The sequence below is a fragment of the Anolis carolinensis genome, chromosome 6 (genome assembly GCF_035594765.1).
Source record: "Anolis carolinensis isolate JA03-04 chromosome 6, rAnoCar3.1.pri, whole genome shotgun sequence".
In the NCBI taxonomy this organism is placed as follows: Eukaryota; Metazoa; Chordata; class Lepidosauria; order Squamata; family Dactyloidae; genus Anolis; species Anolis carolinensis.
The window spans coordinates 13,846,243-13,907,190 of record NC_085846.1 but is presented as its reverse complement, the minus strand read 5'-3'; the positions used below and the strand labels follow the sequence as shown (position 1 = coordinate 13,907,190).

The 60,948-nt window shown below is 41.3% G+C and overlaps 4 protein-coding genes and 1 long non-coding RNA gene across 7 annotated transcripts in view; 3 read left to right on the top strand and 2 right to left on the bottom strand.

Moving 5' to 3' along the window:
- Positions 1-493: 493 nt before the first annotated feature.
- LOC134292579 (uncharacterized) lies at positions 494-27,500 on the bottom strand. 3 transcript variants are annotated; one of them, XR_009999828.1, is made up of 3 exons: positions 27,416-27,500; positions 23,084-23,267; positions 494-21,033 (listed from the first exon to the last, which is right to left on the bottom strand). It is a non-coding gene; the product is annotated as an uncharacterized LOC134292579 (long non-coding RNA). The 3 variants fall into 3 exon arrangements; XR_009999827.1 differs by having other exon boundaries at positions 26,933-27,485; XR_009999826.1 differs by lacking the exon at positions 27,416-27,500 and having other exon boundaries at positions 23,084-26,212.
- On the top strand, positions 9,601-21,152 carry gdpd3 (glycerophosphodiester phosphodiesterase domain containing 3). The gene is made up of 11 exons (XM_003225040.4): positions 9,601-9,926; positions 10,322-11,038; positions 11,356-11,398; positions 11,498-11,633; positions 12,264-12,309; positions 12,430-12,548; positions 14,072-14,161; positions 15,367-15,500; positions 17,436-17,495; positions 17,874-17,925; positions 20,848-21,152. The coding sequence occupies exons 2-11, from the start codon at positions 10,897-10,899 to the stop codon at positions 20,980-20,982; spliced, it is 957 nt and encodes a 318-aa protein (XP_003225088.2). The 5' UTR covers positions 9,601-9,926; positions 10,322-10,896; the 3' UTR covers positions 20,983-21,152.
- A 105-nt stretch (positions 27,501-27,605) lies between the features above and the next one.
- Positions 27,606-35,684, top strand: ypel3 (yippee like 3). Its single transcript, XM_003225039.4, has 5 exons — positions 27,606-27,794; positions 31,498-31,682; positions 33,203-33,246; positions 34,656-34,764; positions 35,160-35,684. Exons 2-5 carry the CDS (start codon positions 31,566-31,568, stop codon positions 35,247-35,249), a joined length of 360 nt encoding a protein of 119 aa, XP_003225087.1. The 5' UTR covers positions 27,606-27,794; positions 31,498-31,565; the 3' UTR covers positions 35,250-35,684.
- A 7,582-nt stretch (positions 35,685-43,266) lies between these two features.
- tbx6 (T-box transcription factor 6) lies at positions 43,267-52,581 on the top strand. Its single transcript, XM_003225000.4, has 8 exons — positions 43,267-44,477; positions 46,100-46,328; positions 47,734-48,001; positions 48,885-49,028; positions 50,605-50,675; positions 50,907-50,974; positions 51,340-51,532; positions 52,173-52,581. The coding sequence occupies exons 1-8, from the start codon at positions 44,354-44,356 to the stop codon at positions 52,420-52,422; spliced, it is 1,347 nt and encodes a 448-aa protein (XP_003225048.2). The 5' UTR covers positions 43,267-44,353; the 3' UTR covers positions 52,423-52,581.
- Positions 52,582-52,848: 267 nt separating this feature from the next.
- Positions 52,849-60,948, bottom strand: part of ppp4c (protein phosphatase 4 catalytic subunit) — a 9,194-nt gene continuing 1,094 nt past the window's right edge. The window contains exons 2-9 of the mRNA XM_003225037.4: positions 59,455-59,560; positions 59,270-59,321; positions 59,117-59,167; positions 58,928-59,029; positions 58,555-58,728; positions 58,216-58,342; positions 57,144-57,333; positions 52,849-55,363 (exon numbers count right to left, since the gene is read on the bottom strand). Of these exons, the coding sequence (XP_003225085.1) occupies positions 55,234-55,363; positions 57,144-57,333; positions 58,216-58,342; positions 58,555-58,728; positions 58,928-59,029; positions 59,117-59,167; positions 59,270-59,321; positions 59,455-59,552 (924 nt within the window). The 5' untranslated portion in view covers positions 59,553-59,560 and the 3' untranslated portion in view covers positions 52,849-55,233. The remainder of the gene's footprint in view (positions 55,364-57,143; positions 57,334-58,215; positions 58,343-58,554; positions 58,729-58,927; positions 59,030-59,116; positions 59,168-59,269; positions 59,322-59,454; positions 59,561-60,948) is intronic.

Below are 60,948 nucleotides of genomic sequence, written 5' to 3'. Positions count from 1 at the left end.
TGGACCACTCTATCCCTTAACTACTGTGCCCACGTATCTTTATTCACTTCTTTGTTGCCTATGGCTATCAAATGAATGCTTCAATGGAGAGATTATTTTGAAAGCTATTTGTTCATCCCCTGAAGAAAACGAAAGACTGCAGTGGCTTATTACACATGCTAATAGTTGGGATGCCACCTGTACTAATCTGGCCTCTGTCGTGAACTAATTAGGTAGACCTAGATAAGGCAGTTAAGAAAACAAAACAAAACAAAAATAATTGCTACATTATGACTCATATAAATCTAAAGCAGACAATTACGGCATTTAAATAATTTAAAGATTTTCTGTACTTTGCCTCAGTCATGCATTAGAATGGAGAAGTCAAGACATCAGTAGGAAGAAACGATTAAATTCAGGATCGCCAGTGTCATTGTATTTTTAGTTTCTATGTATGACTTTGAAAGTTAGACAGAGAAGAACACTTACAGGAAGAGAATCAACACATTTGCAGTGTGGTGGCAGAAGAGTGTTTTATGGATACAACAGACTACACAAAAAAAGACAAATAAATGGATCTAGAAGCAAATGAGGAGCCCCCAATGGTGCAGCGCCACTGAGCTGCTGAACTTGCTGACTGAAAGGTTCTGTAGTTCAAATCCAGGCAGTGGGGCGAGTTCCTGCTGTTAGCCCCAGCTTCTGCCAACCTAGCAGTTTGAAAACATGCAAATATGAGTAGAGCAATAGGTACCGCCATGGCGGGAAGGTAATTGTGCTCCATACAGTCATGCCGGCCACATGACCTTGGAGGTGTCTATGGACAACGCCAGTTCTTCGGCTTAGAAATTGAGATGAGCACCAACCCCGAGTTGGACACGACTACTCTTAATGTCAGGAGAAAATCTTTACCTTTAACTAGGAGCAAATGAAGCCGGAATGCCTCCTACAAGCGAATATTGACTAAATTGATTTTGTCATGTTTTGGATATATCATGAGAAGACATGACACAGAAAAAAGACAATAATGTTTCCTAAGGTAAAAAGGAGTAATTAACAACAAAATAGTCTCTTATCTCAGTCCCTGTATGCACTATGTATAGGCTCAGTGGTAGATCACATAGGCCATATGCTAGATGTCTCAGATGTAGCTAAAGGGCTGCTAAAGATAAATGTCTGAAACTCTGGAAAATCACTCCCAGTAATATGAAGATAAATTGATCAGGTGCTATGACTTCTTACATTGTTCCTGCAAGGGGCAAATTACAGGGAGAGATCCACTCCCTTGTTTAAGGAGCTCCACTGGCTGCCGTTCATCTTCCGGTCCCAATTCAAGGTGCAGACCATCATCTATAAAGCCCTGAACGGTTTGGGACCCACCTACCTCCGTGACCGTATCTCCTTCCATAAACCTGCCCGTTCTTTGCGATCATCCGGGGAGGCCCTGTTATCACCATTGTTATCCCAGGCTCGCCTTGTAAGTACAAGGGAGAGGGCCTTCTCTGCTGTGGCCCCCCGACTGTGGAACTCACTACCTACTGAAATAAGGCAAGCTCCCACTCTGTTAGCTTTTAGGAAAGAATTGAAAACATGGCTCTTCCGCTGTGCCTTCGGTGAGTAATTTCTGTTATATATCTCCGTATTACTCCCCTCCGAACATCTATCCTCTAGATTACCCCTTCCAAATGTCCCTGCCCATAGTGGAGTACTCCTCGGTCCCTCTCACTCCAGGTTTTATCTCTGTGTTCACGCAGCCTGCCCTTGCTTTATTGTTTTTTGATTTCTTGATGTTCTGTTTATTATTATTTATTGTATTTTAAATGGTGCTATGATATGTTGTTTTTATATTTTATTATGCTGTATTGCTCTGGGCATGGCCCCATGTTAGCCGCCCCGAGTCCCCATTGGGGAGATGGTGGCGGGGTATAAATAAAGTTTTTTTATTTTTATTATTATTATTATTATTATTATTATTATTATTATTATTATTATTATTATAAGGATAATAGGGTATTTAATATGCTCTGAGCACTCTAATGTGATTTATAGTTACAGTGATGACCTGGGTGACATTAACTCACTGATTATTTGAAATAGGTGGAGGGGGAAACTGTTAAAATAAACTTTAAATGCAACATGTTCAAAGCCATAAAGTCTTATATACATTTGATTGAGATTTTATATAACTTTATGCAAAGGTCTTGATCAGATTAACATTCTTCACGCAAGGAAACTGGAATTGTTTCAAGACAGATATTCTACTTTCAAGAAAAAAATATATAATTTTATCTCTCTGTTTACCAAGAACCTTGACTGATCATATATTTCCTATGAAAAATGAGTGTTTGAAAGCCTAGTGCTAATGGCTGGGTCATATGCAGCCCTCCTCTTGTTGGAACATGAATCCTCTTGCCCTTCTCCGTTGGTTTTGCTGGCTGGGGCTGATGAATGTTGATGCCAAACAGTATTCGGAGGGTCATGCATGACTGACTAGGCCTGTTTTACACTATGCCTGAAACTAACGCAACAGTAATTCTATCCACCTCATGATAAAATGTTTCAAGATAAATGGTAGAGAAAGAGCAGTTCACTAGCTTTATCATGAAAATACCATCCTCAAAAATACGGTAAATCAAAAAGAGTGAAGAACTTTTGGTAAGAACTTTTCTTCAGTGAAATATGCTGCCTAGGAGTGTGGTGGCGTCTCCTTATTGGAGGTTTCTAAACAGAGGCTGAATGGCCATCTGTCAGGAGTGCTTTGATTGTATTTTCCTGCAGAGCAGGAGGTTGGACTGGATGGCTTGCGGGGTCTCTTCCAACTCTATGATTCTATGATAACGAGACAGAAAAGTCACCTTTTCACTGTGATATTAATGTTGTGCTGGAAAATTAAAATGCATCATGAGTGACTAATGAATAGTAAGCAATCAATGCTTTAGAAAAGACAACAGCAAATTAACAAATACAAGATAAGGTGTTTAGATTTGTAGCCCCCAGGAGTAGAATTGCCAAGCAAGAACCAACTAAAGCTTCACACAGCACGACAATTTTAGTCCAAACAGTGGTCAGTCAGGCATCTGAAAAAATGCAAGGAAGTGATTCCCTGCTTGTGCTTGTTACCTGATAATGCGTAGTTTAGTAATGTTAAATCCCCCTAATCCTGCCCAGATTTTCAAGAGGGCCACAACTCACTACATCCATTTCTTTTTCCTCCATGATCGGATAAGGGGATTCATTGCCACACTGGAAAGCTGTTGTGGTGAAGTGGCTTAAAGAGTGATATTTGCCTAAATGTACAAAGTGGCCTCAAGGAAATTATTATTATCTCTCAACTTTCTCCAATACAGCTGCAGTGGCACAATGGGTTAAACCGTTGTGCTGGCTGGATTGCTGACCTGAAGGTTGCTGGTTTGAATCCGCAAGATAGGGTGAGCACCCATCTGTCAGCTCTAGCTTGCGGGGACATGAGAGAAGCCTCGCAGCAGGTTGGTAACGCATTATTATTATTATTATTATTATTATTATTATTATTATTATTATTAAACTTTATTTGTACCCCGCTACCATCTCCCGAAGGACACATCCAGGGGTTCCCTAGGCAACATCTCTGTAGACTGCCAATTCTCTCACACCAGAAGGGACTTGCAGTATGTTCTCAAGTTGCTTCTAACGAGAAGAAAATAAGCTTTCTCCAGGCTCACCTTATGAAACTTAGAAATAATAATAATGACTTGCTCTACAGATGTTTACAAAAAATACAATTACAGCACATAGGAAGAGCATTTTAAACTTTAGAATACGCTTCTCATATATTGTATTGTAATTTTATAAGCATCCTGCAAGGCAGGTCACTATTGAGAATCTAAAGTGTAACAATGAAGTTAATTATTTTGTCATGCTTTAATAAAATAACAAAAGAAGATGACCAAAAAGAAAATTTAATTACCGGTACTATCACAAACTGCACACTCGAAAGGCTTGTAAAAAAGGAACGCAGAAACTATTGGAGGTGAATGGTTTTAATAACTGAAGTTTAACCTTTATTTTCAGAGGCAGTTTACCTCTAAATATTGAATGCTGAGACAGACCACAAGAAGTGGTTGTTTCCATCATGCCCTATTTCTATATTTCTCAGACTAGGGGATTTTAAGAGACAAGATCAGAATGGATCTTTGTAGTAAATTTGGAAATTTCCAAATTGACAACTCTATTTTCACGCGTGCTGTTTGGACTGGGTTAAAGAATTGGTGACCCTAGAAGACAATGAGCTATTAGATTTAGATGGCATAAATCTCCCATTTGGGTGGCATGCATTTTTGGATATACGAAAGTCCAAACTAATAGGCATATTTAATGACCATTACATACGGAGACCAATTCTAAATACCTGGAACATAGGTATATACAAAAATGCCGGAGTGGAAGTCCCCAGATGAGGCATACTACAAAAGGGAGAACATCTTACAAGGGAAATGGTTAACTTACAGGGAGCTGATCCAGACCAAGTTAGAAAACTCAGAAATGAAATCCCTAGAGAACTGAACCAAATGGGCCTTAAATGAAATTGACTTCTATATAGACAACTGTGTGAGAAATTTAAAGAACAACGTCGAACCTTGGGCTTCCAGATTGCAAAAAACATGGTTTATATCATATATATACAAAGGACTTATATCATATATATACAAAAATCTATTGACTTGGCACATGGAAGAGGAAAGGACTCGATGGTTTAGATGGGCTCAAAACATCGGCCAAGAGATAAAAATGGTTCAATGGGAAAAAACATGGAAGAGAAGAATTAAGTACACGGCATGTCAAAGCCTAAAAGAAAACGTCTACAAAATGCACCTGCGATGATATCTCTCTTCAGAGAGATTAGCGAAGATGTACAACTGCACCGACAAATTTTGGAAATGTGGGAAAGAAAAAGGCACATTTTACCACCTGTGGTGGTCATGCAACAAAGTAAACAACTACTGGAAACAAATTCATGTATATCTAGAAAAAATATTAAACACAAATTTCAAAATGACACCACAAATGTACCTTTTGAACATGCCCGGTGAAGAACTAGAAAGGAAATTTGGAAACATTTTGTTTTATATGACAGTGGCAGCTCGAATAGTATACGCCAGTCATTGGAAAACCTCAGAGATACCTCCCTTAGAAAACTGGGAAAAATACATTACAGATTTGATGATAATGGATAAAATAACTGTGCTCTTAAGAGGAGAACCTATAGAGAACTTTGTTAATGAATGGCAACCAATGATCTAATATCTCAATGTAAAATTAATATAAAAATGTACATAGGGGAAGCTATCAGACTGTAGACAAGGAGGAAACGGATATTAATTTGGAGCCGATAATACTTTATATATACTATTCAAATAGAAGACCCCTTATTGAAAATATATTATCTGAGAAACGATTATGAAAGACTAATAACTGGAAAGTATTGCACTGTATGCAACAAACACTCGCAAATGTGGAAAAAAGAATGGATCTTTGTTATGAAGGATGAAGCAAAACAATTGCTATGGTCTTCTAAAATACTATTTTTTGTTCCTCCAAATCTAAAATGGCTGACCAAATTCACATAACAAGAATACTTTTTTCACCAACGTACTGTGAGGTTATGAAAGCTCAGCCTATTCTGAAACCGTAGCCAAGCAACAAATGTCACAGCAACAAGATATCTAACAAGTATATTCCTCACACTTCACTTTTTGTGCCTATGACAGGTTGCATTACAAAGCAAGCAAGCAAATGTTCACAGAGTACCAATGCAAAGGAAGGAGGCCAGCACGTTTTCTGAGCAGATGGATCACTTCTTTGGGGTGACCCTTTCCACTGGCATTTGACACCCCTGCCACTTTGGGCAAGGGCGAGGGCAAGCATGTGTGCCACAGCTGAGTGGATCTACTGGATTCCCCTGACAACCAGGGCTTTTCCCCATTATCCCAGCTAATAAAGTGTAGGTACATATATAGGGCATAAATGGGAAACAACAAGAGCTGCAGAAAAAGGATGAAGGCAGTGGAACCTGTTCAGAGATTTTTACTACAAGAGATGATCCTTTTTTAAAAAATATATGAGCAAAGATTTAAAAGACTTGAACAGAAGTCTTCCCCATCTTCCATATTTCTATACTAATTCATAACTTTATAAACAAATCACAATTCGTTAAAAGCAATAAAATGAATGTAATCTAAAATAATTGGAAAAGGGCTCAATAACCTCCCGAGGGGAAAAAAATCCTTCTAAGTCAGAAAGTGTTAGGTCCAAACAATCTCAGTAAAAGCAAAGCCTTGTCAGATTATTCTACAATATGAGAATCATTATCTGTCAAGGCTTTGTTTTTACTAAATTCTGGACTTTTTATGAACTGCCATTAAGTCGACTTACTTATAATGACCCTATGGATGAAAGACCCCCAAGTCACTCCATCATCACCTACTCGGAACATATACAGTAGAGTCTCACTAATCCAAGCCTCGCTTATCCAAGCCTCTGGATAATCCAAGGCATTTTTGTAGTCAATGTTTTCAATATAGCGTGATATTTTGGTGCTAAATTCGTAAATACAGTAATTACAGCATAACATTACTGCGTATTGAACTACTTTTTCTGTCAAATTTGTTGTATAACATGAAATTTTGGTGCTTAATTTGTAAAATCATAATCTAATTTAATGTTGAATAGGCTTTTCCTTAATCCCTCCTTATTATCCAAGTTATTCACTTATCCAAGCTTCTGCCAGCCTGTTTAGCTTGGATAAGTGAGACTCTACTATACCATTTCTTTCTGCATTAGCACCCACAAATGGTACATATAGGATCTCAAAGAGTAGTTAAGGCCCAATCTACACTGCCATATAAAATCCAGATTATCTACTTTAAACTGGATAATATGGCAGTGTAGACTAATATAATCCAGTTCAAAGCAGATTATCTGGCTCTTATATGGCAGTGCAAATGTGGCCTTAGCTTATAATTAACTGCTATCAACAAACTTTGATTTGAGGACTCAGGGCTGTGCCTTCACTGATTGAGTCTATCCATCTGTAATGCAGCCTTTCTCTTTGCCTACTGTACTCTGATGCATTATTGCTTTTTTCTAGTTATTCCTGTTTTTTTTGTTTTTGTTTTTTTTAATGATATGGCCACAGTATGACTAATTGGGGCTTCTGGAGGGTGTTCAGGCTTGATTTGCTCTGTTATTTATTTCTTGCTTTAGTACTTCAAGGTATCCATAGAACTCTTGTCCAGCGCCACAAATATGTTTAAATATTTGAAGGGATGTCATAAGGAAGAGGCAGCAAGCTTGTTTTCTGCTTCCCTGGAGACTAGGTCTTGGAACAATGGCTTCAAATTATAGGAAGGGAGATTCCACCTGAACATTATGAAGAACTTCCTGACCGTGAGAGCTGTTCAATAGTGGAACTCTCTGCCTCAGAGTCTAGTGGAGGTTCCTTCCTTGAAGGCTTTTAAACAGACGTTGGATTGTCATCTGTCAGGGGTGCTTTAATCGTGCTTTTCCTGCATTGCAAGGGATTGGACTCGATGGCTCATGTGGTCTCTTCCAGCTCTATTATTCTATGATTTCAAATCAGATAAATTTCTTCATGTCAACTTTCTTCACTGTCCAGCATTCGTAATCAAACATAGAAATTGGAAATATGTTATGGGCAATGCTAACTTTAATATTAGATGAGATATCTTTATACTTCAGAGAGCTTAGTTTCCTTATAGCTATTCTTCCAAATCCTAGTCTCCATCTGATTTATTTACTGTAGTTTCTGTTCTAATTAATGGGTGAATCAAGGCATGATAAATCTTTAACTATTTTGATGTCTTCATCCTTTACTTTAAAGGTATGTTAAATCATCTGTAGTCATCTTTAATGTTCACCTGCAAACCTGTCTTTGTACTTTTTTTCCTTTACTTTCTTCAGTAATCGGGCCAAGTCTTTGCTATTTTTTGCTGTTAGTATGGCATTACTGTATATCTTGCATTGTTGATTTTCTTGACATTCCTTTCTCTCGTTTTCATGCTTCTTTCCTCTTATTCTAATCCTGCCTTATGTATATGTTCAGCATGCAAGTGAAACAGATAGAGTAATAAAATGCATCCTTGCCAGACCTCTTTGGTAATCGGAATCCACCTGTTTTGCCATATTCTCTCATGGTCATAGTCTCTTGCCGCTATGCATCAGGGCAAATGCTGTGACTAACCCATTTCTCTGGGAATAATCCAAACTTTTGCAAGATCTACACACTCAAAGGCCTTACTGATTTTCTTTTTAAATTTTTTGATGTACTTCATTAGCCAACATATGTCTACAATATGATTCATAGTGCTCCTTCCTTTCCTGAACCCAACTTAGACGTCTGACATTTTGTATGCCATGTATGGCAAAACATCTTTGTTGCATAGTTTTGAGCATCACTTTGCTTACACAGGAGAGTAATGCAGTGATTTAGTGGTTTCTTTAAACCCCAGGGCTCCCTTTCTTGAGGATTGGAATACATATTGAACATTTCCAATGCTGAACTTGCATCCACCTAAATATAAGTACCCTAGGCATCATTTTGTTCTAAATTGTCTCTAATGGCAGCTCTGATTAAGGCACTGATTTATAAGAAGCAGCAGGAAAATCTCTGCTTTTCAGTAGAGGGCACAATTGGAAAATTTAGACAAAGCTGGAAAATAGCACCTTCTCTACCAGTTTGGTTTCATGTTGGTTGAGCATTTGTTTACTCACCCCATATTTATTCCAGATAACTGTTCTAAGACATCATTGCTAATTTGAATATGATCAAAGATAAAAACCAAAGCTGGATATAATCAGCACGTGGATATGTTCTAACGCAGCATCACCTCAAGTGAACTCATCCAAGAATTTCACTTAATATTTAAAAGCATGAAAGGTAAAACCTTTCATCAGGATCCCCTCAGGATCATAGTAAAAAGCAATCCTCACATGGAGAAAGTGGAAGGTGTAACACAAACACAAAGAAACCTCCAGCCCTAACTTTGAGATGAATCAGGATGTTTACTATCAGTAGTCAAAATTATCTCAAAAGCTGTTAAAAATTGTAGAGACCTCAACATGGTCATGAACTCATTGCTACAGTCTCTCTTGTATGTGTCACTATCAATCCATAGAGGCTTTCCTGATGCTTTCTTTATTGGCGTTCTTCTTGGCACCAGGCATGCCTTTTTTTTTTTGTTCTGTCATGCCTTTTATATTTTGATTGCCATGGGAATTATGAATTTACCACTCCTAATAGCTGGTCAAGTTTTACAACTTGGTCTTATTCTGCTTTGATGTTTGCTCATAGTTATTTACTGTGAACCAACCTTGGATGAATTGATTAAAGGGCAAAATATATATGCACATACTTACTGCGATACATAAACAAGACACCTAGTTCACAGTCTGTTTCCAAACCAGGCCTAAAAAAGGACTGGAACAGACAGTAGGAATCAGTTTTGCCTGTGAATGCATCTTTAGTTACCATTTTCTCACCATCTTGTTACCCTTCCCACTGCAAATTCAGGCTCTATTAATCAGTTTTAGGTGGACTGAACCATCTCGTCTTTCAAGGAGGAAGTGAAAAGCAATTCTGATAATTAGACATTGATCTGCTTAAATGCACATGCGCATACACTACACTTAAAAATCTAGCAGGAAATTATCGGGGGGAGGGGGAATTATATTATTTCTTTCTGAGCCTCAGAAGGCCTGGGTTATTCAGCAAATACATGAGTGCACTCTCTTTTCTGAACAAAGGGCTGGTGATCGAATGCATCTTATCTCTGACGGACTAAAATATTTCTCAGAGTGCTGCCAAATGGGTGGCACAATCACAAGCTGCAAAAGCTAAACATCTCTCTGTGTCTCTCTCTGCGTGTCTTTGGGTCCAAAGTATCAGCCTGTAGGTAAGCATTATTATTATTATTATTTTATTTTATGACACAGCAAACAAGATAGATATGCTGGATTTCATATCACAAAATCACAAGTCGAACACTTCCCAAGTGTCTAGGACTGTGTGATGTATTTTCGGATGTTGCGCGCAGATCCCAGTAGGGTGGCCTTTTGCAGATCGTTATTATTATTATTATTATTATTATTATTATTATTATTATTATTATTATTAAAAGTCATATCAAGTGGGGAGGGGAAAATAATGGGTCCAAAGTCAGAAAAGAAAAGGAATTTAATTTTTAATTCCCCTGCAACTAACCTAGGGATACTCACTTTATTGAGACTATTATTTGCAATGGAAGGAAATCCCCCAATGTCCCCCTGTTTGGTCTTCATTTAATTTCAGGCATGAGCTCTGCTGGACTTAAGAGGACTCTGGAATTTTGTTCAGGTTAAAGTCATATGTCTTCCTTGGAAGAGAAACGAGGTCAAGTGGTTCAAAACAGGACCGAAAGCACCCACTCCTGGCGTGTTGCTGCCAAGAAAAAAAATGCTCTTTATCCCGGGGAGTGGCAAGACTGTAAAGTGTACAGGTTGGCATGGGGCGTGAAAGGACAGGTGTATGACTGGTGTGTGTGTGTGACATACATAGCCATTCATGTGGATGAAGGTGTGCAAGCTGAAGACTAGGGAGGTTCTGTCAAGCCAAGGGGAGGGGTGAACACCTATCTTGACTGCCTTCCACACACCCTTCTTCCTGCTACTGTGACTTAAAAACCACAAGAACCTGCCAATCCAGCCACTCATGGCCATGATGGCCAACACTGCTCATTGTACCTGACCCAGGATTTCAGGGATCCCAGTCTACCCGATGTCATTCATCAATCCTGTCTCTTCCCAGAGGATCTGAAGAACCTGCTTCTATTTTTTCCTCTGACCTATGAGTACCATCTGCTTTTAAGAGGAACCCAAGACTCCACCATGAGCTCCAACTTACTTTTTTATGGGTTGCCTGCTCTTGGGATCTATGCGCTGGCATCTCACTGCCTGAGAAAGAACCCACATCTTCTCCACAAAAAGAAAAGGTTTCCTGTCCGATGCCGGCATGTCTCTCATCGTGGTGGTGAGTTTTTGCTGACCTAATTGGGAATTTGATTGAGGGGGGTGGCACTCGCAGAACCTGGAAAGCAGGTGTGCTGTGCTGCAATTCAGAGTTAACAGAGTTGAGTGTGGAGGAGAAATCAGTCCCAGACACCTGATCCTCTTTTCCTTCTGACAGGTAGGATGTCCGTATGTCTTTCTGCTTCAGTGCCCTAGACTTGTATTGCCACATTCCTACAGCCCATATGGGCGTTTGGTCTCCTGGGGGAAGGAGGGGGAAATATCAGACATTGGGAGCTTCATCGCCTGCCTTTCCCAACATCCCTCTTTCCTTCTCAGGTTCTGGTGAACGGATTGAGAACACTTTGGAAGCCTTTCATCAGTGAGTGATGCCCCCTCATCCTTCTTTGCATGGTCTTGGCTTTCACCCCTACTGCTGCCATACAATCTCTAACACTGACCTCTTTGTCCATCTTCCTAGTGCGTTGAGCCAGGGGACAAACCTGCTAGAGCTTGACTGCCAGTTAACAAGAGATGGAGTTGTGGTTGTGTCCCATGATAATGAACTGCTACGCCAGACAGGACGCGACATTAAGATCACTGAGACAAACTATGCGGTAAGGACTCTATGGTTCTAGCTCTCAAGTTAACCTGCTTCTGTTATTTACGGCCACATTATACCTCGTTTTTCTTCTGTGATGGAACTCAGTGCATGTGGAGTTTCCATCCAAGATACTGACCAAGCTCAAAGCTGTTCAGACTTAGCAAAGTGGCTGTATAATGTCTCTGCAAAACATAGCCCAGGATCATACTTCTAATCTTAAGAACTCATCTCCCTCCCAGAAAACCCAGGACTGCTTTCTTCAAACATCTATATACACACACACACTCTACAAGCCACTCAATCCTATGTCTCTTCCAAAAGAAAAGACCTAACCCTCCTCCATCCCCCTCCATCAACCTGGTGGTTCATTTCATGGTAATTTGGTTTTCTCATTTTATGCTTTTAATGATTTTTTATGATTTATGTAATGTATTGTTTTTATAATGTTGATTTTATTGTGTTTTATTTATTGTAATATGTCTTAATTGTTGTACTTGTTTTGTTTTCGGGCCTTTGTCCCATATTAGCCGCCCTGGGTCAGGAGATGGTGGCGGGATGGAAAAATAAAGTTACTTACTTACTTACTTACCTGAAAAACAAGGTGTCCTGGCTCCTTAGTCCTTACTCTCATTGTGTCCCATAGGATCTGCCACCCTATAAGGATTCTTTGGAGGTGACATTTTCACCGGGTAAGTAGGACTAACAGTTGTTCTGGGTGAGGAATGCTGTGATGGGTGGTGTAAAGACTTGGTGAAATTTCACCCTTGCAAGGTATGCTCTAAGCTCCTACCACCTACACCTTCTGACAGGTTCCTTCTCCCATGGGGATGATCACCGGATTCCAAGGTTGGAAGAGGTCTTCCAGCAATTTCCTGGAATACCTATCAATGTTGAAATTAAAGAAGACATTGATGAACTCATACAGAAAGTAAGGGTGTTTTTCTTTTGTCCATCCCAATAATGTACAAGACCTAGATTTTTGTGTTGTGGAAGACTTCATGGCTGGAATCACTGGGCTGTTGTGAGTTTTCCGGGCAGTATGGCCATGTTTCAGAATGCTTCTGGAACATGGCCATACAGACCAGATAACTCACAACAACCTAGATGTTTGTTGGTTTCTCCTTTCAAGGTTCAGTCCCCCAGTGACAAATGCTTTCACTTTTGCATCTTGACAGACTCTTGTGTATAACATTTGCATCCTGTAGTGAACTCTGCTTAACACTGTTTCTTTTTTGCCTCTGCATTTTCACTATCCCACTAATAAAAAGGAATGTTGCGACACTGTAAAGGCTAGCAGGTTTATTATGGTTTAAACATTAATGGACTATATACACTAGATCTATGCAGCTGATATATTTTATGAAGTGGAAAGAATACATGCCACAATTAATCTGTCTGTCTTTTATGTGTGATAAGACTCCTTTCTTGTTCTATTATCTGCTTTTGCCTCTACCTCAGCCCCCAGATTTTTGCTGAAAACACAACCATATCCACAAGGATCCAGAAGAACTATGTAAACACATATCTTTTCTCACAGAGTATCTTCTCACATACTCTGTACTTTAAAAAAAACCCTGGACACCTCAGTCCAGGCCATTCTATACATAATACTGTACTTTTAAAAACTTGAATTCAGCATTCTATCTCTTCAGTGCATTCGATACTCCAACCTTCTCTGAGAAGGAAACTAGAAACCAAGAAAGGCAAAATGAAGAAACCAGAGTTTACAGATTAAAATAGTGTTGTTTTTAAAATAATTTCCTAGTGGAAAATTATATGTCAGAAAGACTGGACTGTAGACATGATAGCCATGTATAAATATGTGAGGGGAAGTCATAGGGAGGAGGGAGCAAGCTTGTTTTCTGCTGCCCTGCAGACTAGGACGCGGAACAATGGCTTCAAACTACAGGAAAGGAGATTCCACCTGAACATCAAGAAGAACTTCCTCACTGTGAGGGCTGTTCGGCAGTGGAACTCTCTGCCCCGGACTGTGGTGGAGGCTCTGTCTTTGGAGGCTTTTAAGCAGAGGCTGGATGGCCATCTGTCAGGGGTGCTTTGAATGCAATTTCCTGCTTCTTGGCAGGGGGTTGGACTGGATGGCCCATGAGGTTTCTTCCAACTCTACTATTCTATGATTCTATGATTCTATGTATGTGACAATTTACAATGGAATATTATTATTGTTATTATTATTATTATTTATTCATTTCTATCCCGCTTTTCTCTCGTGGCTGGGATTCAAAGCGGCGTACAACATATAAAATTCATACAAATACATCCGACCACAATACATAATCTTAATTTCCATGGAATGAGCAGTAATCCTAGATACCATATGTTTAACCCCTTCTGCTCCATTTGCATGCCCAAGGTGACTCTGAAAATCTCATCTCTTTTTATTAAAATTGCTTTCTGATTTTGTCCTTCTCTACTATCTGGTCTTGCACACAGGTAGCCAACCTTGTTCGGCAATATGAGCGCTCCCATATAACCATCTGGGCTTCCTTTGAGGGAAAGATACTGAAGAAATGCTGTGCAGCCGTATGTATCAATTGTCCTTTACCACTTTCACAGTTATCAGGCTCGTAAACAAAGCAATGTTTACTGGACCAAGTTTTTGACTGTAGGAGAGCAGGCAGGAATTCACCCTACGGAGGACTCTTCATACAGAGGGGCAGGAAGATGCATCCCATAACAACAAAACAAAGACATATCAAAGAGGCAGCTTCCTGCTCACTTTCAGTTGGTTTCTGTAGCCTTATTTGATACTAGCTGTGCCCGGCCACGCGTTGCTGTGGCAAAGTGGTGGTGGTATTGGTTAAAAATTGTTGTGTAATTTTTATTTGACGTTATTTGCATTTTTTATTAATTTTATTGTAAGTTATATTTTTATTTATTATATTTTATTATTTTCTTGTATTATTTTTAGTTATTTTCTGTTATTATAGTATTTTATTGTATCAATTTGTTTAGTGTTTTTTATTATTTTTTATTGGGTTGCTAGGAGACCAAGTTGGAGGAGCTTAGCCTTCTAACTGGCAGCAATTGGATAAAAGCAATTATTCCTCTCTCTCTAATTAGGACTTTATTTTTCTTTTATTTTTGTTGTATCAACCTAGAGGCGTGGATGATGGGTTGTGTTGTCAAATTTCGAGGTTGGGGGGCCTGTAGTTTTGTTGATTTGTGGGTCGCCGTGATGCCATCACTCTTTTATATATATAGATTGCTTGCTTAACCATTTCAAACTTGTGAAGATGTCATGTTCTTTAATGCAAACACCCTGTGAATTGTATCTCAGTAAAAGCACTAGGAAGTGCCCACAAAGAATTCAAATAGGTCTTGAAAGTGTTCCTTTTAGGACTACAGTCTCCAAAATCTCCCAGCCAGCATTGAATAATGGCTGGATCTTAGGAGGATTTTGAGAATGGCAGTCCAAAAATAATTTTTTTTTGTTTGCATGAAAGTGCAATTATCAAATGTTTTAAATGTATAACAGAAATGTAAGACATTCTCTGATCTCCCTCTTCCCAAGGGGAAAAACAGAAGGACCTGCTTTTCCTGGAACATCATATTATAATTAATTGAAAGACAGACTACAAAATAGGCAGCATGCAATAATGACCAGCAGAGATCTGTGTAATGATCAGGGATGGGTCCAAATTGATCCCAGCTGTTCAATCTAGAAGTTACATTGTCCTTACAAAATGTGACATAACATTATTTTATCCTTCTTATCTATCCTGTAGAACACCGAGATGCCCTATATTTTTTCTCTGTCGCGTGGCATCCTAATACTTCTTCTCTATTACGTGGGGCTCTTGCCTTTCATTCCCTTGAAGGAGTCCTTCCTGGAGTTTGTGCTGCCTTCCATCATGAACAGGTGACAGGGGATGGATGGGCAAAAGGGGATGGGGAGAGGAAGTCAGAAATACAACAGTCCTAGACTTGCTGTCAGTTCAAATTGGGGAAAAGAGAATGAAATGGCGAACCACCCTCTATTTCCACCTCAGTTTGTTTGGTCTTTTTGCTATACCAGCTGCTGACCAGAGTCCTTGAACACTAGCTGTGTAAGAGGGTTTTTATGATGTCAGAAGCAAATTGGGTTGCTTCTGGTGTGAAAGAATTGGCCTTCTACAAAGATGCTGCCCAGGGGATGCCCAGATGTGTTACCATCCTGATAGAGGCTTCTCTCATGTCCCCGCATGGGAAGCTAGGGCTGACAGATGGGAGCTCACTCCATCTGGTGGATTTGAACCATCAACCTTCAGGTCAGCAGTTCAGCTGGCACAAGGGTTTAACCCATTGTGCCACCATGGCCCAATGTACACACAATGTACTACTGTGTAAGAGTGAGGTATGAACAGACCAAAATATGGTCTCTACATAGCATAAAAAGGGGGAATAAGAGATTAACTTTATCACAAATTGGCCAGCAGTGTCCACTTGATGGGCACTGCTTTTATCTGTTTTTTGGGCTCGGCCCTGTGTTAGCTGCCCCGAGTCTCTGTAGGGAGATGGATGCAGGATATAAAAATAAAGTTGTTATTATTATTATTTGAAACACAACAAGATAAGTCCACGGCAGACACTCTGCCGGCTGTTGTATTAGATCACACATCGGACCCTTCCCAAGTGTCTAGGACTGTGTGATGTGTCAGCAAATAATGCGTGCAGATCCCAGTAAGGTGGCCTTTTGCAGCTGGCAGATGGTAATTTTGTCAGCGCCGATTGTGTTTAAGTGCAGGCCAAGGCCTTTAGGCACTGCACCCAGTGTGCCGATCACCACTGGGACCACCTTGACTGGCTTGTGCCACAGTCTTTGTAATTCAATCTCTAAATCCTCATATCATGTCAGCTTTTCCAGTTGTTTCTCCTCAATCTTGCTGTCACCTGAGATTGCAACATCGACAATCCATACTTTGTTGTTGTTGTTGTCATTATTAGGTGCTATTTGTTAATTAGAGGGTGGAAAGGTCATTGGGAATTAAAGTGGTCCCTCTGCTGCCCCAGAGCCATCTTGATCTTCACGATTCTGGGAAGTCCTAGGCCCCTTCTACACCACCACATAAAATCCAGATTATCTTCTTTAAACTGGATTATATGGCAACGTAGACTCATATAATCCAGCTCAAAGCAGATAATGTCGACTATCTGCTTTGGATTATATGGCAGTATATATAGAAGGGGTGCGAGATAAGAGCCAAGACTTCTTAGAACTCATTCTGGGCTGTTAGTACTTCAGTCTACAGTTAAATATGCTCTTTATTCAAAACTATTTTCTGAACAAATAAATGCGAGAATTAGTGCTGCTAACTTAAAAGGGACTCAATCTTTTCTTGCCACTGCCAAGTTAAATATTTCTCCACACTGGAGAGAGCCATTAAAGTACCATCTGTTTCACACAGGCTTAATAGATCCCAGGAACATATAAAAAGTAGAGCTCAGGCTGCCACTGCAATTAGGAATTAAATAAAGAAAGCAACTTCTAGTGATTGCATTCTGAGACGCTAAAGCCTCTAGTAAAGTTTACAATCACAGTGAAAAATCAGCAGTCAGGCTTTTGTGATATGGTTGTTCTGCCCCTCATTGTGACTTTTATTTTATGCTCACTAATACTTTAGTTTTGGGGGAAATGGTATGATAACACAGTAATTAATGAATGTTACTTTGTGTAGTGAGGGAGGGAGGTGACATCAGGATTGTTAAAAAAGACACTGGGAATCTAGCACCTTTGAGGAAGAATGACAGAAAGTGACATTTTCTTACTGGTTTTATATTCTCACCGCTTTTATGTTTTTGTCTTTTCTAATCATAGGACATATTTTCCAGTGAAAAGGGGCAAGTTGGGAGCACTGCTGGCAAAATTTTCCTACAAGTGAGTGACAGCAAAAAATACTTTTCCTGCTCAGCTCTCATAAAGCATCCTTGATCACTAACCAAGCTTGAAAGTCCTTTCGCACAATCTTGTTTTTCTGAAAATAATTCAGAATTCATAGGATGAGCTGAACTAAATCTGCAAGCTTTAATACCTGATTTCCCTTGAGTTTGACCAAAATGATATGACTAACCTAGTAGTCTTCACAGTTTATATATCACAAAACCACTTTCTCTAAATTAAAACATAACGGATGCTGATTTAACATGCGCCACCATATTTTTTTCAGTCTTTTTAATTATTTATTTTGCTGGTGTCTATAACAAACAACATGTAACAAACAACCTTCTCTGTCCTGTCCATTCCTTTCTCAAACAGAATGACAATGAGGAAAAAACTTCTTAAGCATCTCGAAGACAGAGGAATACAGGTAAATTGAAAGGAACTCAGTCAGGGCGTGGGCCACTGAAATCTCTTTGGTATGAAAATGATCAAAGTCTGGGTTTTCCTACCGTGTTTCCCCGAAAATAAGACATTGTCTTATATTAATTTTTGCTCCCAAAGATGCTCTAGGTCTTATTTTCAGGGAATGTCTTATTTTTCCATGAAGAAGAATTCACATTTATTGTTGAACAAAAAAATGAACATTATATACAGTAGTTGTCATCATAAACCAGCATAACCAAACTATGAATCCTATCAAGAATTTCTTGTTACGACCATTATTTCCATGTACAACACTCTGGTATGTACATTTACCGATCCTGCATGCTCTGGTGTTCTGTTTGGAGGGCATGCTTCCAAAGAAAAACTTTGTTAGGTCTTACTTTCAGGGGAGGCCTTATATTTAGTAATTCAGCAAAACCTCTACTAGGCCTTATTTTCTGGGGATGTCTTATTTTAGGGGAAACAGGGTATTAGCCTGACACTTTATGAGGGCTCCTCCAGACAGGAAAACAAAATTCGAGGAGAGTGTGCTATTTCATGCTATAATGCTTGAGTTATTTTAAAACTTTCCAAACATTTCTACAGTCCTTGAATAATGACTATTTTCAGGCATTTCTCAGCACTAAGAGCAACATGTTACTCCTACCCTCAAATTTTTTTAGACCAATATGTAACCTTCCATTTTCCTCCTTTCTTCCTTTTTTTTCTTTAGAGCTACAGTGTATCAGTGAACTTGTACTTCTGCAGTATAACTTTGTAACTCTAGGAAATATTTCTAAAATTTGCCCTTCCAACAATACACAGCAAACCAAAATTCTTCAGAAGCACAATAGATCCACAAAGTTCCTCTGAAGATTCCTACTCCCCACTAATGGAATGAGTGGGCACAGAGGCACTAATACATTCGCAAAACTCGAGGAACTACAGCATGAGAATGTGGTTGTTTTTTTTAAAACTAATCTGGAAGAACCTGCAGATAAATTTGGCCTGGCTTGGATGGTTTCATCTGGCCTTTCCATCCTTTTGAATATGAGCCATGGTGGCGCATATTCCTTCTGCTGGTTGAACTGCTGACCTGAAGGTTGGGTTGCTGACCTGAAGGTTGCCGGTTTGAGTCTGCGAGACAGGGTGAGCTCCTGTCTGTCAGCTCTAGCTTGCTGGGACATGAGAGAAGCCTCCTAGCTAATACATCCAGATGTCCCCTGGACAACATCCTTGCAGACAGCCAATTCTCTCACACTAGAAGCGACTTGCAGTATGTTCTCAAGTTGCTTTTGACATGATTAAAAATCCTTTTAAATGGGAATGAAGAGTAGGAATATGGGTGTTTATTACCAGTTTATTTGTATACCATTACTGCTATCCCATGAGAAGGATGGAAGTATCTTACAGTAATAAAATAATGTTCCTAATTGTACACTGAACAGAGCATAAATACAATTAATATATACCCTGTCTGATAGATTGGATAAATCACTCTTAATTGAGATGTCCCACAATTTAAACCAGGAAGGACCAAGCTTTTCTCATTCTATGTTTAGAGCTTGCCTCTTGACTTTAAACCTCTAAGGTAGGTTAGATTTAGGTCCCTTCTACACTGCTCTGTATCCCAGCATCTGATCTCAGATTATCTGCTATAAACTTGATTATATGCATCTCCACTGCCGGATAATCTGGGATAAACAGATAATCTGGAATCAGATCCTGGGATATAGGGGCAGTGTGGAAGGGATCTTAAATGTACAATTTTTATCCTCATAAATAATAAAAAGAACAACATATCACACTAGTGCACTGATTGTGGTATGAACTTTTATGTGGGCCCGAACCCAAACATCTCAGAAATGGTATGGTGGTGAGTGATACAGAATGAACATTAATGTTTTCTGGTTGGGTTGCAGACCACTGTATTCGGACAGCTATGTCAACATCACTTGCTTGTCCATACTGGATCACCTAGTGCTGTGATTGCATCACAAGAAGTTTTTTTTTAAAAAATTACCACCAATCAGGTGGTGGCCATTGAAAGGAAACAACATTACATTGAAACAGGATCGATTACAGCAACATTGTGCAGATGTTCCACACTAGGTGAGCAAACCACAGACAAAAAAAGACAAAAGCACTAGAGTGGAAAGTTCTGTAAGTCTAACCCACAAAAGATTACCAGAAAATTGTTTCCTGTCTTTCTGGTGTTAGATTTATTCTTGCTGCAGGAAACTACACAACTCTCCTATAGCCCATCTGCAATGTTGAAAGTACTTTACCTATATTACTGGAAAGAACTGTGTAAAGTAGTTCATCTTTACACTGCAAATGCAGAGCTGAAATCTGAAAATAGTAGTTTCATGTATTCCTGGAAATCAGCACCAGTAAGTTCAATGGCCTTTATATCTGCATAAGAACACAGACCCCATCTACACTGCCATATAATGCAGTTTCATAATGCAGTTAAACTGCATTATGTGAGTCGACACTGCCATATAATGCAGTTCAGTACAGTTAAACTGCATTATGAAACTGCATTATATGGCAGTATAGAAAGGCCCACAAACACCTACCATCTTCAGTTCATAGCTCAGATTAAATCTAAACCAATGTCTTCCTGTCTCCAGCTCACAGTTTACTCTGCATTGGTTCTCAGGTGTCTGTGGTATTATCTGCAACTATTTTGTATATGTCAATCAGTATCAAAATCACCATGACTTTTCCTCTTCAGAAAGTGCTTTTCTTCCAACAACACACTTTGCTGATTGTAAAATAGTGCCTGCGACTTTTACTTCAGCAACATTCTGAACTGTTTGAGTTAATGGCTAAATAAATAAGTCACTCATTAAAAAGGTATGAAAAAACCCTAGTTTTCTGCAGAAATGTCAATATTCAGAATCATCTCTCTCCCATGTAGGTTCTTCTTTGGGTCTTGAATGAAGACAAAGATTTTGACGAGGCCTTCAGTTATGGGGTTTCTGGAGTCATGACTGATTATCCCACCCGTCTCCGGAAGTATCTAGATGCTCATCCACCCCTTTTCAATGAATAATCCAGAACATGACTGGGAGTGCGCTGGGGGAGAAGCTATTTAGGTACTTGCCTGGGGAAAGAAAAAAGATGTGCCACATCGGAAGGAAAAGAAAGAAACCCTGAGCTAAGCTTTGGATAATCAAAACACAGTGTAAAATTGTGAAATAAATAAAGTTGATTATTGTTAGATATTAGTAGCATTTTCAATGACCGATCATGTTTACAATGGGAGGAAGGAAAAGGAGAGTCTTTGGTAATCTTTAATAGTAACCATTTCCAGAATAGCCTGAAATTATCTGGGTGGTTTCAAAGATGCCACAAAACTTCTTTCTCTTTTTATACTAAAACAGTTTGGGGTAGCTATCTCTTTGATCATTTATATAAAACAAGGAGTTTGGCAGGTGCCTTGTGCTATAAATCGGTACTTCTTCAGCTATCTCTCTAATGTGTCAGGGATCACTAACATATTTGTTCCCATTGAGTACAATTATTCATTTTTCCCTGTAAACCCGCCACAGACCAGAATAGCCAATAGTTCATGGACACATACCAGTCCATGAAATATTATTTTGTGTAGGTAAAGCTTTTCCCCTGGCATTAAGTCTAGTCATGTCTGACTCTGGGGGTGCTCATCTCCATTTCTAAGCTGAAGAGCCAGTGTTGTCCATTCACACCTCCAAGGTCATGTGGCCGGCATGACTGCATGGAGTGCCGTTACCTTCCTGTCGAAGCGGTACCTATTGATCTACTCACATTTGAATGTTTTCGAACTACTAGGCTGGCAGAAGCTGGGGTTAACAGCGGGCTCACCCCGCTCCCCAGATTTGAACTGCCGACCTTTCAGTCAGCAAGTTCAGCAGCTCAGCAGTTTAATCCACTGCGCCACTGGGGTCCACAATTCACAAAATGTGTTTACAACCATCTTCTAAAATCTTGAAAATGTTATCTTGAATTTCTAGTCCTTACTGCTCGTAGCTTAAAGGAAAATGTGGGCTGTTCCCACTGCTGAAAAAGAAATGCATTTGACTTTCAATAATTGGCTTTCAGTTATTTTAAGACTGCTATACCTTCATTGAACATGTACTTCTCTTTGATACTGTACATTTAACTTCTCTTGGTGCCTTTCTAATGATGATCATCAAGCTCACTCAAACTACAGCAAAACAGATTAGAACAGGTCCCCAAACCTCCACCAAAGGAAACCTTTGCTAGCAAATAAGAAACATGAAGAATTTAACACTTTGAAATGATTTGTAAAAAAGGTAAAGACAGCCAAACATCTGTTCCATTAAGTTTTTTAGAGATAGAAAGAATAGAGATTTTGTCCTATTTGTAATCCTGTGGAAGACAATGCAGGAGCACGTGCTTTAAGAAACAAGATAGCTGACAAGTTTAGAAGCGTAACCTGTCATTTGTAGGACCTGTTTTCCTCCTCCTTCTCTGTTCTTTGGTGTCAACAGAGACTCAATGCAATTGAGAGGGGAATCAAGGTGTTATTCCAAGGAGGTAGGTAGTCATTTATCTCTACCCCTCCCTAAGCAGATACTTGGCACTACCAACAAATGATAAGACAAGATTCCAAACACAGGTTTCCACTTCATTCGCTTATACTAGATTCTTCTCCAAAATCAGCTGACATATATAGGAAACGCAAGCAAATGTATATATGATTACTGAAGCAGCTTGACAGAGGAACTGATGCTTGGTACAGCTCTGCTACCAAAAAACTGTCTCAATCCAGAAACTTAGGTTAACGCCTTCTTCTTGTGCAAGCTGCTCTCAATTATGATGCCCTCATGCCATGATACTTATGACTAAATAATTTTTCTAAAATTGCACATCTAAAATTGAGGTAATTAATAATTATAGCAATCACAAGGGTGCAATTATTATGCGTGAGACTGCCCTTGAAGAGTGTTCAGGAAGTACATTTGGTCCAAAATACTACGCTGGATGTCTTACTCCACAGTATTCTCACGCCCGCAGTCTCTTAAGAAGGAATAGGGAGCTTCAAGGATTGCAGCCTACTTTACTTCTTACTAGAACCCAAGCAAAACCAAGAAGAAAACAATGGTTAAGGCAGACAGACAGCATATCCTGTAAGTTCTGGACCAGCTTACCTGTCCAAATGTATCTTCTTCGATGATCCACCTTGAAAGTTAAGATCATCGGGGGAGGTCCTGCTCTCGGTCCCACACCCCTCGCATGCGCAACTGGTGGAGATGGGAGACAGGGCCTTCTCCGTGGTGGCCCCTCATCTGTGGAACTGCCCAATGAAATCAGATCAGGCCCCGCTCTCCTGACCTTAAGGAAAAAATGTAAGACGTGGCTTTAGGACAAAGCATATGACCAATAATCGGAGAAGTGCAATAATTGAATTAATGTGATTGACAAATGGAATGGCCCTGGATTATAAACTGGATTGCGTAATTTTAATTGATGTTTTTAATTATTGATGTTTTAATTGCTTGGATGAGCCCCTGGTGGCGCAGTGGATTAAACCCTTGTGCCGGCAGAACTGCCAATTGACAGTCGGCAGTTCGAATCCAGGGAGAGGGGGTGAACCAGGGCTGTAGCCAAAGGGGGGGGATAGGGGTTCAACTCACCCTCTCCCGAAATTTTACAGGTTTTAAAAAAACTGGTTTACTCATGAATTTTAAATGGTTAACCAAATTCTCATGAGTGTCCAGTGAAGTTTGTCAATGGAGCCTGATTTCTATATTATTTTGTGTTATGGAACTACTCTTCATGATTGGCTAAAAAAAAGATTCAATACTCCCCCAATTTTTTTTCTGGCTATGGCCCTGGGGTGAGCTCCTCTGTCAGCTCCAGCTCCCCGTGAGGGTACATGAGAGAAGCCTCCCACATAGGATGGTAAAACATCAAACCTCTGGGCATCTCCTGGGCAACATCCTTGCAGAAGGCACACCGTCATCACCACCACAACAATAAAGCTCACAAATCCTGTTCATAACAAAATAATTTCTGTTTCCTGCAAAAAAAAAATTCTAACAATTTAATTTCATGGGCACAGCTTAATAGTTGCTGCAATTATAGACATTAAAGGGTGAGTTGACACTGGCAGCTTAAGCCAGGTACAATTGGGAGCATTTAATGTGAGTGTGATGATGCCCAGATACATTTATTAAAATTATTTTTTCCAAATATTGTGTAATAATATGTCTTATTACTATAGTTAGGTAAAGTTAACATTTCTACAGTTCTTTTTGTCAAAATGACCCTATTGTCTAATCTTACATTTTAATTTAGTGGTGTGACTCCTTGCTTAGTGAAACCTCTGCAGATTGAACAAGACTGAGTCTTCTTACTCCCTCCAAAGCCAAAAAGGCACAGATCATGCTTGTCTGAAGGGGCAATTTTGCCAGCACAGGAGTTACATCGCTTGAATAAGGATTAGAGGTCATTACATGGATAAACAAAGATTTAAACAAATCCTCTGAAGATACCAGCCACAGAAGCAGGCGAAACATCAGGAGAAAATGCTGCTATAACAGGCATGGGCAAACGTCGGACCTCCAGGTGTTTTGGACTTCAACTCCCACCATTCCCAACAGCTTACCGGCTTTTAGGAATTGTGGGAGTTGAAGTCCAAAACACCTGGAGGGCCAAAGTTTGCCCATGCCTGTGCTAGAACATAGCCACATTGCTCTGAAACCACACAACACCCAATTTAAACAAATGTTTACATCCTCTGTTGACTTATAGCAAGCCCTGAATTTCTAGTTTTGTTATGCAATGACTATTCAGAGGTGGTTTTGCTATATAGCCTAAGCTATTCATTGGTGGTCTTCCATCCAACTATTAGCCAGACCCAGCTTAGTAACCAAGATCAGACAAGATCTGAAGCAGCCAGACTTTGAATCTGCAAGGCCATTAAATGCTAATCAAGGTGATCAATTAAGACAGTCACACTTGCCTCAGACAAGAATTCTTTCTCCCAACCTGGACATTATTCCACAGATATATAATATAAACCCCACTTGCCTAGTTTCCAACAGACCTCACAACCTCTGACGATACCTGCCATAGATGTGGACGAAATGTCAGGAAAGAATGCTTCTGGAACATGGCCATACAGCCCGGAAAACTCACAGCAACCCATGAAAGCCTTTGACAACACATTTTGGAGAGGGTTGAGGATTTTAAAAGGGGTTTCAGTGGCTATATAATTGTCCCTCAGAGTCTGTACATGGCATTGGGCCATACTTTCCCCATCCTCAGTATGGGGCCAGATGCATTGCCTTGAACTTTCTGAAAGACTCATTAAAATCTATTCCATGTGTTGTCGAAGGCTTTCATGGCCGGAATCACTGGGTTGTTGTGAGTCTTCCGGGCTGTATGGCCATGTTCTAGAACAGGGTTCCCAAACTAAGGCTTATGGATACGGCTCTCCAAGGTCATTTACCTCCCCCCCCCCAGTTTTAGGCTTGCCCAAAGTCTGAAATGACTTGAAGGCACACAACAACAACAATCCTAATTAACTTGACTATCTCATTGCCCAGAAGCTGGCCCACACTTCCCATTTAACTCCTAATAGGATTATGTTGGTTAAAATTGTTTTTATTTTTAAATATTGTATTGTTTTTTCATTGTTGTCGTTTTGGGTTTTGTTTTTTTAATACAGTTAAGACATGTGCATTGTACATAGGAATTTGTTTGTATTTTTTTTCAAAAGATATTTCGCCCCTTTAACATTTTGAGGACCCCTGTTCTAGAAGCATTATCTCCTGATATTTTGCCCAAATCTATGGCAGGAACCCCGGTGGCGAAATGTGTTAAAGCACTGAGCTGCTGAACTTGCAAACCAAAAGGTCGCAGGTTCAAATCCCGGGAGTGGAGTGAGCGCCCGCTGTTAGCTCCAGCTTCTGCCAACCTAACCGTTTGAAAACATGCCAATGTAAGTAGATCAATAGGTACTGCTCCGGCGAGAAGGTAACGGCATTCCATGCAGTCATGCCGGCCACATGACCTTGCAGGTGTCTATGGACAACGCCGGCTCTTCGGTTTAGAAATGGAGATGAGCACCAACCCCCAGAGTCGGTCAAACATCAGGGGAAACTTTTACCTTACTAATGTGCATAGGACTTTATTTGTATTTTTTTCCCAAAAGATAATTCACCCCCTTAACATTCTGAAGGATTGTGGACCAGCAGGGCCGTAGCCAGAAAAAAATTTCGGGAGGGGTTTTGAAAATTTCGGGGGGGGGGGGGTTGAACCCCTGACCCACCCGCCCCCCCCCCCCCCCCGGGTTCAGACCTGTCAATATCTGCTTGAGATAGTGCCTGGAGGGACTCTTAATGTTTTATGTCTCATAGACTTAGCATGGGGATTTGGTTAAACAGTGAAAATTCATGAGTAAAAATTTCGGGGGGGGGGGGGTGAACCCCTAAAAAAAAAACCTTGCTACAGCCTGTGGACCAGCAATCTGCTTATTTATTTCGTGTCAAAAGCATTGCATAATAAATACAGTAGAGTCTCACTTATCCAACACTCGCTTATCCAACATTCTGGATTATCCAACGCATTTTTGTAGTCAATGTTTTCAATATATCATGATATTTTGGTGCTAAATTCATAAATACAGTAATTACTGCATAGCATTACTGCGTATTGAACTACTTTTTTTGCCAAATTAGTTGTCTAACATGATGTTTTGGTGCTTCATTTGTAAAATCATAACCTAATTCGATGTTTAATAGGCTTTTCCTTAATCTCTCCTTATTATCCAACATATTCGCTTATCCAACATTCTGCTGGCCTGTTTATGTTGGATAAGTGAGACTCTACTGTAGGTTTAAAAGTGATAAAATAAAGGAATCACAAACAGCTAAACAGTTTTGGACCAAAAGCGGGCAACAGCAATCGCATTGTCCGTAGCTTTAAACAACTCCTCCTCCGTGCATGAGGCAGGGCATTGTGGGCAAGCATACATACATACATATACATACCTATATTTTTTTTAGCAATCTGCTTAAAAAGCTTGAGGACCCCTGTTCTAGAAGCATCCTCTCCTGATATTTTGCCCATACCTATGGCAGGCATCCTCTGAGGTTGAGGGAAGCCCGTAAGACTCACGACAACCCAAAATCGATTCCATTTGCAGCAAGAGCTGCTTTTGTTCGCATCGTGAAGTTTTATTTTGGCACAGAGACCTAATAGGGAAGCTATTCCTGTTTCTAACGCAAGTCTATTCTTATCTACAGCGTCATTGTTTCATCTGCAGCATATTGGCCTTTATTTTTTATTTTATTTTTTTTGGTAAACAGAAAATGCAGAGATGCCTGGCAGTGGCATCCTCGGATGTGACAGCTCTCCAAAAACAAGGCCAAAGCACTTTGCACAGGTTGAGGAGCAGGGGCTGAGCCTGGCCTACCTGTGCTGCTGCCCACCTGCAGCCCAAGCCCCCATGCGCCCCCCATGCCTCCGCCCACCTCTCATGTGCCAGATGATGTGCTTCCTCCCTTGGCCTGCCCTCCCCTCTCCAAAACTCTGCAGTTGATTTGCATGCTGTGCCTTCATTGGCTGGGGAAGGAAGAGGAAGGAGCGAAGGGGAAAGCCTGCAGAAAGGAGGAGGGAGAGAAAAAAGGGGTGGAGACACCTTTGTTTCTCAGCTCTGGTTTGTAAACAAGAGGAAGTCTAGACTTCCAGCTGGAGCTTGTTTTCTGGGGGGCTGCAAGACTCCCAGAGGGGTATCTCCCCACCCAAAAAAGGCCAACCTTGAACCCTCTGACCCTCACCTTCTCAGCCTTGGGAGAGCGAAGAGGCGTCATCCAAAGAAGGGGAACACCTTGGACATTTCTCTCCTGCCAGGTGAGATATTAGAGTGGGTGGGCTCAAATCCATGGGAGCATAGACCACAATGAGTCTGTATGGCACCCCAAGACTTGAGGAGGATGTCTCTTGTAAGAGATGCATTAATGCAGCTGTGGGCAAACTTTGGCCCTCCAGGTGTTTTGGACTTCAACTCCCACCATTCCTAACAGCCGGTAGGCTGTTAGGAATGGTGGGAGTTGAAGTCCAAAACACCTGGAGGGCCAAAGTTTGCCCACGGCTGCAGTGGGCAACTGGGTGTCTTGCAGTAAAATCTATAATCCGATCTATAATCCGCAAGTGACAAATGGGGTTGTTGAATAACAAGGGATGGCATGCATCCCAGCAAGCAATTATTTTGTTCATTTTGACAGCACAGGTTGGTCATACTCCTTGCATATACCCACTACATAAATGGTCTTTGTTGTATGAGAATCAAGACTGGATCTTTCTCCAAATGGAACAATATGTTCATTTTCATGTCAGAGAGAAAAAAGATCTGGACAAAGACTATGATTTCCAATTGAGAATACTATCGTGCCCCTTACCGTCTTGACCATCCTGTGCAATTGTTTGTTTCTAGGCGAGATTGCCAGCAAAATACTGGTCGGAGGCACAGAGCCAAACCCCACAAATCATAACTCTGGATTTGTTTATGAAAGGAGGGTGATTTAGACCATATTTTTATAGCCTGTAACAGTAAATATACCACCAATATTTCCCAGAATCCAGGAGACAAAGATTATGTCTGAGATCTGATGGAAGATACTGTGGTTTTTTTTCTAGCTGTTTTGGTACACAACAAGTCTTATCTTAACAGACAACACAATTGGGTAAAAAATATCTGAAGCAGGGAAACATACTTCATATATTTTCATATTCTGAATTTTCTATGTTAATATTTCATTAAAATTATATAAACAGACATTTGTGCAAACATCAGTGGATTTAATATTAACTGGGAAGTGACAAAGTTAGCATCTTTTCCAGCAATGCTTAGCTTTTGATTATAGCTCACTGAATAGATCTCCTGTCATATCTATTTGACAAAGAACCGAAGTTTACAAGCATTCAGACCCTATCTTTAAAAACTGTGTCAACCAAATATCTCCCCCTTCTCTAATTGTACCTTAAAGTTTTCTTATTTAATAGATAAGGACCAAAGACTATGACATATAAATGATAATTTTTGCAACCTAAGAACAGAAAACTAAGATATTTTATGTAGCTTGGCTTGCTTCCCATTCAAGGCCCATCTCTTTCTCATGGGTCCTTCCCCTAAAATCTATTAATCCATGTAAATACATACTATATGCTAAAAGAAATAGTAGCATGATGTAGACTGTTTAAAAAATTATGTAGTTTTCTTGAGAACCAGGTCTCTTAAATTTCACATCCCACTATTTCTTTGTTTCTACAAGATAAACATTGATAATTTATGTTCAAGTTTTCTGCAAAACAGAGCCAAGCTATATTAAATATATAAATTCTGCAGCATGTTGATATAAGCACAGCAATTTTTGTGCTAAAAACCAAGAGTCCGGGGTCAAAATCTATTCTACAGCCTCATAGGGGACTGAATAGCCATTTTATAGAACTGTTGTGTTGAAGGCATCTTAAGACAATTGCTTCTCACACTGTGGACTATGGGATTAAAATCTGGTATATTTTCTGTCATACAGAGAAAGATTATATTGTCTGGTGGAAATACTGTTTAAAGTACATTATGCTTTTCTTCTTATTTCGAATGATCTACTAGGCAAAGAGAATTTACATTTGTTCCATAGTCTTATTCTCCACTAAACTAGCAACCACACAGTCATGCTCTCTCTCAGAAATACAATGCCTCCATATTAAGGGAGCTAACGTAGTAGCCAGTGTGTTTCCATTGTCTGCTGGGCAATCCTGTATTTTGCATGGAAGTGTATCTAAGTTACCACAGATACACATTAACATTATGCTCTCAAATGTAATGAGGAGCAAAATTTTTTTTGCAAATTGTTCAATAGCTGTTGTGGCATTCTATTTTTCACACAGCATTTTGTTAATTTGCTGAAATAGGAATAAGTCATGTTTTGCTACAAATCTTCAAAAAGCTACTTCTGTTTTTTGACTGGTCTCTGTTAACTTGTCATGCCTTGCCTTTCTTTCACCTTTATTGTTAAATGTCCCCCTTGTTCATCTCAGCCTTTATCTGGCCTGTAGCTACTGGTCTCTTATCAAGCTCCAGAAGCAGATAAACAGAAGGCCATCGTGAAAATGTTTCAAGGGGAAAGAGCATGGAACAACAGACGCTATTTTACACTTAGATAGGGAGAATCAGAGCTATAACTTGCATTGATAGAGGCGATATATCAAATATGCAGGACACTGGGTCTTTTGCATGAGAGCGCCCCTTCAGATGCTCCCCGCTACCCTAAATTCGCTTCCTGTATTTTTCCTTTGCAGATGCATAGAGTCTCAGCCTCCATTTTCTCTAGCATTTCCCTGCCTCTAGGGCTGGCGGGTTTGTTTCTCTTTCAAGGAACTGTTTTTTCCCTCCCCCATCGCACTTCCTTTTGCAAAGCAAACCTCAGTCCCTCCTCCTTGCCCAGGGCTCTCCATTTGCGTGACTCCCCTTCCCCAAGAAATGGTCCCCAGGCTTTCTGAAGCAGCCACCTCTTCCCTGCACGGTTGCTGTCCCCTCCCCTTCTTGGCCTCCCCTCCTTCCATCCGTCCATCTGTGGCCTGCTTTGTGTCTATCTCCTCCTTCCACATCCAGCTGGAATTTGCAGGCTCCTTTGCCCTCAAATCTCCAAATGTGCCTTCTACTACACAACTCCCTCTGTTCTGCATTTAGGCATGCCCTTTACTGCCATCCATCCCTTCGATCCTTTCTGAGTCATCTCCTTTCTCCACGCTTTAATAGCTATCCCCTACATTACTTTCTACGCTCATTGCATGATACCCATTTATTACTCCCGCCATCTTCCCAAAAGGCCGAATGTCTTCTAACATTCATTGTTCAGCTGTTTCTCTCTTCCCTCCCTCAGACATATGGTCATTATTCCTTCTGCATATTTTTTGCCTCCTACCCTACTCACCCTTTGAGCTTTAAATCATAGCATTCCAAGTCCTGACTGTGAAAGAGAGATAAACTAGGCAAGGTGGGTGGTAGTTAATTCCAAACAGGAACAATAGACACAGGCAAAAGGGAAAGATGGCAAGGGATGAAAGCTTTGTTTTAAATCGTTGACCATGTGCCAGAGCCTCTTGGATGCTCTGATAGAGATAGAAATGAAAGTAACGGAAAGCCCAGAGCTCCTGGGTTCTCCAATAATGAAATCCAACTGTTGTGGCAGATGGCACTCACAGCTTCAGACCTATTAGAAAGGGGAAGAGGTCACTAACAGAAACTTCTTCAGAAGGGGAGGTGTATTAGAGCTGGGAGGCTTGGGTTCTATTCCTGGTAAGGCTGTTTCATCACAAGGCAAGCAGCCCTGACCTACATCTCGGGGTTAATGACAGGTTGAGCCTTTGAGAAATTGCTTAGGGAGGAGAAGCACGTGGTACTATTTTTTTAAAGATGCCAGACTGGTTAGATAGAACTTGACTAGCTCCCAGAACAAAAACAAAGCCCTTAACTCCCATACAAACATTCCCGCTCATGCCAGCTTGTCTGTGTTTTGGTAACAGTTCTCTCTTGACTTGCTCTTTTCATCAGGCTTTTGAGGACCGTTCAGTTCTTCACACCCCTCCTGTGGCTTCTTCCCCTTGTGCAACCCCACCACAATGGTGAGGCTGTCCAAACCCAAAACCTTCCAAGCCTATCTGGACAACTGCCACCGACGCTACAGCTGTGTGCACTGCAGGGCCCACCTGGCCAACCACGACGATCTCATCTCCAAGGTAAATGGCAGGGAATAATGGGACATCCTTGGTGAGCTGCCATAGAGATGTTTACAGCTTCAGAAGGAGAGGCTGGTGCTCTTTCTTACTCAGATTATTCTTAAAAAGGAGAAGTAAAAAGCAAAGCGGGTAAAGAAAAAGCAGAAACAAAGGGAAGTCCTGCTTGCTTGATGACATTACTTCACTCATAAGATTCTTATTGTGTATCATTATGCTTGTGCAATGTTTACTTTTGCTTGTACTCAGCAACCCGAATGCATAGGTTGCTTGATAATACTTCCTTATAACCAAAAGTCAGACTGAGATATTTTACATGCAGACAAATTAATATTCTTTTTCTGACGGGGAGGGAAATGCTTCCTCAACCCAAACACAGATACAGGGTCATTGCATGTTTCAAACACTATTACCATTTCAAAATGATGGACTTCAGTCCTAAACTACAGCAGTCCATCCTTGCCACTGCTTAAATCTTATACTGGGGAAATTGCCAAGATTTACCTCCCAGCAGGTAAGTAGAAGTATTGGCCTGGGAGTTTTCCCTTGGTGACTAATTCAATTAAAATCTCAGAAGAGAAAGGGTTGCTGGCTGCTGACTTTGTTACCCGGATGAGTTGCCATTAAACACAGAGGAACTATTAGTAGGGCTATTTAGCATAACAGGAATGGGAGTATTGGAAATGGGAGGAAGCAGTGGAAACAGATAAACGCAGAAGCTAGAGCAGCTGTAAAGGTGTAAGTATCATTGGGGGAGCGTATTGTCCCTTAGTAAAAACTCTGCCCCAGTGAAATACTCCTTCGCTCCTCAAATTTCCAGCATTGCAGTTGAATATTTATAAATACAGGTTAGGCATCCAAAGAAGGGAGGCATAGTTACTATTTCCTAAGTATACCAAGGAAATGAGAACACAGTTATCAAGGAAATGAGAACACAGCCAATAGAAGAGTTCTAGGTCTCAACAGCTGTCAAAGTCTCACTCTGCAATGCTATAAATTTGGGGACTGATAGAAAATGCAACTCGGGGTGCAGAATTCTTATTCAGGGGAATGCCCACATCTTGTCTAGCCATAGCTACTCCTCTGATGAACTGGCTTTTCCAGGCCTAACCTTTCTTCCTAAGGGCCCTGCCAAGTCTTGCCTCGCCATACCCACCCTACCGTTAAGAGATACTGCACGGTCAACAAGTTAGAGCTCCTGGCTGATTAATCATTAAATAATGTTCAGCTTGTATAGATGGGGTGTGTCTGAAAGCGAGCCAGAGAACAAACAAGGAAATGCAGAAAGCAGCTGAGACTCCAGGGCTTGAGGACTATCAACTGGGGCCAAGATTGGGGAGTCAAGACAGCAAAGATTGGGATATAAGATTGTATTTTTGTTGTAAGACAAGGAATCCTGAAACTAAAGTAAGAAAGGCAGATGAGGACGCATTTCAAGATTTCTTTCTGTTTGCTGTGATAAACTACAGTGCTCCTAAAACATCATTTTCTTGACTTTTTTTCTTGTCTCCTTGTCATTACAGTCTTTTCAAGGAAGTCAAGGCCGGGCATATTTATTCAACTCTGTGTAAGTATCATAAGGGGGTCAAACTCTGTTTAAAAGACAGCGACACAGCGGGTTGAGACAGTAGCATTTAAGTTCTAGTCTAACCTTGCTGTGAGCTCTGGTTCAGTGATTCTTAACCTTTTTTAGACCAACCCCGTCCCAGGAATCTGATGAAAGCTCTCTCACTAGAAGCATTTAAACACATTTTCCAAAGTGACAGAAAGTAAGCTAAAGAAAAAATCAGTCTCTCCTCCACACATCCAGTTAATGCACCCCTTGAAGACCAGATTAGGCTCCCAAGAATCTATAGTCCACATGTTAGGGACCTCTGCTCTATGTTAGAACTATGTCCTGGTGCTCATTGAGGTGGAGAAATAATGTCTGAACTGTACACACTAGCACTACAGACTAACATGACTTACGTATACCTTCATAAAAAAAGATTTAGATATTAGTAAGAACATATCACAGATTCCCTCTAATGCCATAGTTCTCTAATGCACTCCAGGTGGTCTATAATCGCATCTGTAGTAGGGAGATACTTATATTGAACCTCACCATATCCATGCACATATTCCCCATATTTATGGGGGAGGTATGAAAGGAAAAATGCAATAACATTGAGGTGGTTGGAGCCCCTAGTAGCGCAATAATAATATTATAATAATTAATAATTTTATTCTTATACCCCGCCCATCTCCCCGAAGGGACTTGGGGCGGCTTACATGGGGCCAAGCCCAGTCAACAACAATAAAATAACACCATAAAGCAGATTAAAAACAATGAAAACCAGTCATAAAAATTCACATATAAGGACAAAAGGTAAAATCTAGATAAAATCAGGAGAAACCTGATAAACAATAGGTTAAACCCTGGTGCCAGCAGGACTGCTGACCGACAGGTTGGCAGTTCGAATCCAGGGAGAGCAGGTGTGCTCCATCTGTCAGCTCCAGCTCCCCCATGCGGGGACATGAGAGAAGCCTCCCACAAGGATAGTAAAACATCAAAACATCTGGGTGTCCTCTGGGCAACATCCTTGCAGACGGCCAATTTTCTCACACCTGAAGTGACTTGCAGTTTTTCAAGTCACTCCTGACACACACAAAAAATTGTAGTGGTTATAGTTACCTGTGTGATCAAGAAGCCTGGTAAGTCAGGATTCCTAACTGCATGGACCTTTGTAACTTTATTTGAATAGCCTTAACATTCAAACTCCCTGTCAACAGGAAGGCCGGGTTTGTCATGTTCACCAGACAGGAATGGGATACTTGTTATGTAAACAAAAGTGCAGAACCTTTGCCCAAACATGCATGGATTGAGGCCCATCATTGATCAAAAGTCAAGATGGAACTCAGATAACAAATGCTGGACATTATCAAAAGAAAGTGACACATTTCTTCTCTGTTCTGCTTTTCCTTGACTCCATATAGAGTGAATGTTGGATGCGGCCCAGCAGAAGAACGGGTTCTGCTGACAGGTCTCCATGCTGTGGCCGATATATACTGTGAAAACTGCAAGACCACGCTGGGATGGAAATACGTGAGTCTTTGACTGGCCTCCCTTCCCTTCCCAGAGACGGCATGTGCAGGAGGAATGGGTGGGCAAACCACCATAGATTGTATAACTACTCCTGACATTTCTGGTTCCCATAATCTGCCAAAAGTGGACAATCTCCACATGGGAAGACAAGATAATGGGGGTAAAGAAACAGCCGGGGAACCATTGTGGCAGTTGGGGAAGGGGATGTGTGTTGTAAGACCATTAATTAGGCAATTTACAAAAATGTGGAGATTGGATGCTTCAGTGATCTGGTAGTGTCCCTAGAGACTACAAAATGGATCCCAATGAGTCACAAATGGCCCACCAGTCACAATTTTCCCATATCAAATTCACAGCACTTATTCTACAACCTCTTGTGTTATCTCATTCTGCAGGAGCAAGCTTTTGAGACCAGCCAGAAATACAAGGAGGGAAAATACATCATTGAACTCAACCACATGATCAAGGATAATGGCTGGGATTGAAACAAACAAAACGGAATCCCACCACCTTTGGACAACTACATGTAGGGTGGAGCATAAGAAAGGACAATTTACACCAAACCTGCCTCTGCCTTTCCAACCAATGGGCTGCCATCCAAATCACCTCTAGATGCTGCTTCTGAGTTGTGAAGGAGGAGGCGGGCCTTCTGCCGGGCGGCAACACTCCTGGCTCAGAGATGCCACGGCGGCCGCGTGGCCGTGCACCAGGAGACACCTAGGCCAGGGGCAGCGTGCAAGCGGGATTGCGGGGAGGGGGGCACAGTGTGGGGGGTGTTGTACAGAGAGAGGAGCCTGCATTGACACAAGAAATATCAGAGGGCAAATGTACAGTGGAAAAGGGGGGGAAGGGGTTGAGTTGTACAGTATTTGTGAGTTTGTGTGAGTAAATGTATTATATAAATAAAAGCATTGAAGTGATTTGAGATTTTCTTGCAGTGGGGGCTCTAAAAGTGGAAGTAGTAGACATTGTGTGCAAAGAAGCTGCAATTTACTCCAGGCCTGGCAGAGTTTTGTTTCTGGCCATTTTAATTATTTCTGGGATTTCTAAGTAATTTTTAAGTACAGTCATGTCTGACTCTGGGGGTTGGTGCTCATCTCCATTTCTAATCCAAAGAGCGGGCGTTGTCCATAGACACCTCCAAGGTCATGTGGCCAGCATGACTGCATGGAGCACCGTTATCTTCCCACCGGAGCAGTACCTATTGATCTACTCAATTGGCATGTTTTTGAACTGCTAGGTTGGCAGAAGCTGGAGCTAACAGCGGGCACTCACTCCGCTCCTGGGATTTGAACCTGCTACCTTTCGGTCTGCAAGTTCAAGTAGCTCAGTGCTTTAACACACTTCACCACTGGGATTTCTATCCACGTCTAAAAGACAATTGTCGGATGAAAAAAAGACCAGTAGCAGAATACTTGATTTTAATGTATCAGTAGCTATTCCATGAATCATACCTTCATGTAAATTCTAGTGCTTCACAACCTCCCAATAAGATACATAATAATAATAATAATTAATAATAACAACAACATTATTCTTGTACCCACCTCCATCTCCCCGAAGTGACTCGGGGCGGCTCACATAGGGACGAGCCCAGCAACAACATAGGTTAAAACACAATCCATGAATTATAACAATATAAATATAAAACAACATAAACACATCAATTACTTTAAAACCTGGACATAAAATGCTAGATATACAGGGGGTGACTTGTGCAAAACTCTGAGTAGGGTTCGTGGATAAAATGGGGGTGATCATACTACGTACAGAGATACAGTAGAGTCTCACTTATCCAACACTCGCTTATCCAACGTTCTGGATTATCCAATGCATTTTACTGTACTGAAATACTCTAAAAGTACCAAATTCCTTCTGATCTTGGAAGTGTTAGTACTTCCATGTGAGACAACCCATAAGCATCAAGTATTTTAGGCTATATTTCAGAAGAAGGAACTGTAAAAACCACACCTGAGTATTCCTTTCCTATTTAATTCATGGTGTTGCCATTAGTCGGCAAATGACATGTCAATCATACCTCTAGGTAAATGTAAAGGTTTTCCCCTGACATTAAGTCTCGTCATGTCCGACTTGGGTAGGTGCTCATCTCCATTTCTAAGCCAAAGAGCCGGTGTTGGCCGTAGACACCTCCAAGGGCATGTGGCCAGCATGACTACATGGAGCATTGTTATCTTCCTGCCGGAGCAGTACCTATTGATCTACTCACATTTGCATGTTTTTGAACTGCTAGGTTGGCAGAAGCTGGGGCTTAACAGCGGGAGCTCACCTTGCTCTCTGGATTTGAACCGCCAACCTTTTGGTCAGGAAGTTCAGCAACTCAGCGGGGCTCTAGTCATACCTATAGCATCTAGCATTTTTAAAGAGCTAGGTTATCTCACATGAAGTTAAGTCTTTCACTAACAACTGAAAACAATCTATAAAATGAAGGTTCCTGGATTAACCACATATAGAGACACTAGTTGTGCCTAGCCACGCGTTGCTGTGGCAAAGTGGTGGTGGTATTGGTTAAAAATTGTTGTGTAATTTTTATTTGACATTATTTGCAATTTTTTATTAATTTTATTGTAAATTATATTTTTATTTATTATATTTTATTATTTTCTTGTATTATTTTTAGTTATTTTCTGTTATTATAGTATTTTATTGTATTAATTTTTAGTGTTTTTTATTATTTTTTATTGGGTTGGTAGGAGACCAAGTTGGAGGAGCTTAGCCTTCTAACTAGCAGCAATTGGATAAAAGCAATTATTCCTCTCTCTCTAATTAGGACTTTATTTTTTTTCTTTTTGGTGTATCAACCTAGAGGCGTGGATGATGGGTTGTGTTGTCAAATTTCGAGGTTGGGGGGCCTGTAGTTTTGTTGTTTTGTGGGTCGCCGTGATGCCATCATTCTTTTATATATATATATATAGATAGATGGAAGAGAGTCTGTACCAGTTCTACCAGTTGCTACTGCACTGCAACTCCAGCCAGCAATAGTCATCATGCCAATACTACAGATGATAATAATAATAATAATAATAATAATAATAATAATAATAATAATAACAACTTTATTCTTATACCCCGCTCGATCTCCCCGAAGGGACTCGGGGCGGCTTACATGGGGCCATGTCCGGACACAACAGTATAAAATCAAGCAAAAACAACAAAGCAAATCAACCAACAATAAAACATCAACATCGATAAAAACAGTCATAAAAGGTCAACATACAAAATAAAATGTTAAAATCATGAGTTGAATCCAAAGATCTGGGCCAAGGTGCAAAAAAAATATCTTGTATATCACGCAAATGAAGGCAAGACGCTTTTCCACTTGTGAAGAACTATGGTCTCAGTGTTCTCATATAACCAACTGCATCTGTGAAACTGGATTTCCTATAATATTTTCCTGCATTTGTTATTTTCGTTATAGAAAATTCTTTTGTCTCCAATTGGGCTGCTCAAGGGTTCCCCCTGCTGGCCGAAACAGAATTAGAGTTCTAATTATGGATTAACCCACATTCATAATATGCTACCCTTGTTGGCACATTTCTTATAATCACTAGCTTGGATCAAAATCAGGGTTGGATTAAGGCATGATGGAGCCTTAACCTATTCTGAGGCCGACAGTGCTAGCAAAAGATGTTTATTATAACATATTTTCATGGAGATTTTCATGGCTAGAGCTGTTAAAGCAGGCATGGGCAAACTTGTGCCCTCCAGGTGTTTTGGACTCCAACTCCCACAATTCCTAACAGCCTACCGGTGTTAGACCATGCAGCTCAACAAAGCCCACTGGGCTGCGTAATTCTCCCTTTTGTTTGAAGGTTTGGGGTTGGACTGGATGGCCCATGAGGTCTCTTCCAACTCTACTATTCTATGATTCTATGATTCTATGATTCTATGAAGGTATATTCTCATGGCCACATGCTACAAATTAGTTACTAAATCATTTTAAGCAGCATACTAATTCAGGAGACAAACATTATTCCGCACCCCTTTTTCTTTCTGAGAAAAAAAATTAAAAACTGGACCATAAGATCTGATCAAAAACCTTTGTATTTCAATGACTGACCTTGCCAATTTCTGTAAGTTGCCCTGAGTCCCCTCGGGTGAGAAGGGTGGGGTATAAATGTTGCAAATTAAATAAATAAATAAATAAAAATTTCTTCCCAGCAGTGCAATATCCCTAGATAGAAGTTTCATTCAGTGGCTTCTACTGCAATCATGTGTGAAGAAAAACCCTTCCTGTCCTAAGGAATGTATACAGCTTTGCCTTGGGCCAAGACTGATTCTTGTTGCCTCCCAAAGGCACAAAGACAAGAGCAATAGTGGATGGAGGCGGATGGAGGACACAGAGAGAGAATCATGGAAGAAACCCAAACAGAGATTGCTCCTTTCCCCCATCCCAAGAAGAAAGAGAAAGCTATCCTGGCATCCAATGACTTCCCAGCTACCTGGAAAGCTATGCTTGATATATTCTAAATATATTTACTCTGCGTTTTAAACATTTAAGCAATATATGGGAGCCCCCAATGGCGCAACGGGTTAAACCGCTGAGCAGCTGGACTTGTTGACCGTAAGGTCGACGGTTCGAATCCGGGGAGTGGAGTGAGCTCCCACTGTTAGCCCCAGCTTCTGCCAACCTAGCAGTTTGAAAACATGCAAATGTGAGTAGATCAATAGGTACTGCTCCAGCAGGAAGGTAACAGCATTGCATGTAGTCATGCCAGCCACATGACCTTGGAGGTGTCTACGGACAATGCTGGCTCTTCGGCTTAGAAATGGAGATGAGCACCAACCCGCAGAGTCGGTCACAACTGGACTTAATGTCAGGGGAAAGCCTTTACCTAAGCAATATAAGATCTCTTCCACACCATCTTCATTTAAATTCAGTGGAAAGAGATAAATGTATCCACCTTCCTGCATACCTTTAACTCCACCCCAAGAATACCAAAGATAAGAAGTGAAGATTATGGGCTGGAAGCTCATCTTTGAACCTAAGGATCCAAATTTCTGCCTTTTACTGGGCATTCCTCTAAAGCAACACACGGGGGCGTTCGCATACCTAGCATAGCCGAGATGAACAGTTAACTGAGGCAGTATCTACACTGCCTTATTATGCAATTTGAATCTGCATTACGGTCAGTGTGCAGTTCAACACAAATCAAATTATATGGGTCTACACTGACCATATAATGCAGATCAAATGACATTATATAGCAGCGTAGATAGTTACAGTGAAAATGTCGAATTATCTTGTTGCTGTCCATAGAGATTAAGTGGGATATGTCAATTTCTATTTTATGAACCTCTGTTGGCTGGACTCAAACCTCACACAGTTGAATAATGACAAGCTTCTTAACTCAAAATAAAAAAGGCAACCAGAAAACTTCATCTGCTTTGTCACTTATTTTCATGCATTTTCTTCTAGTAAAATGTTCCATAAGACTTATCACCCGGCAAGATACGAAAAAGGAGAGATCTTCCATTCCATTTCTCTTAGTGAGCCCCCAGATGGCGTAGTGGACTAAGTGACTTGAAGGTTGGGTTGCTGACCTGAAAGCTGCCAGGTTCGAATCCCACCTGGGGAGAGTGTGGATGAGCTCCCTCTATCAGCTCCAGCTCCATGCGGGGACATGAGAGAAGCCTCCCACAAGGATGGTAAAACATCAAAACATCCGGGCGTCCCCTGGGCAACGTCCTTGCAGACGGCCAATTCTCTCACTCCAGAAGCAACTCTGGTTGCTCCTGACACAAAAAAAAAAAAGCTGAGAAAAGTAAAAGGTTTTTCTCACTTAGAATATGAAATTGCCTCATAGTCCCCATCTACATTGAAACTTCATTTTATGAGAATATACCGTGTTTCCCCGAAAATAAGACATCCCCATAAAATAAGACCTAGTAGAGATTTTGGGGGATTGTCTAATATAAGACATCCCCCGAAAGTAAGACCTAGCGGCGGCGGGCTCGTTCGCCGCCGGGGAAGGGGAGGAGGGATCCCTTCCTCCCCTTCCCCGGCGGCGAAGGCTCTCTCGTTCGCCGCCCGGGAAGGGGAGGAGGGATCCCTCCTCCCCTTCCCGGGCGGCGATGGCTGTCTCGTTCGCCGCAGCCCTTCCTCTCCTTCCCGGGTGGCGGCGATGGCGGCGGCTCCCTTTGCCGCCCATGAAGGAGGAGCCCTTCTTCTCCTCCTCGGCTGGCGGTGGCTCTTTTTCATTCCTTCTCCTCCACCGCAGCTGTGGTGGAGGAGAAGAGAGTGAAATAAGACCTCCCCCGAAAGTAAGACCTAGCGTGTCTTTTTAGCAAAAAAAATATATAAGACAGTGTCTTATTTTCGGGGAAACACAGTAATTGAGTTTGTACTTTTGTCTCTCACCTGTTCTTAAACATTTGACAATTTCATTTGTCATCCAATGAGGCTTTTATTTCTTTTTGGATAAAAGTAAGGATTTTTTGTATTCTTCCCAGACAATATCCCTGACTTTGGTCCAGAGTTCTTCCTACATCTGATTTATTATTTATTTATTTATTTATTACAATATTTATATCCCGCCCTTCTCACCCAACAGGGGACTCAGGGCGGCTTACAATAAAACAGACATATAAAAACAGTACAATACACTATAAATCAGTTAAAAAATTAACTTACATATAACATTCATAAAATGCATTTATAAAATATAGAATATAGATCCCTTAGGCTTATTGTGAAATTCTATTTTTTACATAATCTTTAGTATTCTACAGTGATGTTCTTTAGGTTGTATTTTGGCATGACAGTTGGTTTGATGTTCTTTTTCACATTTATTCTCAGTATTGATATTGATATTACCAATTCATGGTCTGTGCCATGTTCTATTTTTGGTCTTGTTTTAGCTCCCATTTATGTAGCTGATTTTATTTCTATACCGCTTATCAAGTGATGTCGACATATACAGTTTTTTTCTTGTGTGTATACTTCTATCTATACACAAGCTCTTCCCACCAGTCGTCCCCTCCCTTATTACTAACAGTTGATATTCCCCTGGTGATAAGAGACACTGGTTGAAAGAACTTAACATGTAATATTCATGCACAAGCAAAAATGACATGGTCTTAGTCCAAAATTCTTCACTTTGTGTTTGAAGAAACCACATTTCTTGCCCTTAGTATCACTGAGATAACATTAAAAGTACGTGAAGTATCAAAATGCAGATTTCTACCAATTCCTTCTTTGTTATCTCGATTATGAAACCACTGTTTTACACGATTTGATTCCTCACACAGAGATATTCAGTTTAAGACATGATGAATTTATCTACTATGCACTTCCCATAGCTGGCATCACAGTGCTTCCTTGCTATTCTGCTGAAAATAATTATTCAAGCATATGACAATATAACCTCCTGATCAGAGAAGCAGATGGCAAAAACAGAAGAACGGCCTGCCTCAGGGGAGCGTGATTCCTCCATCAATGTTTAACATTGACACAAATTACCAGCCATTGACAAAAGGGACAGAAAGTTTCATATATGCTGACAATCGTGCCATCACCGCCCAAGCAGGGAGCGTTGAAATGGTTGAACAGAAGCCCTCCGAAGCTTTAGGTGCTCTCACTGCCTATTATAGGGAAAAACAGTTGATTCCTAATGCAGATGTGTGCTTTTCACTTTAAGAACAGACAAGCGTCTTGGGCTCTGAGGAAGAAATCCCACTGGAGCATTGCAACACTCCAAAATACTTAGGAGTTACCCTGGACCGTGATCTGACTTACAAGAAGCCCTGCTTGACTATCAAGCAAAGCGTGGGTGCTAGAAATAATATCATATGAAAGCTGACTGGCACAAACTGGGGATCACAACCAGACACAGTGAAGACATCTGCCAGAGTGGAATACATCTCACCACGTTAAAACAGTAGATGTGGCTCCTAATTGAACATGCCACATTATCACAGGATGTCTACGCCCCACCTCACTTGAAAAATTTTACTGTTTAGCTGGCATTGCTCCACCTGACATCTGCTGAAAAGTAGCAGCCAATGATGAAAGGACCAAGGCAGTGACATCTCCGGCCCATCCCCTGTTCAGATATCAACCAGCACACCAATGCCTTAAATCAAGAAATAGTTTTCTAAGATCTACAGAGATAATCGCAGGAACCCCTCAGCAAGCGAGAGTCCAAAAGTGGCAGGCTGAAACCCGGAATCTCAACCCATGGCTGATACCAAATGAGAAACTCCCTCCTGGGCACACAGAAGACTGGGCAACTTGGAAGGCGCTGAACAGACTGTGTTCTGGCACCTTGAGAAGAAGAACCAACCTTAAGGAATGGGGCTACAAAGTGGAGTCCACGATATGTGAGTGTGGGGAAGAGCAAACCACTGACCACCTATTACAATACAGCCTGAGCCCTGCCACATGCACAATGGAGGACCTTCATATAGCAACACCAGAGGCACTCCAAGTGGCCAGCTACTGGTCAAAGGACATTTAATATAATGCCAAGTTTTAAACTTTGTTTGTCTTTTTCAAATACACTACAACTGTGCCCTCGGTTCGCTTCTGACACGATAAATAAATAAACCTCCTGAGAGGACTAAACATGACCAATTAGAATTACAATTTTAAATTGTTGCATTATGAGGTTAAAGAGAGCCAGCTATCTTCCCAACTGCAAATGCGGCTATAACTCTCTAGGCCCCAATCTCCACACTCAGGATTTGGCAGTTTCTTGCAGCTGTCCTACCCAGCTGTGAAAACATCTGGATGATAAATGACCATGGCACCTCCCCCATCACCCACTTGTAAAACCGAGGATCCCATAGGTCAGGATCAATCAGGAAACTTTGGAATCAGGGTGTTAATTAGGCAATTAGGAGGATTCAAGTGGTGGGCACAGAAAGAGGCTCGGCGGACTCTCTTAATGAAGTCTGCAATGGAGTTGGGGAGCCTGGCATAGGGAGGGGGTGGCCCACAACTGGCATATTCAGATCTCCGAGGATTGGACTGATATGCAATGTCTCGGGCACGGAAGGCAACCACTTGTATGAGGGCACTCAGACTAGGGGTGAAGCAGGCGGAAGTTGGGTGAAATAGAGGGATATTGCTAGAAATAGCTAGAAGGTGAGTAAGGATAGGACATCCTGGGACTGGGAAGATATGCTACTCATCTCCTCCAACTCCCCTGCCTTCAGCCCCAAACCCCTCCCCTCCAGAGGTGCGAATGTGCCATTTGGGGTCTCACTTCAAAGAGCTTTCGCGGAATCATAAATACAGGCCCAGTCAGGGGCTCCTCAGGAAGAGAGGGGAGCTCGGGGTGGATGCTTCCCAGACTTGCTCACAAGATAGAACCAAGGAAACCCAGCTCTTAACCAGCTCAGACCCTTTCTTTCCCTTTCCCTACCCCAAGAAACCATATTCTATTCTTCCCCAGAGACCCTATAGTCCTGGTCTCGTTCTTCTAACCCCTAGATCTTCCTCCTTGCCTACAAAAGGCAGAAGCTTGAGCTTCCTGTTTCAGCTCACTTCCCTCACCTGCTCTAATCCAATAGGATCTCCAGTCCAAAAAATCCAAGAGTTCTGGCTCTTGGTTTCCTTCAGCATCCCATGTATCACCCCTCAGAGATGTTCTCACAGTATGGAGGCTCTTACCCCCTGCGGCCTCCCCCACCTCCTGGGACTGGGTACCCCCAGAGTCAGGCACCCCAGTATGAAGCCTTCAGATACCCAGGTGAGAAATTGGGAAGTGGTGGTGGTGGTGGTGGGAGAGTGGGAGAAGAATTAAGAGCAGAAACAAGGGAGACAGGGTGAATGGAATAAAGCCAGAAATGTGTATTTTAATGGATATATGTTCACCACTGTTTGGCCTCAAGGGCATCGACATAACTATGACACTGCCTGGCTGAAGCAGGCATCATTTCTTTAACTTATTTGTGAAAGCAAATGGAGTGTGGGGAAGGCAATGTATGCTTCCATGAGCTCTTTGCAAGAAGGGTCAGTTAAATAATAATAAAATGGACAAAAGGACGAAATCTATTGGAAATTAGAAATGTGAGAACTGTGACTTCTGGAATTTCTTAGGATAGGCTTTTTATATTGTATTAGGAAGGGGGGAATAATCACCACATCCTTAAGGATGGAATATAATCCACAACTTCTAAGGTATTTTGAAGTGAATGAGATGAATGTGTCTACTATATAAAAGTAAGGGTGTTGACTACAAACTCCAAATCTACAGGCATGGGCAAACTTCAGCCCTCCAGGTGTTTGAGACTTCAACTCCCACAATTTGTCAGAAGGGCAGTGGGGTTAAAAAAGGAGGGTAGATTTGTCAAGAGGGCATATTGATACATCCCAATATCTGGATCATTATCTTCTAAACAGATATCTCCCATTGCTGTAGTCTACTTTTGTAGCCCTAAGGACTGGAGCTCTGTCCTTTTAATACAGGCATGGGCCAACTTCAGCCATCCAGGTGTTTTAAACTTCAACTCCCACAATTATGTAGAATTTATTTTGGCCTAAATCCAACCAGGACAGACCCACTTGATGAAGTGCTGATTTGCCCATTAACAATGGATGCAATGCAGGTACACCAGCAAAGGTTAGCCAATGGATTTAGGCCTTTACTTCCATCAGTCATCAGGAAAAGCAAGGAATTTATGCTGCGTGCTACATCCCAATATCTGGATTATTCGAAATCTTCTAAATATATATCCCCCATTGGTGTGGTCTGTCTTTGTAGCCCTACGGACTGGACATTTGTCATTTTAATACAGGCATGGACAAACGTCAACCTTCCAGGTGTTTTAGACTTCAACTCCCACAATTTGTCAGGAGGGCAGTGGGGTCAAGACTGAAGAATTGTCAGAGAGGGTTGGATAGGATAGGTTGATAGTCAGGGGTGATTTAAATTGAGGGGTGGGGGATGAAATGCACATTTGAAAAAGCAAGAGAAGAGCTGAATGGAGAGCAGAGCAAAAGGATAGATGAGACTACAGGAGGGAAAACAACTGCTGGTTTCAACAAGCTAGTGGGAGGCCAGGACTTGGATAGCAAAAGAGTAAAAATGTAGAATTCCCATAAATTCCACTGCTTGCTTCTCCCAAGGACCACCACCCACAAGCCCCCATCAGCTGGAGTTTTAGCACCCAAGGCCAACTGGTCAGGCGAATAGGATGGAGGAAGAGAAAACAGGAGGAAAACAGCAGGAGGGTGACAAATTCCTAGATGATACTCCGTGGTGCTGTCTGTAGCCCTCCTCCTTCCTCTGTCCCTTACTGCTCAGCCAATACCTCTCAATGCCACTCACTGTTAGTCTGACTTATATCGTGTTCTCTTCCTTGCCTTTAGATCTTGATGCTGCCCCGAAGCTGGATAGCTTCTTCCCTGCCTTGGAACCTCCTGGCCGCCTCTTGCCCCCAGGTCCTGCCCACCCTTATGGGTCCGGCCAGGCTCTCCCGTCTGGTCCCCCACCAACACCATGCCTACCCCCCGGAATACGGATGAGCTTGGAGAATGGTGAGCTTTGGAAGCGTTTCAGTAGCATTGGCACAGAGATGATCATCACCAAAGCAGGCAGGTGAGATGCCGAGCAGGAATAAGAAGGAAAATAGCGCACCTTAAGCTATCTTCTGGACCCCCTCCCCAATGCCATGTGTCGGAAGTATTTGAAGCCAAGGCTTCTGAATGTATATAGAATGTATTTTTCTTGCCTAAAGAAGAGAGTCAGCATCCACTCTCATTTGTTTGAGAAACTGAAGCATAACTCTGAGCCAAAAATAAAGAATAGAAGCATAAAAGATCTCCGTAGAAACATCTCCGTAGAACAGATATTTTGGACTTCGACTCCCAGAAATCCCAGCCAGCTTACCAGCTATTAGGAACTGTGGGAGATGAAGTTCAAAACACCTGGAGGCCCAAAGGTTGGGAACCACTGCCCCAGAAGATAAGGAAATTTTACTTACGCCATTTCTGAATAAATTCTATTATGTGGAACTTAATCCCAGATCTTCCTGGGGGAAAAAGCTACTGTGGAAAACAGGATACTGGATTTGCTAGTATTTTGCTGTAACGCAGCAAGACACACTTTATATTTGGCTCCAGAGTATATTATTCGTTCAGTTGATCCAAATGGGATGTGTACGATGTGTTTTTTTCTTTAACATATATTCTGAGCAGCAGGGGTATAGATGTAATTCTCTCATTCTGCTGTTTTATTTTCTGAAATGGTTGGCCTTAAATATGAGGGAAATAATCAGTTATTGCTATGATTCAAAAGACAGTCTTTTAAAGCGTGCACATAATGAATGATATATATATATATATATATATATATATATATATATATATATATATATATATATATATATATATATTCATTCATTCATTCATTCATTCATTCATTCATTCATTCATTCATGTCAGGAATGACTTGAGAAACTGCAAGTCACTTCTGGTGTGAATTACATATACAGTAGAGTCTCACTTATCCAAGACTCACTTATCCAAGGTTCTGAATTATCCAAGGCATTTTGTAGTCAATGTTTTCGTGATATTTTGGTGCTAAATTCATAAATACAGTCATTACAACATAACACTACTGCGTATTGAACTACTTTTTCTGTCAAATTTGTTGTATAACATGATGTTTTGGTGCTTAATTTGTAACATCATAACCTAATTTGATGTTTAATAGGCTTTTCCTTAATCCCTCCTTATTATCCAAGATATTCGCTTATCCAAGCTTCTGCTGGCCCGTTTAGCTTGGATAAGTGAGACTCTACTATATGAATGAACATACTGATATGCTAAAGAAAAGCATATCAAATGGTTGGAATCCATTTCAGTGAAAGACGGCTTCAACATGTCAGTAGATTCTTGAAAAGAAACATTTCAAACTCTTTATCCCCTTCATCATGTTTCATCAACCAGTTTCCATACAAGAAGAATGTTCTAACCCTATTTTTAATACTCTAACCTCTTAGGCGGATGTTTCCACAGCTGAAAGTTTCAGTGACAGGATTGGATCCTGAGGCCAAGTACCTACTTCTAGTGGATGTGGTCCCCGTAGGTGGCTCCCGTTACAAGTGGCAAGGCAAGCGGTGGGAGGCCAGTGGCAAAGCTGAATTACCTCCTCCCGACCGTGTCTACATCCACCCTGATTCGCCTGCACCAGGTGCCCACTGGATGCGTCAGCCCATATCCTTCCACCGGCTCAAGCTCACCAACAACACACTGGATCCCCATGGACATGTATGACTGGTGGGATGGGGAAAGGGTGTTTGGGGAATGGAGCTATACAGAGCCGTACAACAAGATATTGAAAAGAATGTGGCTACGGAAAGAGACCAATAGGTGTATAGAAGTTAGTAAGAGAAGACTGAGAGCTATATACCGGCTGTTAGGAATTGTGGGAGTTGAAGTCCAAAACACCTGGAGGTCTGAAGTTTGCCTATGCCTGTTTTAATATATAAGAAGGAGCCTCCGGTGGCCTAGGGGATAAAAGCCTTGTGACTTGAAGGTTGGTTGCTGACCTGAAGGCTGCCAGGTTCGAATCCCACCTGGGGAGAGCGCGGATGAGCTCCCTCTATCAGCTCCAGCTCCATGCGGGGACATGAGAGAAGCCTCCCACAAGGCTGGTAAAACATCAAAAAACATCTGGGCGTCCCCTGGGCAACATCCTTGCAGATAGCAAATTCTCTCACTCCAGAAGCAACTCCGGTTTCTCCTGGTTGCTTATATATATATATATGAAAAGCCAACATTATCAAGATGGCATTTCCTGTAACTAACGTCAACATTTACACCTAAGGCACAATCACAAAAAAACATGAGCCCTAACTCTACAAAGATGAGTAAAGATGAGATATGACAAGATAGAGTTGCCAGAGTAAAAACAAGATACACCTCCAGTACATTTAATAGCAGTTTAGAAGAGAAAAATTATTTCGAATGTTGTTTCTTACCTGGTTGCTCAACAAACAATATCTGCTAGTTCCCAATTCTTGTCATTCTTTAAAGATACAGGAACACACTCCAATGTTCAGTCTGGCAGTGCTAGGAAGGAAGAACGGCATGTACAATTAAATAGATACCAGAAACATCACTAACTTCTATTTTGCATGTCCCTACACAGCTAATTGTTCACTCCATGCACCGGTATCAGCCGCGGGTTCATGTGGTTGGAGCTGGCGGGCGCCGAGGAGCTGGGGGCGGCTGTGCTTCCTTCACCTTTCCCGAGACCCAGTTTCTGACGGTCACAGCCTACCAGAATCCACAGGTGAGAACGAAGCTATTAAAATAAGATGAACCAGCCCATTCTCAGAGGTGGTGCTGCCATACATGGGGAAAGTGATGCGAGAAAACACCCTCTCCTTAATAAACTATTTCCTCCTTTTCCTCCTCCAAATCAATCCTCTTGTATGGATTGATGAAGCAAGAGCCATTTTCACATATAAATTATAAGTAAACAGGACATTTGAAGAAAATACAATTGGTGACATTTCTTGTCACGAATCTATGATCACTTCTTCAGAAAAGAGCTCTTTTTGCATAGTTTAAAGTAACATGTGTTCCCATGTCTTGGATTAGTTGTTACGTCCGTATTTGCTAATTCCATTATTTCTGTGGACTGACTGTGTCTATTTATTGAGTCTGAGCTAGGGCTCTTTAGGATTTATTTCTGTTTTAAACTGAGACATGTTTTGCTAGGGTTGTCCTTTAGTTGGAATTGCATTTTCCCCTTTTTAAATTTATAAGATAAAGACTTCTCATACAAAATTGTAACTTCATTGATGAACTATGCACTGTAGATCAAGAGAAAGGGATATATTAGGCCAATCTGTCTTTGGAATTAAGACGAAATCCACTTGAGAGTGGGAACAAAATCTTGTAGAGTTTGCGCTGGAAATCCCTCCCCCCCCCCCCCCGGCCAAAAAAAAAACCCCAAAGAGTCTAGGACATCAGAAATCATAGAATCATAGAGTTGGAAAAGAACTTGTGGGCCATCCAGTCCAACCCCCTGTCGAGAAGCAGAAAATTGCATTCAAAGCACTCCTGACAGATGGCCACCCAGCCTCTGCTTAAAAGCCTCCAAAGAAGGAGCCTTCACCACACTCTGGGGCAGAGAGTTCCACTGCTAAACACAGTTAGAAGTTCTTTCTAATGTTCAGGTGGAATCTCCTTTCCTGTAGTTTGAAGCCGTTGTTTCGCGTTCTAGTCTCCAGGGCAGCAGAAAACAAGCTTGCTCCCTCCTCCCTATGACTTTCCCTCATGTATTTGTACATGGCTATCATGTCTTCTCTCAGCCTTCTCTTCTGCAGGCTAAACATGCCCAGCTCTTCAAGCTGCTCCTCATTGGGCTTATTCTCCAGACCCTTGATCGTTTTAGTTGCTCTCCTCTGGACACATTCCAGCTTGTCAACATATCCCTTGAATTGTGGTGCCCACAATTGGACACAGTGTGATTCCAGATGTGGTCTGACCAAGACAGAATAGAGGGGGAGCATGACTTCCCTGGATCTAGACACTAGACTCCTATTTATGCAGGCTAAAATCCCATTGGCTTTTTTAGCTGCCACATCGCATTGCTGGCTCGTGTTTAACTTGTTGTCCACAAGGACTCCAAGTTATATGCAACAATTATATGAATTTTTAAACCATTTTTAGTACAGAAAGCAGGAGGATAGATACTCAGGGTACTGAATGAGTTGTCCTGTTCCCAGTTGATTAGTAAGGCAACCCATATACCTATTCCACCTTCATAAATGCCTGTATGGTCACACTTCAAAGATAAAACCCATAAATACATGTCTATGTGTCTTTAAAACCCTAATACTCTCCTTTTCCTCCTTCAGATCACCCAAATGAAGATTGAGAGCAATCCTTTTGCAAAAGGCTTCCGGGAGAATGGGATGAATAGCAAAAGGTAGGAAGAATTCAAACATCATAGGGAACGTATTGTAGTTTCCACCTTGACTGGTAGCAAATTGTCTCTTTCAAGTATTGGCTAATCAGAATAGTAATAAGTGAAGCAGTGGTATAGCATCAGCAGACGAGTTTGCCTTGACTAGAACGAAAATATGTGAAACTCATGAGCAGATTGAGCTTCCACCGTTATTTTACCACATCTTACTATAGTCCTTGTTATAAAATACAGGGAACGTGAAGCGCGAATCAAGAGGAAGATGAAAGCAAATGAATGTGAGGCCAATGTGGTAGAAAATGGTAAGAAAAGCATACATCATTTATTTTGTAATTTCATGTAGGAAGTGTGAATATGATACTAATTTAGCCTGTTCTAGAGTGATAAGAGTTGGAAAGGGTTTAATTTGCCATCTTGTCCAATCCCTTGGTCATTTTCTGCTGCGTACACATCATATAACCTTAAAGTGCCATTATCCTGTGAATCTCACAAGCGTATGATTAAATCTCCAATTATTTCGAACATACCAGAAAAGCTGTCAAATTTGGATTTTAAAGAGTTTTATTCTCCAAGAGGGCCATTCCCAGGCATCCCACATTTTCCATATCAGTTGCAGACCATAAACTTTCCAGTTCCGACCTTCTATCTTTTCTCCTTTCCCACCTAGAGAGCAAGAAAGGCCCTTGCGATTCCACCCTGACGGAGGAGGCACCTCTGGAGTCTCAGCAACCCCCTGGGCTTTCACAACCTTCCTGCTCCTTCTACCCACCGGCAGGGACCAATCCCAGTGGTGCCGAGGCTTACCTGCAACACCCAGCTGCATTCCATGGTTTACGGGGGACATCATCACCCTACAACAGGTGAGCACAGAACGCTGCTTCTTGTCCCATTCCCAATAAGTCAGTAAGCTAAACAACATCCCTATTGGTAACTTTTCACCTTCAGAACATGGGCTTCGTAAAAAGGGGGAGAAAGAAACAAGAGTAAAGGAATAAATGTATCCAAGGTGAGCCATTCTGGTTGAATTATGGGAACTATATTCTAAGAAATTAACTTTTCCAAGTCCTCAGGGTTGTTGTATGTCTTTCAGGCTGTGTGGCTATGTTCCAGAAGTATTATCTCCTGACGTTTCGCCCACATCTATGGCATGCATCCTGAGGCTCATGCCTCACAGCCTTTGAGGATGCCTGCCATAGATGTGGGCGAAACATCAGGAGAGAATACTTCTGGAACATGGCCACACAGCCTGAAAGACATACAACAACCCTGTGATCCCGGCCATGAAAGCCTTTTCCAAGTCCTGGTGATACATAAACAAGAATCACACACAGAATAGATATGAGGAAACTAGAGCAAATATACAGGGAAACCAGAACTCATCTGTAGGAAGGCACAGTTGTATACAAACTCCTCAAGAGGGTAGGAATGACTAGCCATCAATGCCAAGTTAGAATCCTTTCTCTGCTTTGGGTGTTTGACCTACGCTATCTTTTTCCACAGCCCAAGCCAAGAAATGGCAGCTCCTCCATCTTCTCCCGCTGCCAAATCGCCTCCTGAGCAATCAGATTTCAGAGCAATGCTCCCAACAAGTTGGAACGGCCTAGATATCATTCCTTTTCTTGGAGGGACCGAACCACCAGATGCCGCCTCCTTTCCACCTTTTAAATTCAGCTTTGCACCCTACCCACCTCCCCCACATGTCTATGGCTCGGCTTCTGGATATCCTGGCTCTCAGCCCCCCATGCTCTAACACTTGTTCCTCCACAAAAACCTGGAATCCTGCCTGCCAGGTATTGTCTGCAATGTTTTGTAGTGTTTTCTCATTTCTTTATTATTGTTCATATGTGCTGGGTAGCAGTAAATGTATTTGTATCTTGCTTTTCTTCTAATTAAATCCCTGGAAGACTAACATTTTGTACATTTATTTGTTCTCCTCCACGATAGGTACAAGAAAGTCAGAGCAGTAAAGCTCCAGACAAGGTTTTGCTTCTCTGCAAAATAAAGATTTACTCAAAAACTTAGCTGGTTTTAGGTATACCCGAGAAAGCTTCAGGAATTATTTTCTGGAAAGATAAAAATCAGATTTAATCTTTTTCTTAATTGAATTTGATTACTTAAAACAGATTTTACAATTTTCTCAGCAATTAATAAAAAACCTAGATCAAAGCTATCATGATACTAATTATATATCTTTTAATTAAATGCCATGATTATAAGCAAAGTTTACTGGTTCGGGAGATAATGCAATCACTCATATTTTGCTGGAGGCATATATGAACAGTATGCACACAGTTTCTTTCTAGCAAGGCCTTGCTGCTTTAAACAGAAAAATAGGGAAGGCCAACAAACAAAAATGTGGGAAGATGGAAGAAATCTGAACAAGCAGTCTGCATATAATAGGGATTCTGTTTTTGATGAACTGAAACTTTTCAGAATTAAGAATTGATTTGTGTTTTTCTTCCTTCTAATGACATTTCTATCCATGAATCTGTATCATGGTTATAGTAAAAAAAATGTACTAGGCAATAGTTAAGCAGAATATTCCTCACAGATTATTTGAACTATGATATAAATCAAAAAAATTCCAGATTTCAAAAGCAATTTCTATCAAGATTTTAAACAAATTTGAACCTGATGATTTTAAAGCATTTCACTATAATCGTTTGAAATAGTTTGGGGTTCTCAATTACTTTTCCACACTACATTTTTCAGAAACACTGATGGTGGTGGTTGGGTGTAGTAACAACATTTCTTATATAAACATTTGTTTCCAAAACATTAAAAAGTTATAGGACCATGAGACGGTACTTTACATACCAAGTTTCACAGTAAGACAGTCTCTCTGGCATGACTGAAGGCCATGAAGATTCCCACACCTTCATGCCCTGTTACCTGGAAGCCTAGAGAAGACAGAAATCTTTTTTAATTCAACGGTTCTCAACCTGTGGGTCCCCTGATGTTTTGGCCTTCAATTTCCAGAAATCCTAACTGCTGGTAAACTGGCTGGGATTTCTGGGAGTTGTAGGCCAAAATACCTGGGGACCCACAGGTTGAGAACCGCTGATTGTACAGGAGTCATGACCACTGCAAGAACCAAACTGATTATAAAGGCAATGACAAAAGTGAGGATCAAGCTCTGTAGATTAGAATAAACATTTCTGTAGCACTTACAAACCACATGGCGAGAGAAATATACAACACACAATATGTGTCTGTTTTTTTCTGAGTTTTATTAGAATTTTTTATCTAAAATTGTAAATAGGAAAAACCCCAAATGAAAATAAAATAAAATCAGAGCAAGAGACATATCATAGAGATGAGAGGAAAAAGCCCCTCCTAGACATGGGGAAAGTGGCAGGAAGTTCCCTCTCTCCCTTTAATTCTAAAATATCTGGATTGAATATCCCTTCTTAAGAATAAACAGAAGAGAAGAGAGATTCAAACCTGCATTTGGATAGGATTTGAAGACACTATCCCCACAAGGAGCCAGATATTAGAAGGAGAAAAGATAAGAGAACATACCCTATTGGTCAAATTGATTTGTGTGATATGGTCCCAGTCTCCTCAGTTCAGGGAGAAGGGGGCAGGAAGGAGGAAATACAGATCTGCCAATAAAATATTTAATAAATTCATCATACTCAAATGAATTCTATAGAAAACTCTGGAACCTCCAATTCCCTGAAGGACTACTACATGTTGAAAAATCAGGACTTTCTAGTACAGTAAGTTGGAGACAGTCAAATATTCTACTGGCAAAAAAACACCTTTTAAGGAGGACAATGGGAATGGAGGTGGCGGCACACAAAGGAACCACTAACCTAGATCACTCTACATCATGTATTTTAAATCAAAGTGCCAAGAAACCAAGATGTCAGGTCTTCCAGCAACCAGACAATGATTGAAGCACTTTCATTCTTTGCTTAAGAGTTATGGAATGGCACCAAAACCATAGAGTTCCAAGGCCAGCTGACCAGAAACGAATAAACCAGGAGGCACCTAAGTGGCACAGAATCAGAGAACTAATCCAAAGATTTGGTCCTCCTAACAGCTATAGATATTCTTTGGCCACTTGATCCCTCTATTTCCAAGTCCAGTTTCATCAAATATATATTCTCTACTAGTAATTTCCAGTCCTTCTAATAAGTAGAGAAGCACTGCAGATGAGTCAGAAAGCTGGGCAAGGAAGCCGTCAGCCACTCCTGTACAAAATCCGGAAGATCTACAGATCTGGTCTCCATTACTAGCTTGGATCTTAGTGTGGAGTGATCTGAGAGCAAGAGTTTTCAGGGTTTTTTTCAATGACCAAAAGTCCCAAGCAGTATGGACAATACAAATTAGGGCAGCATGAAAAGACCATAATGGGACTGGCAAGGATTCAGTCTTGTGGAAAAATATGCCCATTTCAGCCTAAGGGGTCCAGAAACTGAGGGTTTATTGGGCTTCATGGAGGGGAAAGGGAAGGAGGAAGAGATCTGAACCCTGCCAAAACTTGAAAGAGGGGCTGCCCACCCTAGCCAAGATAGAAAACAGAAGCCGCACAAGGGGGAGACGGGAGACGCATTCACAGGAAGTAGTCCGCAACAGGTTTCTTAGACGGGATCCCTCGAGTTTCTTGAGGGGCTGCTTCAAAGATGATAAATTCTTTCTGAAGGTGTTCATCCAGTTCCAAGATGGCTGCCACATTCCCACATCTGCATACAGAGCAGAGAAAACAGATCAAAACAGGAGGTCCACATTTTTATTACTGCCACACCTCTGGGTAGCCCATCACCCTAAAAGTTTGCTAGTCCTCTGAGATTCTTTGCATACAGAACATAACTTTAAATGAAAACATACCCTAAAGCTAGCAGCACCCAACCACTATTCCTACAAGCTGTCCAGGAACACCTGGCCTCTCTAAACGAATTCAAGTCCCCAGGGCCAGATCAGCTACATCCAAGAGTATTGAAGGAATTAGCGGAAGTTATTTCAGAACCACTGGCAATTATCTTCGAGAGTTCTTGGAGAACGGGAGAAGTCCCAGCAGATTGGAGGAGGGCGAATGTGGTCCCTATCTTCAAGAAGGGAAAAAAGAACGACCCAAACAATTACCGTCCGGTCAGCCTCACATCGATACTAGGCAAGATTCTGGAAAAGATCATCAAGGAAGTGGTCTGCGAACACTTAGAAACAAATGCGGTCATTGCTAATAGTCAACACGGATTTACCAAAAACAAGTCATGCCAGACTAATCTGATCTCTTTTTTCGATAGAGTTACGAGTTGGGTCGATACAGGGAATGCTGTGGATGTAGCCTACCTGGATTTCAGTAAGGCCTTCGACAAAGTCCCCCATGACCTTCTGGCAAATAAACTAGTAAAATGTGGGCTAGACAAAACTACGGTTAGGTGGATCTGCAATTGGCTAAGCGAACGAACCCAAAGGGTGCTCACCAATGCGTCATCTTCATCATGGAAAGAAGTGACAAGTGGAGTGCCGCAGAGCTCCGTCCTGGGCCCGGTTCTGTTCAACATCTTTATTAACGACTTAGACGAAGGGTTAGAAGGCACGATCATCAAGTTTGCAGACGACACAAAACTGTGAGGGATAGCTAACACTCCAGAAGACAGGAGCAGAATTCATAACGATCTTGACAGACTAGAGAGATGGGCCGAAACTAACAAAATGAAGTTCAACAGGGACAAATGCAAGATACTTCACTTCGGCAGAAAAAATGGAAATCAAAGATACAGAATGGGGGACGCCTGGCTTGACAGCAGTGTGTGCGAAAAAGACCTTGGAGTCCTCGTGGACAACAAGTTAAACATGAGCCAGCAATGTGATGCAGCAGCTAAAAAAGCCAATGGGATTCTGGCCTGCATCAATAGGGGAATAGCGTCTAGATCCAGGGAAGTCCTGCTCCCCCTCTATTCTGCCTTGGTCAGACCACACCTGGAATACTGCGTCCAATTCTGGGCACCACAGTTGAAGGGAGATGTTGACAAGCTGGAAAGCGTCCAGAGGAGGGCGACTAAAATGATTAAGGGTCTGGAGAACAAGCCCTATGAGGAGCGGCTTAAAGAGCTTGGCATGTTTAGCCTGCAGAAGAGAAGGCTGAGAGGAGACATGATAGCCATGTACAAATACGTGAAGGGAAGCCATAGGGAGGAGGGAGCAAGCTTGTTTTCTGCTGCCCTGCAGACTAGGACACGGAACAATGGCTTCAAACTACAGGAGATTCCACCTGAACATCAGGAAGAACTTCCTCACTGTGAGGGCGGTTCGGCAATGGAACTCTCTGCCCCAAACTGTGGTGGAGGCTCCTTCCTTGGAGGCTTTTAAGCAGAGGCTGGATGGCCATCTGTCGGGGGTGCTTTGAATGCGATTTCCTGCTTCTTGGCAGGGGGTTGGACTGGATGGCCCATGAGGTCTCTTCCAACTCTACTATTCTATGATTCTATGATTCTACATCCACCCGCATCGTAGCCTCACCGGTAACAGTAGTTGGGAGCAGACCACACAGTAAGAACTGTCTCATTGAAGTGCCACTTGTACCCCTCCATGACCAGCTGATGTGCCCTGCAGATCATGTCAATGTCATTTGCTGCGTTGAACTGTGCCACCACGTCACTGCCAAATAAATAGCCAGCACCTCGAGGACTCACACCCCAGCCGGTAGTGTCTGCAAAGGCAGAAGGAGCAGATTATACAACAAAATAAAATCTGACGAGTGTTAATCAACTGAAATAATATCTGCACTCGTCAAGTTTGCAAGTCAGAACTCATTAGCAGTGATTAAGAAGGAATGAGTTGTAAAAGTTAGACCAGTAGGATTTTGTGGTAAGACTTTTGCTCTGCTGAAGTACAAATAAAATCCGTTCCAGTTCCTTTTTTTTACCAAGTACTGATAAACATAATTGGAGAATGGCAGAGAAATTAATTAGAATTAGATTTTAGTTGGGATTTCTGAGTCCAGAAATGTCAGGTGGATCTATATGCACCAAAGTAGCAAAAGTCCCACTGCTTTATAAGTAAAATGTATTTACAGTTGGCTCTCCACAGCTGCAGGTTTGACTTTTGTGGATTTGATACAATGTTCTGTCTAGTTCCTCTAGTGGAAATTGACCATACTGGTCTGGAGTTGTACTCCAGAGTCATATTGGAGTACCTAGAGATTTCTAGAGAGATGTTTTCTAAGGTAAAGAAAGAAAAACTGTTTTTCAAATTCACATTTTTCTACACTTGTAGGGGTCCTGAAGCTCTAACCTCAAGCAAATATGAACACAGAGTGCTCAGAACTCTAATATCCTTGTAATCTCTTTTCTTCATAGAACAAACAATACATGCACTAGATTTAATTAGATGAAGTTCTCTACATAACAGCCACTGTTCCTTAGGGCTTTAATTCTGCATCAGAATGGAAGACATCACACATGTCTAGCTGTATTGCTATATCTTACTCCTAAAATACATTTATATAATTTTGCTGGAAGAAAAACCCATCACCAAGCCAATACTGCCATATCCTCTTCTCAGATTTTACATTCGCTATCCCCAGTTATACCTTCAGGATCAGACCAGAGAAGATCACACATGGGACCATCATGAGGCACCTCCTGTTTGCGGTCTATCGTCCTGATCTGGTCCAGTGTTTGGATGGATGGAGACAAGCCACCATGGACACAGAAAATCTGAAACAGAAAAAAAGAACAGATTCGTAAAGCTAAATAAGAAATACAGACAGCACAGTAGACCATTGTTACTTCGTTTCCCAACACCACATTGAAATCCTTGGTTTCTACTTTCCCACGTTAATCTAACCCCTGAACTCAATTCCGCCTCTACTTCATAAAGCACCAAATATACCAGTCAGGCTACATAACTATTATCCCGCCACACTTACCTTCCCATCAATGATAGCAGAGAGGCTGAGGTAGTCAAAGATCTCAGTGCAGTAGCGCCACACAGTGACGGAGCCATATTTCCTCAGGCACTCATCATAAAACCCATACACCTGGGTAATCTGTCTGCTCTCATGGTTGCCACGGATCAGGGTGATTCGGTCAGGATAGCGGACCTGCAAGGAGAAAAGGGATCAAGTCAAGTTAAGCTATGGGTATAACAAGTCAGAACCAGAACTTGGAGAATGTCATCCTATGAGTTTCAATCCAAAAACACAAGTCCTCATCCCATTATATCTGTGAGAGGTATGCAAAGGCTACACTGGAAGAGATAAGAATTTAAAATATAGATTCTGAATCAAAAAGGTTCCTAACCTTGAGCGCTAGCAGTAACAAGAATGTTTCAACACTATAGAAGCCACGGTCAACAAAGTCTCCCATGAATAGATAGTTGGTCTCAGGCACATCACCTCCCACCTGTAACAGGAAGACAATGAGCATAAAGTCATCACCTATGATAGTTATAAAAGGATATTATGGTATTAGGTGGGTAGTAGTACTCACCCTGAAGAGCTCTTTAAGGTCATAAAACTGGCCATGAATATCCCCACAGACCTGGAAAGAAAGATAAAGAGAAACAAAAGAGTTCACATGACTATACGATCTTCAGCCAAGTCCCAAAATAACACTGAACATCCCATGAGAACTTTGACTTACTGTTACTGGGGAATCTACTCTCTGGACATTGCTTTCTTCCACCAAAATCTCTCTGTTGGGGAGAAAAGATACATTATACTTAACTACTTATACATTTCTCAGCTCCAGAACAGAGATGTCCTGGAGGCAAGAAAGGCAATAAATAATAAGCAAGTGCTTTTTAAAAAATGTCGCCAACTACTCACCTGGCTTTGGCACAGAGGGCTTTGACTTCACTCTCTTTAATGAGTTCACAGCGCCGTAGTTGTTCAATCTGACGGTCAAGGTCACTGATTTCGGCCATCTTGCCCCCTGTACGAGTAGAATTTATACAATTACTTTTTTTAAAACATTCATTGGCCACATTTTATTAAAGGTTTCCATATCAGTATACTAAAAGCCTTGACAATGAAGAAAATGAGGATATACAGCTATGGCATGCATAAGAGAAAACTAGACACCTCAAAATAATCCCCCAGGAGGATAAATCCTAAATGATAAGGACCCCAAACACAGGTCTTGTTTCCAGTTATCTAATTGTTGTAAAGCAGGCTTGGGCAAACTTGGGCCCTCCAGGTGTTTTGGACTTCAACTCCCACAATTCCTAACAGCCCACTACTAGCTGTTAGGAATAGTGGAAGTTGGAGTCCAAAACACTTGAGGGGGCCAAGTTCGCCTGTTCCTGCTGTGAAGAAACCAATAAAATATCAAAACAGGCAAACAATCAATAGTATCAATATTATACAAGGGATGGCAAATGTGCAGCCTTCCATATTCTATCAGGCTGTGACTTCTCTTCACCACTGGCTAATCTTATGCCTTTTAACATGTGTTGTCATAGTCTTGTGGTTTTATCCATGTATTTTAACAGTACCCCACTTTGAAGGGAGGAAAGTAACCAATAAAATGTATGCCATTGTTAGCTAGGAGCAATGGGAACTGCAACCCAAGGGCATCTGGAGGCCCTCACATTCCCCATTCCATCCAAGAATCTATGAACCAATAACCAATGGACTATGTGTTGTCTATGAACCAATAACCAATGGAACAAACAAAAAGGTAATAGAGGAGAAAAGACAGTCCTGCCAAAAATGAGAAAGGTGACTATCTCCCATATGTTGTTGAAGGCTGTCCTTACCAGAGTCACTGGGTTGCTGGTTTTCTGGCCTGTATGGCCATGTCCCAGAGGCATTCTCGCCCACATCTATGGCAGGCCTCCTCAGAGGTTGTGAGGTCTGTTGGAAACTAGGCAAGGGAGGTTTATATAACTGTGGAAGGTCCAAAGTGGGAGAAAGAACTCTACTCTCATTGAGGCAAGTGTGAATGGTGCAGTTGGCCACCTTGATTAGCATTGAATGGCCTTGCAGCTTCAAAGCTTGGCTGCTTCCTGCCTGGGGACATCCTTTGTAGGGAGATGTTAGCTGACCCTGATTGTTTCCTGTCTGGTATTTCCCTGTCTTCTGAGTGTTGTTCTTTATTTACTGTCCTAATTTTAGAGTTTTTAAATACTGGTAGCCAAATTTTGTTCATTTTCATGGCTTCCTCCTTTAAAATGAAATTGTCCACACGCTTGTGGATTTCGATGGCTTCTCTGTGTAGTCTGACATGGTGGTTGTTAGAGAGGTCCAGCATTTCTGTATTCTCAAATAATATGCTGTGTCCAGGTTGGTTCATCCAGTGCTCTGCTATGGCTGATTTCT

What these genes read in the sequence shown, in the direction of transcription:
- gdpd3 (XM_003225040.4), top strand. Translation starts at nt 10,897, where the DNA reads ATGAGCTCCAACTTACTTTTTTATGGGTTGCCTGCTCTTGGGATCTAT. An exon ending in TGAAGAAATGCTGTGCAGCC is followed by an intron (nt 14,162 to 15,366) that starts GTATGTATCAAT and finishes TCTATCCTGTAG; the next exon opens with AACACCGAGATGCCCTATAT. An exon ending in CTGGCAAAATTTTCCTACAA is followed by an intron (nt 17,496 to 17,873) that starts GTGAGTGACAGC and finishes TTTCTCAAACAG; the next exon opens with AATGACAATGAGGAAAAAAC.
- ypel3 (XM_003225039.4), top strand. Translation starts at nt 31,566, where the DNA reads ATGGTGAGGCTGTCCAAACCCAAAACCTTCCAAGCCTATCTGGACAAC. An exon ending in ACGACGATCTCATCTCCAAG is followed by an intron (nt 31,683 to 33,202) that starts GTAAATGGCAGG and finishes TTGTCATTACAG; the next exon opens with TCTTTTCAAGGAAGTCAAGG. An exon ending in GCATATTTATTCAACTCTGT is followed by an intron (nt 33,247 to 34,655) that starts GTAAGTATCATA and finishes GACTCCATATAG; the next exon opens with AGTGAATGTTGGATGCGGCC.
- tbx6 (XM_003225000.4), top strand. Translation starts at nt 44,354, where the DNA reads ATGTATCACCCCTCAGAGATGTTCTCACAGTATGGAGGCTCTTACCCC. An exon ending in ATCATCACCAAAGCAGGCAG is followed by an intron (nt 46,329 to 47,733) that starts GTGAGATGCCGA and finishes CTAACCTCTTAG; the next exon opens with GCGGATGTTTCCACAGCTGA. An exon ending in CACTGGATCCCCATGGACAT is followed by an intron (nt 48,002 to 48,884) that starts GTATGACTGGTG and finishes GTCCCTACACAG; the next exon opens with CTAATTGTTCACTCCATGCA.